The 72,089-nt window shown below is 36.1% G+C and overlaps 2 protein-coding genes and 1 long non-coding RNA gene across 5 annotated transcripts in view; 1 reads left to right on the top strand and 2 right to left on the bottom strand.

The window, feature by feature from the left end:
- LOC132600610 (uncharacterized) overlaps positions 1-3,575 on the bottom strand; it is a 4,247-nt gene extending 672 nt beyond the window's left edge. The window contains exon 1 of the long non-coding RNA XR_009567265.1: positions 3,010-3,575. This is a non-coding gene — a long non-coding RNA (uncharacterized LOC132600610). The remainder of the gene's footprint in view (positions 1-3,009) is intronic.
- Positions 3,576-11,711: 8,136 nt separating this feature from the next.
- Positions 11,712-25,236, bottom strand: LOC132600609 (protein TPLATE). The gene is made up of 8 exons (XM_060313894.1): positions 24,782-25,236; positions 21,528-22,420; positions 20,074-20,670; positions 18,646-19,007; positions 17,903-18,206; positions 16,198-16,320; positions 12,745-13,191; positions 11,712-12,427 (listed from the first exon to the last, which is right to left on the bottom strand). The coding sequence occupies exons 1-8, from the start codon at positions 25,020-25,022 to the stop codon at positions 11,909-11,911; spliced, it is 3,486 nt and encodes a 1,161-aa protein (XP_060169877.1). The 5' UTR covers positions 25,023-25,236; the 3' UTR covers positions 11,712-11,908.
- A 15,892-nt stretch (positions 25,237-41,128) lies between these two features.
- LOC132600608 (mitochondrial fission protein ELM1) lies at positions 41,129-68,257 on the top strand. 3 transcript variants are annotated; one of them, XM_060313890.1, is made up of 10 exons: positions 41,129-41,606; positions 58,697-58,923; positions 61,889-61,985; positions 64,332-64,481; positions 64,605-64,731; positions 65,936-66,048; positions 66,137-66,200; positions 66,290-66,383; positions 66,483-66,591; positions 67,787-68,257. In XM_060313890.1, exons 1-10 carry the CDS (start codon positions 41,415-41,417, stop codon positions 67,886-67,888), a joined length of 1,275 nt encoding a protein of 424 aa, XP_060169873.1. In that variant the 5' UTR covers positions 41,129-41,414; the 3' UTR covers positions 67,889-68,257. The 3 variants fall into 3 exon arrangements, with proteins under 3 accessions (XP_060169873.1, XP_060169874.1, XP_060169876.1); XM_060313891.1 differs by lacking the exon at positions 41,129-41,606 and adding an exon at positions 54,890-54,970; XM_060313893.1 differs by lacking the exon at positions 41,129-41,606 and adding an exon at positions 55,107-56,616.
- Positions 68,258-72,089: the final 3,832 nt, after the last annotated feature.

Below are 72,089 nucleotides of genomic sequence, written 5' to 3'. Positions count from 1 at the left end.
TCATCACATCATATGTTGCAATTAGACTAAGAGTGGCTTATACCAAGAAATTTGTCAGTTACTACATACAAAATGCATAGCAAATATTAATATGAAATTCAATTACAAACTGCACATGTATAGTGAACCAAACAGACCCTAGTAAATGGGGAAATGTACCCTAAGTCACAGTTTACAGAGGCCATCATAAGAGAGGGACTAATTTTAATTTAAGCTTGAAATACATGAACCATGGCAGCTAGGCAGATGAATCCCACGTACCAATTGGACCTCACAAGATGAAGACATCAAGTAAGAATACACAAGCTACACTTATAACATAAAGGGATATGCTTAAAATCATTTGTCTCTTTTGGTGATGTTCCTTTTAAAAGAAAACTACATGATCTTCAATAATCTCAATAATCCTGTTTCAGTTTCAAATCCCTGTTCATGCAAGTTTTCTACCTTCTTTTAAAGTCCCTCCCTTGGTATTCAATTAGATCATGTACAGATGTTCACTGGTTCATCAGTAAGTCTTTATCAAACACTTAACAATGCATGTCTGATTTAGCCTATTCCTTTTGGTCCTAGCAGTAAGTCTACATAATTTTAGAGGGATGAATTCAATCAACATGCACCACCACAGGCTCAGGAAAATGCCATGGTGCCTTTTATACAAAGGGAAGATATGGTGGATCCAATAGTGTTACGATCACCCCTTCTTTAGATCCCATCTCAAAGCGCCTCTTTTTGAAAAGACTCTTCCTGGCCATGGGATTTTAGTTTGCCTTCAACCCCCTCCAATTATAAAGGTTATTTGCTACCATGAATCTTTTCTTACAGCCAAGTGTCTTAATGAATTCAATTACAAGAATGTATTAATGGTTAGGATTATTTAGGCTAGAGTCAAGATCATTCCAACACTAGAGGCCAACAAGTTCATGCAAGTTCACAAGACAAGTCAAATGTCATCAGCAAACTTCTTAAATCACTCTGCAGAACTATGCTAGATCAACTCAGGAATGTATAAATGTGGTATCATATCACAAACCCCACTTAGACAGACCATGGAAGGTGTACATGAGACAGTCTAAGAGAAAAAGACAATCAAACATCTTGGCAGGGCATTAAAGATCAAGTTTGGACATAAATTTACTCAAGTAGTGGACAATAGGCAATTCCCATTTTATCTAGGCTGGTTAGGTTCCAACAAACTCATGCAAGGCATTTCATGTTTTAACAACACTGATCAAAGGGAGGGCACTTTGAACTTAGATGAGAACAATCACTTTCTTTTTAAGAAGACAACATTCAGAGTCTCTAAATGGAGCACAAAGGGAACACAGACTACTATTTACCAAATGGCCATGAACCAAGCATTTGTATTTTTTAAGTAGACTCCTCTATTTTCTAAAGGACATATCCTTAATCTTTAAAACATAACAAGATTCACAGAAGTGGAAAATAAGAGGAAGAGGGAATATATGCATTAACTGGCAGATGAAGCATGTTTTAAAACTGCCATAAAAGTGCAAAGAACAAAGTGACAATTCCTGAACAGGTCATATAGCAAACATTTTTAGGCTTCTAGTCCAATTCTTGAAGGACCAGTTAATTAGCAAAAGATTGACTTAAAGCCCCCTCCCTTGTCAACCTAATTCTTTAGACAGAATCCTACTTCACCTACATATGGTTCAATCTAGTCTAAGCAGTCTCACCTCCTTTTTCATTAGTCATGTTTTAGCAAGCTGAATTAGTAGGATAACATTTTATCAAACCAATAGCTCATTGTTAATCTAGCCTTTCCTCCCCCCCCCCCCCCCCCCCCTTTACAGTCCTGTTCCAACACCATCTAGGCTTGTTTTCATCATGATTCTATCCCTCATTTGCCTATTCAACTTTTATTTTTAGTAGTGATTAACTACTGACTAAGCCCCTCAACAACTTCTCTAACCTGTCACTCATATTGTCAACAACTACTGACCACTTTCATTAGCCAGACCAGATCAAGAAGGCACAATCCAATAAAGCTCCAAACACATCAACCTCCCATTAAGTTATTAACCTTGTTTTAGTTTAGCTTGCTTTTACAAATGAAACAGTAAACTAGGCTGGTTCTCAGAAAAAGGAGGTGGTCCCTTATTTGAAGAAAGAAAAAAAAAGAATGCTTGATCTATCTATGACTCTAATCCCTTTTCATCTTATTTACCAAGATCAATACAGTCATTGCACATTCATAGAGTTAACCAGCTAACAGGAGGTAAGGACAAATCACATAGAAGATCACTCTGAGTCATTAGTATAGCAAGGTAGCACCAATCATAGAAGACCCAACACATTTTGCACACACACTTTTAGGCACAGTCTTAAAAGAATTTTCAACTCAAGCATGATAAGATAGGAGCAGGGCAGCCTTACTTTGCAAAGAAATATCACAAATCAAACTGGTGACAGTCTCAGCTGTATTCAATAAGGCAAATCAGGAAAGTCCTCAAACATAGCTAGAGGAAAATGCTTAGGTCATGAATTCTTTCTGGGGTCAGGTATTATAATGTCATGAAGCCAATATTACAGTGCTGATCCCAAGAACATGTCAAGATGATTTTTCTAACATTAAGCAGTGTTCATCAAACAGTAAACCAAATTAATATCCTAAGCAACCCTACAATAACCTAGGTGTTCCCTGATTGAATTAGGCCATCTTATTTCAATAGGCACATATTAATAGTGTACTGTTGATCTTTATCAAGAATTCAAGGTCACACAAGCCATTTTCAGATTCCAACAAACCTCAAATATCTTTGCAAAGTTATAACACTGATCTAGGGTACTCATCTTAAACAAAATAATCATGTACTAAATTAAACACATAAGTACAGCATCATATCTGTAAAGGATTTACTCTAAAGCTTGCTAAACAATGCCTAAACTAACAATTATACTACAAAACCATCACCAAAGAGCATTTCAACAATACAGACTAGATAATAAAGTAACAAAGAATATAAAAGAGGGGCTAGGTATTACCTTTTTTTGATGCAATCCTTGTCAAGAACAGATTCGCAAGCCTCTTATGCTTCCAATCCAAACTCAACCACGATAAAAAATAAAAAGAATAACTAAAATTTTCACTGAGAGACTCAAACCAGGCAGAAATTATTTTCCTTTTGAGTCTAAAATTATACTTTGCTTTCACTTTCAAGTTTAAACTTAAAATTCTTAGCTTTCAGTTTTTTCTAGTGCTGAAAACTTCTGTTTTGTTCGAAGGTTGGGGTTCCATAAATAGAACCCCAAGACTGTGAGAAAACATAAGATCAACGATGTGGGATGAACTAGATTCGTTTAAATTACTCTTGCAAATGAAGATCTAACTCAACCAATAAGAATCGAACAAAATACAACAATATTATAGTGAAAATAAAGAACAAATGCAGAAATCGTGTAATAAATTCAAAAACTAAAAGGAAAATCGAAGATGAAAGCGACCTATACCGTGTTTGGAACGATTTTGAGTGAGAAATAGTCGAATCATTTGACTTGGGCCGAGGAAAGAGAGAAAGGGGAGAGGGTGTTTGGCCCCTCTCCTTTTTTCTTTTCTTTCTGAAAATGATAAGTGAGAAGGGGTAATTCCCCCACTTATTATTTGACTTGGGCCGGGTCAAGCCCTATTGGGCTTGGACTCGGTCCAACCGTTTTGGGGAATAAAAATGGGCCTCTCTTTTTGTGTATACACCAAGTGTATACACATATATCCCACATATATGTTGTGTATACTTGGTGTATATGCTGAATATACTTAGTCATTAACCATTTATAATTAAAAATATTATTAAAGAAAATTTAAACCATGGGGAAAAATAGGTTGCTATGTATTTTGTAATAAATAATAATAAATGAAAAAAAAAAGAAATGCTTTTAAAAGCTGGTTAAGTTGTTGACGGGCCTGAAATTCAATTGGTCCGACACATTCATTTTAATTGTGGCCTTTTAGCCTAAATTCCTTTTTTTTTCTTTAGAAAATTAAGACAACATATTATTTTAAATAAAATACCGACAGGCTAATTTTCAAAAATATAAGCTAATTCCTTTAAATGAAATATTAATTAAATTAATTGAGACTAAGGCAAAAAATCAAGAAAAGGGGAAAGTATGTATGAAAAGGGCTCAGTTTTACAATAATTATTATTTAATCGATCAACTAGCCTAATTAAATCATTAAAGGGTACTTATTCTTTTGTAAAAATCAGGAGTAGTAAAGAAAAGGTAAATAATTAATTACTTAAACTATTTAAATTATTCAAATTTTAGAGGTGAAAAATAAAAGGGAAATGTCAAAAAAAAAAATTTAAATGATTAAACAAGGATTCCTCTTCTTTCTCTTTTTCCTCTTTTAAAATAATTCAACCAAATATCTTGAAAATCATTTATTATTCTCTAAATAAAACATGATGCATGAAAAATCTTTTTACTGATTTAAAAGGAAGGAATATGGACCCGGGCATTTTTGCAAAAATCATTTGAGGCTATTAGAGATATTCAACTTATTCACTCATTACCCAGGGACACCGAGTGATTAAAATGACTTACGGGAGGTCAAAAATTAGGTGTCAACACTTACATCCCTTTTGCCCGGGGCTTGCATTTTACGATGCAGGTATTGATTTACAAAACAATAGATTAGCTCGTTAGGATTCTCTCGTATCAGCTATTGGATAGCCCCACTTCATTTGGGGTATTATTATTATTTCATGTTCATGTCATGTTAGGTAGTAGAGGTATGCCGGGGGCGTTGTCCCGGTAAAACAATTTAGTATTCAGATTCATGTTCAGAGGCTTCATAGACTAGTCAGTATGTCATGTTCAGTATTCAATCATGTTTAACCTTGTGGACTACACAACCATGTTTCAGACTATTTTCTGCACTTATGTTTTAAACAGTATTTTCAGTATTGTTATGACATCACATGTTTTATTTAGACTATTCATGTTTTAACTTATATTCCACATCAGTACATGTCCCATGTTGATTCAACAAGCCATGTGGTTCGCTCAGTCACATGCAGTCAGACACCGAGTGTCGTGTTACATCTAGGCCTAGGTTCGGGCCATGACAAAATTGATGACTTGTTCGATCAACTTCAGGGTGCCTAGTGTTATTCCAAAATTGAGCTCTGGTCAGGGTACCATCAGTTGAATGTTAAAGAAGTTGATATTCCAAAATCACTTTCAGAACCCGTTATGGTCATTTTGAGTTCCTTGTTATGTCCTTTGGGTTGACGAATGCGCCAGCAGCTTTCATGGATCTCATGAATAGGATTTTCAAGCCCTATCTCGATTTATTTGTCATTATGTTTATTGACGATATCCTGATATATTCTCGTAGTGAGACACTCCATGATCGCAAGTTATATGCGAAATTTTGAAGGTGTGAATTTTGGCTGAAATCAATAGCATCTCTAGGCCATGTCATTTCAGGTGAAGGCGTGAAGGTAGATTTTTAGAAAATCGAGGCAATAAAGAAATGGCCCAGACCCACCTCAACATCTGATATAAGAAGTTTTCTGGGTCTAGCGAGCTATTACAGGTGTTTCGTAGAAGGTTTTTCCTCTATCTCAGCTCCATTGACTAAATTAAGTCAGAAGAAAGTCAAGTTCCAATGGTCAGACACTTGTGAGTGAAATTTCGAAGAGCTGAAGGCAAGGCTGACCTCTGCTCCAGTTTTGACACTACTAGATGGAATTAAAGGGTTCGTGGTGTATTGTGATTCTTCAGGAGTTAGTATTGGGCATGTTTTAATGTAGCATGGTAAGTTAGTAGCTTATGCATCCAGACAGCTTAAGAGTCACGAAAGGAATTATTCGACTCAAGACTTGGAGTTGGCAGCTGTGGTTTTCGCACTAAAGATATGATGTTACTACTTATATGGTGTTCACATTGATATTTTCACGGATCACAAGAGCCTCCATTATATTTTCAAGAAAATAGAACTGGATCTTAGGCATAGAAGATGGTTTGAATTGCTTAAGTATTACGACATGGATATCCTCTATCATCCAGGGAAGGCGAATGTTGTATCCGATGCTCCTAGTCAGCGTTCAGTGGGAAGTTTAGCTCACATTGAGGCAGACAAGAGAACTATGGTGAAGGAAGTCCATCGCTTAGCTAATCTTAGAGTTCTGACTTTTGGACTTTGAAGATGGTAGAGTTGTTGTTCAAAATGGGGTTGAATCCTCCTTAGTATCCAAAGTAAAGGAGAAATAGTTTAGTGATCCCTTGTTATTGCAGCTGAAAGAGGGGATTCACAAGCACAAGACGACAACTTTTGAACAAGGGAGAGATGATGGTACCTTGAGGTACTAAAACAGATTATGTGTTCCAGATGTACATGGACTTAGAGAGAGAATCATGTCAGAAGCCCACAATTTGAGGTACTCTATTCATCCAGGTTCCACAAAGATGTATTATGACCTCAAGGAGATTTATTGGTGGAACGACATGAAAAAGAACGTAGCAGACTTTATGGTCAAGTGTCCAAATTATCAATAAGTGAAAGTCGAACACTAGAGGCCTGGTGGGTTGGCTCAGAACATTGATATTCCCGTATGGAAATGGGAAATGATATAATATGAATTTCATAATAATTTTACCTCATTCATTTTAGAAGCATATTCGATTTGGATGATCGTAGACCGACTCGCCAAGTTAGTACATTTTTTTCCCGTGAAAAGCACTGACTCAGCGAAAGATTACACCAAGTTATATATTCAGGAAATCGTCAGATTGCATGGGACCCCAGTGTCCATCATTTCAGATCGTGGTGCACAGTTCACAACAAATTTTTGAAAATTCTTTCAGAAAGGTCTAAGCACAAGGGTAAACCTCAGCACAACTTTTCATCCTCGGATAGATAGTCAGGCAGAGCGCACTATTTAGAAACTTGAGGATATGTTGAGTGCATGTGTTCTGGATCTCAAAGGTAATTGGGATGATCACTTGCCTCTTATTGAATTTTTCTATAATAACAGCTATCACTCTAGTATCAAGATGGCACCGTTCGAAGCTTTGTATAGGCGAAGGTGTAGGTCGCTAATTGGTGGGTTTGTAGTTGGTAAAGTAGAATTGTTGGGCCAAGATTGGGTCCATCAAGCCATGGAAAAAGTCAAGATGATTCAGAAGGGTTTGAAAACGGCTCAGAGTTGCCAAAAGTCCTATTCGGATGTACGGCGTAGAGACTTGGAATTTCAAGTTGATAATTAGGTATTTCTAAAAGTTTCACCTATGAAAGGCTTAGGAGATTTGGGAAGAAAGGGAAACTTAGTCCCCAATATATTGAGCCATACAAGAGCTTACGAAAGATCGGGCAAGAGGCTTATGAGTTAGAGTTGCCACAAGAGTTGGCTACTGTACACCCAGTGTTTCATGTATCTATGTTGAAGAAATTCATAGGGGACCCGTCTCTTGTTATCCCTACAGAGATCACAGGGGTTAAAGACAACCTATCATACGAAGAGATTCCTGTGGCTATTCTTGATCGTCAAGTTCGCAAGCTGAGAACTAAGGAAATTTCTATGGAGAAATCAGAAAGTTGAAGAGGCTACGTGGGAAGCCGAAGAGGATATGAATTCCAAGTACCTGCCACATCTATTTGAAGAGCAAGCAAAAAATATTGAAGGTAACTAACCTTTACATTCAGACCTCATGTTGTAACGTCCATGTTTCCCAACATTCAGTCAATTCAGTAGTCGGTTAATTCAGTATTTATTCATTCCAGTATTCATGTGTTCATGTCAGTTCAATGACTACGTGTTTCCATCAGTCGTGTTTATGTTCTAGTTACCCTGTTATGCATGTTATGCGCATTATGATGCCATGTGAGGCTTTTGTTAAAACTCTAGTTAGTTGACAGGTGTTTGGGAAATGAAAATGTAGCTTATTTACAAAGTAAACTCTGCCGAAATTTCTGTAGAGTTCCAGAGTTAGCTATAGTTACAGCCAAGACAACCATTCGAGGACGAATGATCCCAACGGGAAGATAATATAACACTCTTTAAATCTGGGATTTGTGTGAATGTGTAAAATGGGTACTAATTATCCATTTGAAGTCCCATCGTGGTGAGTTTGGGTGGAAATTGTTGTTTTGAAATCAAGACGAATAGTGAGGTGCATAAGATTTGATAGAATCGACTAAGTTTATGGTATGTCTATCTTCCAGCCTGTTTACGTGAAAATCTATTGGGAACTCGAGAAAACTTAAAACATGAAAGTTGTAGCCCTTCGAAATACATTTTCATCCGTATGTGGTGGAGCCCAAACGCAAATGTACAAAAGGTTATGTACGTTTTACTAAACAGTGTTCTGCTGACTTACGGCAGAATTTATGGGCCGTGAATTTGGGTCGTAAAATCATAGTAGTTGATAGCTTAATTTTGAGTCTCTTTTCTTACCCTCAATTTAGAGTTTAAAGACTAATAACTGACATGTCGATCCTCCTATGAACTGATGCTTCTATATAGTTAGAATATGAACGGATGCTTCTATATAGTTAGAATATAATATAAGGAAATAAACTTATTTTACATTAATTGATGTTGTTTCCTTGTTTAACCGTTATTAGTACAAGTCAAATATTTTCCTAAATCATTTCTCTCTTGAAAATTGTGGTATTGAGGTAAACAGTGATAGTGGTGTCATTTTACAGAACTGTGGTTGCTTTTTCTTTTCTTCTTCGAAATGCAACAATAGAGTTCATAATTGATGTATCTAAGTGTATTTTGAATGTATATTTTAAAAATAATAATATATAAATATGCCCTCAAACTTGGCCTCAGCTGGCAAGTACGCCCTCCAACTTTGGGTGTGCACAAATAGGCACCTCAACTTATCTCCACCCTGTCAGTTGAACACTCCAACTTGCAAAATGATTATCTAGACACCTCCAAAATTTATGTATCACGTCAACGTTTGTGTTTACGTGTTCAACTCTATACAAGTTGAGGTGCCTACTTGTGCACACTCAAAGTTGAAGGGCATACTTGCCAGCTGAGGCCAAATTTGAGGGCTTGTTTATGTATTGTGCCATTTTAAAATCGTTGTATAATCAATAAGTACAAACTCACTATACATTAATTATATATACTATAGGCTCAATGCATAATGTGTATAAGTAATGTATATTCACTTTATACTCTGTGTATTTTCAATGTATATACAGTAAATGCACACTGTGTATGCATCGTAAGTAGGGGTGTTCATGGTTCGGTTTGGATCGGTTATTGATTAAAACCATAACCAAACCAATTTAGTCGGTTTTTAAATGTGTAAAACCATAACCAAACCAAATAAAATAATAACCACCGGTTTGGTTATCGTCGGTTTGGTTGGATTTTTCGGTTTATGACTAACAGCTATGAGACTTATCAGTAAAACATTAAAAAGTTGAAAAAGACATGTCTTTTTTTTTGTTCAAACGATATCTTTTATTTATAGTTTAAAGTGGAACATACATCATAGAAACATTTTCACTATTAATGATAGTGTCATACTCAAGTTACCCAAAGTTACTAAACTATTACATATAAAGCTAAAAACTAACTAAGTAGTGGCTGCACCATTTTTGTCATCTTAATATACATACCTAGAAATAAAGTAGAGCATAGGAGCTTTTAGTTGTGGTTACAAACATACATATTAATTAAACATAAAGACTACCTAAAATTAAAATGAAAATATATGAAATAAAAAAACTTTGTGTAATGATCCCAAACTTTGGGGCAGTACTTGCATTTTGCCCTCAATTCTCCCATTTTATTAAAAAAGCTTTCTGTAATGATCCCAAACTTCATATGTTTTTCTATCATTATCCCCAAGGCTAGGGTCTCGACTACAAGGAGATGTTCTTTTATGCTTTTTAGGACGATTATCCACGGAAGAAGTATTAGAACATTACCATGTGCTTGAGTTGCAGCAAATGTTGATGTTACTGAAGTATCTTCTATAGGAACCTCCAAATCTACAACCTCTGTCCTTTTCATATGAAAAATATTAGAAGTTTAGGACTCATTCAGACAAGAAAAAAAGAAAGGTATAAATTCGAAAAAAAAAAGAAAAAAAAACAACCTAAAATCAAATGGTTGATAAAGAAAGGCTAAAAATTTAAGTTAAAGACATTAGACTCTAACGTGAGCTTCTGTTAGTAGGTTTACACTTAACACTTAAAGAGTTAAAAGACTTAAAGACATGGGCTTGGACATATTCTTAAAAACACGGGCCTTAAACAATCATGTGAAATAAGTAGACCAGAAATCAAATTAATGATTAAAAGGTATAAAATATTTATAATTATTTATGAAAAACTAATATTATATATATAAATAATTATAAAATTTATGTATATAATTTATCAGTTTGGTTCGGTTATTTTTTAATATAACCATAACTAAACCAAATATTATCGGTTTTTAAAATTTAAAACCAAATCAAACCAAACCAAACCAAATGTCGGTTTTTTTATTCGGTTTGGTTAAATTTTCGGTTTGGTTTTGGTTTTAACCAAAACCGTGAACAGCCCTAATCGTAAGTTCAAGTAGCCTTCAACGGAGTGCTTGATGCTAAAAAGAACTGTTTTTTCTCGGTGAATACTAAATCTGGTGTTGTAAAAATTTTCGCAAAAATTGTATGATATTATTTTTTAAAAATTGTACAATTTTTATACATCGTTACACTATTTGTTATACATCAGGTATACACATGTTTCTCTCTTTTCGGCTAAGTTTAATCTATTTTAATTAAATATTTTTCTGGAATAATGAATGAATCGTGTGTTAGAAATTAGTGGGATTGTTTGTTGGGACTTGGGAGATTCCTTAATAACATCACAAGTTCAATGATTTAAGCTAATGACTGGCATAAGATTCCTTTCTTTCATTTAAATATTATCCGGCTAAGTTTATGGCTAATAAACAATATCATTGGGCTGCTAGTTATGTTTTTTCCCCAATAAGTTTGTGCTACCTTGTCACTTTTTGCTACCTAGTCACTTTTTTTTCCGCCCCACCCTCTCAGGAGGATCAATAATATTTCCATTTACCTTCTAGCTGACTTGAACCCTCAACCACTAGAGCACGCCTCACTTGTCACTCTAGTCACTTGATCCTACGTGGAACGGGTTTTGCAAATATTTTTCTTTTTTTATGATGAAATGTCTGAAGAAAAATATGACTAAGAGATCAATGCCACAACCCTTTTCGAAATTTACATAAAGCCGTGTAATAATTGCTAATTGGAAGCTATTTCACCCATTTGCTACTTGTGTATAGCTTATCGGGTTGAAATCATGTCGAGTGATTTGAGATTTAATAATTGTCAAAACGGCCACGAGATAATAAAGAAAGAGCTTCGTCTATGAATAAAAAATGCATTGACAAAGCTCTCAGCATTGCTTTGATTTTCTCTTTTCCATCGACAAGTTCCAATCCTTTTGTTCGAAATTTTCCGTTTGTACGGAAACGCTTACACAATCAAATCGTATTCCACAAGATTCTATGTCAGCTAGTTAGACATATTTCTTGTATTTATGCCGGAGATGTCGCCAGTGCTATGTGCTTTGGCTCCACTACAGAGAAGGAGATTAAATATCAAAAAAAGATCTCGATAAAGGTTCATTTGAACAAGCAAAATATATAAAATAAAATAGTAATAGAATTTGCACGGAGAGGGGAAAAGAGAGAAGATACAAAAAGAACAAGATGGTATAAGGCGTGAGACCTTAATTTATAGCCTCAGAATGCTTCAAAAAGGTACATAGAAATTACAAAACTGAGACAAGAAACAAATTAGAATTACAAAAAACAAACTTGGAGCTCATCTCAACCAACTACCTCCTAAATCAACTATCAAACCAAAAGAAGTCCAAGAAAGTAAGCGAAAATCAATTTACTTTGGTGTTCCTATCTTTACAGAGCATATGCCATTCCTGAATTATAGCTGCTTGAAGTGCCCGATGCTCGGCTTCTTCGGCCGTCAACTTAAATAAAGTTGTTGGCCCCTTAGTTTTACCACCTTCAACGTTAATCATGTCCTCGTTCTTTTCGTCCTCGTCCTCGTCCTCCTCCTCTTCTTCATCTTCAGATTTTGGAGATTTTGGGCGAGGTCTTGCCGCCTTTAGTAACGCAATCCGTTCCATTGAAATCTTTAGCTTTTCAGCAGCAGTCACCTTCACTTCATCTTCAGGCATGTACTCAACACCACCATCAGTTAGGTCATCCAACCAACCCTGAAAATCTGAAGCAATCTCCTTGGTAATGGATTCATCTGATGCTCGGATCACAAATTTGCACATCATTGTGGTCGTCTCGTCACCAAGGTCCACATTTCTGCTCACTTCACTTGCACCAAAAACCATCATGCCCAAAAACCCTCCATACCAGGTTTTAGCAGCAAAACAGAGCTGTTCAATACCAAACAGCAATGAGATAAAGAGAGATGGAATATACTGAATTTGAACAAATGAAAGTCCAAGTGGAAAACGAAGGTCAATAAAGTGACTAGACCAAATCCATAAGCCCTCGCCAATAGAATGACTAGACCAACCAAATGGTATAAGAATCAGATAAGCTCAATAAAAGAAAGTACAACATTTAGTATATAGTTCATATGTAAAATGCCAAGTTCCTGAAAAACTTAAAGGAGGCTTCCAAATCGAACATAGTAAACATTTCCAAAGAAAATCAGAAGAAAAAAACCCTTGTAAAGGAAGTTACTGACCTCAAATCCAGCAACTGTCCGGATGATGTGTGAGCAAACTCGGTGGAAAGGTTTGGAAGACAGAGATTTCAGGCCGCTCAAAAATGGAGACTCCCCATATTGCTGAGCAGCAGTAGCCATGAAACCACTTCCTTCATATGTGTAAGTACCACTACACTCAACTATAGCAGGTAAACTAGGCCATAGACGAAAATATTCAACTGGTGAAATTTTGTGTGGCAAAAGAAGCTCGGTCAGAGGAATTTTGTAAGGCTGGCATCTCAAAATGACAGGTTCCCCTAATTCAGGTCTCAAGCTTTTCTTTTGTCTCATAACCTGTGGATCCTCTTCAGAGTCTTCATAATCAGCAGGGCCAGAACCATAGAAGGGATAGTAAAGTACTTGAACCCAAAGGTCACAACGCTCAAAATGGGAAACGCCCACAGTTAAACTGCTCAGTACTGGTTCCTGGATTCATGCAAGACCAGTCGATTGTCAATCATGAATGAAGCAGAAACTATCAACTTATAGATTACACAGAGATCGGTCCACGTGTGATGAGACATGGTGAAGATATTAAGTAAATAGCATTGTCATCTCTCTAACCGTTTAACTGTTATATAATATACAACAACAAACCCAGTATAATCCCAAGTGGGGTCTGGGGAGGGTAAGATGTTCGCAGACCATACCTCTACCTTTATGGGATAGAGAGGTCGTTTCCGATAGACCCTTGGATCAAAAGAAATGTAATCGATGCAGAAATGTAGGAAAGAAAAAGAAGGGACAGTAAAATAGCAAAATGAGCAAAATAAATGCAGTAACATATATCAATACACATTAGCGAAAAAAGAAACTACGCGACCACCCTAAATCATACGATAACGACTCTATTACCAACTATCTACCCTAATCCCCGACCTCCACACCCTCCTATCCAAGGTCATGTCCTCAGTCAATTGGAGCTCTATCATGTCCTGTCTAATCACCTCCCCCCAATTCTTCTTCAGCCTACCTCTACCTCTCCTAACTCCTGCTATAGCCAACCTCTCACACCTCCTCACTGGTGCATCCTCGCACCTCCTCTTCCATTGTTATATAGTATGTTACACGCAATTCAATATAGTAGCAAAGTAGGTAGATGTCCTATATTCATGTCCCAACACCACCAAACAATTTAATATTTCCATGTGGTTAACCCAAGAAAAAAACCAAGCCAACAAGGATCACACTCCAATAGTTTAATTTTTTATATAAGACGGTATGACTAGAAAGAATGACCTACTACTCGCCCTGACACCTTCTTAAAATCCAAACTATCAGAGATGGGATAATTAGGAAATATTAATTGTGAGCATAGAACACACTCCCTAATACGCAGGCTTGATTCTTTACCAAATAAGTAAATACGTAAAAACATGCTATTGGTTAGTAAAGATGAGACTTAACTACAGGACTTCCACTTTTTCTTATCATATGGTACCATCTCATCTAAAATCTTAAACCATTAGAAAACATTAGTTGTATTCGAACACCACTGTTGCATAGAGCAGTTATCTCCCTCAATTTGATTCACAATCCAATTGAGGCACTTAATGTTGCCAAGAAAGAAGTCCCAATCAAGTCATCAAACATTAAGGATTAGACTAACATTTTGAGTTCCCCTGGTGCACCATAACTATGTTTTTTTTTGTAGATAGGTCAGTGCAAATCACAAGGTCTATTAAAATACAAGAATCAAGAGTTTTTTCAATCAATTACACAAGACCCGAGAGTTCAAGAACTTCAAAATCATTATTAGTAGCACTCGTCTAGGGCTTTGGAGAGGGAAAACAAAAGACGCCTGGGATACTTTTCCATAATTTCTTGATAGTTTCTCCATCCTCCAATGACCTCAACTGATATAAGCTGTATTTATTGTGCATGTCACAGAAATTCTAGAAGTGTTCCAAATATCCCTCGACAAGCAGAAGAGGTGACGAGCATCTTCCTTGTCTGCATTATTTTTTCAAATAACCGTGGTGCGGGCCAGCTTGCCCACCTCGACTAATTCCACAGGGTACCTGCTACTTCCTACCAACACAGGTACCAGGTAACTCTACCTACTAAGGCTTGGACAGATGGGAAGAAATCACCTAGTGTCTTGCCTCCACTAGAATTTGAACCCGAGACCTCATGGTTCTCAACCCACTTCATTGACCACTAGGAAACACCCTTGGGTGTTTCCTTGTCTACATTGAGCATTACAAATATAGCATCCGTAGAAATTAAAGAACTTTCTCTTAAATTTGACTAAAGTGAAGCAAGCCTTATGCAACACTACCCAACTAAGGCACGTGTAATTTCTCTTTGGTCTTTAGCGTGCCATACTGGTTGAATGCTTTTCTCTCTGCCTCATATCAATCTGCACTCTCCCTGCATGTTCACAGTCACCTGCTCCAACTTGCTCATTACAGCCTAGCGACTTTCCAGCTCCCAGTCTTGGCATTTTCTCCTCGATAAGAAAAACTGCCAATACTGGGAACTGGAAAGTTTCTCCTTAACATAACGTTCCAGCAATTACTGCTTCTACATTGTGCAATAGTAGCCTCAGGATAAGAGAAAAATAGGGATCAGACTGGAAACACCAGTTTCGGTATATTGTGCCGAACCCAGTAAGTCATGCCAGAACCTTAGTAGGTATTTCTTGAAGTCTCCGATAGCTTGTACGGGAAGGGCACCGCACTAGTGCACCGCCGATTTTGACCGCATTAGCATTTAACACCTTCCTTCAATAGGCCTCAATGTTACTGTTTTTTTTTTCTTTGATGAAAATGTAGAGAGATCTCAACGTTAGTGTCGTATTACCATGGCCACATCATCAATAGCTTTTATTATGCAGTTGCAGTCTTTTACTTCTTTATTATCTCTTTTGCTTTTTCTATTGTTTTCAAAAGGTGCTTTTTTTTACTTTTTTGTTTCTTTTTTTTTACTTTTTTTTTTTTTTTTGAACATGGCAACTGAAACAAGTTATTTTTAACAAATGGATAAGTAAGTTTTTCTTTGATAACCAAGAAACCCACAAGGGCCAGTGGCGTACAGTTGGAGAAATCACCACTTGACACAGCAATAATGTAAATCATTCAATAGTAGTTTGCAGTATCTTGACGCACTTTTGATGAAATGTGTTAATAAATCTACAATTTCACTTAGCTACTTCGGTACTTCCATAATCCTAATCGCTAATGTTGCCAATGTCAGATCTACAAAAAAACTGTACTAGTTTGATAGTAACCATAGCCGTGACACATTTTAAGACAAAATTCAAGAGGAGAAGAAACATCTAGAAGGGGGACAAAAACAATAACAACCTGTTCAATGAACAAAGTAGTTATGCCAGTTGTTAGCAGGAGAATCATATCCATGAGGGAGGACGAAAATGGTTTTCAGAGAAAAATAGATAAATAAGCATGACTGTTTCAAATAAGGTTTAACCTGCGAATTAAGATTGCGCAGCTGGCGTACTGCTTGAGGAGATCCATCCATGAAATACAATCCACCAGACAGTCCAACTCGCAAATCCACCCGATTAAGTTCTATCTCAGTCAAATTCAACACCTGCAAACATTACGATTGTTAGTAAGATGAAAATCTTATCATTCATGCAAAGGTGTAATTAACTGCATTTTTTGCTGGATGCTGCCTCTTAGATTTCCAAAAATTACTAAATAAATATTGATCACCAGAGCAACAATTCCATACAAACAATGCAACTCATATATCATCGAAGTATATTATTAACACATAAACATGTTTCCCCCATGGCCCACTAACCAATTATGGACTATTTGATGGACCATAAAGGACCCCAAAATTATTAATCCAATTAATAATAGCGTCTGTTGTTCTAAATTGTGTTATCTGCGGCTCTACTCTTCTTTTTATTGTCCTCCACCTCCCTTGCATTTCAGAGCAAGGCACGCTAAAGAACATGAATGCAGAGTTGGGACATTACACTTTTTTGCATGATTATTTAGTAGTTCTCTCCTATTTGTAATTACTCATCAAAATAGTATAATGGGATATTATAAATGAGATACAGCAAGGTCTAAGTCAACGGGTAGGGTTACATAGAATTGTCCAAAGACATCATACAGACTTCTTTTACAAAACCATTAGCTAATTGTAAAAATATTAATAGAGAAAAGAAGTCTTTGCAAATTATTGAGGGGTTTTGCTCAAATATATCTAATGTAGAGATGGCCATGGGGTGGGATGGGATGCAGAGCGAGGCAGGTTAAAGTTTATGCAGGGCCAGAGGGAGCTCTCATGCCGGGGGAGTGGGTTTCAATTTTTGAAATTTAATGCAGGGAGGGGAGGGGCGGGTTCCTGATCAAACTTTTCTTCCCGTGGTTGCTGATCGAACTGAAGATCAAATGGATGTGGAACGCATCCACCTACGTCCAGGTTTGAGTTTAATGCTTATTCATTTGGTCTTCCATGTTTTTGTCTAAACTTAGAGTAGCTATGAACTGAGGCGACACGTATCAATTGCATTCATAAAACTTGTATTTCGTCAAACTGAAGCAAGAAAAGACAACAACTGCACCTCAGACCCAAACAAGTTGGGGTCAGCTATATGAATCCTCATTTCTTCATTTAAGCTGACATATCATATCATCATCATAATAAAGATATGTCCTTAAAAATTCTTCTTATCAAGAACACGATAAATTCATTTTAGAAGTAGTTTTACTAAAAAAGGCAGATATAACTTAATAAAATAATTCATGTTCATTGTTGCACTTTGCACAGGTCTGAAGCAGAATAGCTGAACTCTTATTTTCCAGTCTGAATGTATGTAAGGAAATACTTCCACATCCCTAAAGCTCTGCAGCATAATTTAAATTTGTCCATTTAATATAGTAGGATTTGCCTTTACCACCACATAACACATCCCACCTTCCCTGCCAGCCAAAGATCCAAACTCTTCTTCAACATATCAGTAAGAATGTAAGCTTGTTCATCACAAATAGTAGTACCTGCATTCTACCATCTACCACCAGGGCGCAAATCATAATTGTCCCACCAGTTACTACGATGCCATATTGGCAAGAGATGTTTTGTGCATGATTACAAATATGCAGCGCACAGAGGAAACAAATCAATGATAACAACAAAGAGAAGTACAGATCTTGACCTTTAAGTGCAGAGTAATCCTTCCATCACTTGGATCCGTCAAATGATATGCTTCAACATAGCAAGGATCACTGCTGCCAGTCAAAGTATATGCGCTAGGAGGAACCTTGAGTAAAGTGGAGTCTACTCGTTTAGCCAGCAATAGAGCTAGCTCACTAGGATCAGGCCTCCAAAGCTCTAAAATAGCCTTGTGAACCAGTCCTTCCAGCTTTCGGTCCTGAGCGGCAGATGCTTCATAAAACTGAACTGTTAACTTGTGATGGCTAAATGGATAATCTCCTCTTGCTTCACCAACCCCAGCCCACCTTTGGAGAAGATGAAATAAAACAGAAGTATCATCCAACAAATGTTTCACAATTTTGCTAATCAAGTTTAAACTTTCAGATAAAGTATATCCTACAACCAACTAAACCCCCTCACATTGTCTTACACAGATCCCCCTGGAGAAGCAGAGAGGATACTTACTCCAGAAGCTTAAGTGTTTAACTAGGAATAAACTATATATAATCCTTTCATTTTGTATTAACTCTCTCATTATCTCATAGAAGCTTTTTTTTCCTTTTAATTTTTTCAAAACGGTTGAGGGAGTTTGAATAGCAATCTAGAAGCTAAATGATTTTTGAGGAGCTTGAGTTTCAATAGTTTTCCCTTCATTTCAGTCATTTTACAGGGTAATCAGATATGGGCATCATCTGATCTAGACTACTATTACCATTTGAGAGGAAAGAATAACATCCTACTCACTTGCTTTCCGAGTGGTTGGTGACATATTTGATTCTCTGCAGTATTAACCGACACTGATGTTTGTTCACTGAGTCAGCTAGTGCATTGGTCTTGAATTCTTCAAGTTCTTTTATTAGCAATTGTCCTGCCCTGGCATTACGTGATCCCAACCTCTGAGCACACAGAAGAACTGCTTGAACATCTTGAAGGCGATTTGTGGTGTTGGCAGACAAATCTATGTTGAAGAGAACTTTGTGTATATTTGATATAATTATATTCAGGGGATCTTCTGGATCATCAGCCAGAAGTGGATCCAAACCTTCTAGATCAATATGCTCTGAGATAGCCCAAATAAGCCGGGTACATATTCTAGGTGTGTTCACCTGCAAGATGCAAGTTCCAGACAAAACTTTAAGACACAATATGTCACTGGGCTAGTGAAGCAGTACAAAAGGTTGGAACATCACAAAGGGCGAGCTTGATGCAGAACAGAAATAATAAATAAAACACAAATGTAGAAGAAAAGCACCACGAATAACTTAAGGTTATATATGGCTTTATCTTCTCCTCTTTCCTTCAGTTCAGTTTTATGAAAGAGGAAGGGGGATATACTCGGAGAAGGTATAGAGTTTCTTTAGTTGATGAATAAACTCTAGTGCAGCTCAATTTCATCTTAGCACAGAAGAAAAGCTTAAAAAAAAAAAAAACAGTAACCCAAAACCATTGTATATGATGAAAACTTCGTGTTGGTTTAAGAAGGCCGATATAGTAAGGTAGGCTCAACAAGACAAGAACATAAATAAAGACTTACTCAGTATGTGTAAACCTAAGTTGCTCGGACTCGGTGCAGGTATCCGATACGGTACGGATCTGAGTGTCAGATTCGGCATAATCTAAATTTTAAGATTCAGGGGTGCGGATCCGGATATGGATACGGGTGCAAGGATTCGGCTAAGAAAATTCAAAATTACAAAAAGTAGAGCTATAAATGTTGAGAGATATTCTATGAAAAACTTACATGTATGTTCTTTGAAACACGAAACAACAAAAATGAGACAAAAGTACTATAATAATGAAGGTATGTCATTTCCCTTATCTTAAATCTATTTTATCTTTAATTTTGAGAAATCAAAATCTCAATTTTCCCCCAAATTTGTCAATGGACTCGGGTCAAAGTATCCAAACTTGGTTGACCGTATCCCGAACGTATCCCGCTCCAGCTCCCGCTCCTGACCCTGTCGAGACGGGATCGGCACCAAAAACGGAGAGTCCGCGCAACTTAGGTGTAAACACAACATAATCCTTAGGCAACTTGAGTAACTTTGGCTATATTGGCAATATAAGACAAGGCAATTAAAGTTAAAACGTACAATTCTGGGGCCTAAAACAAGCTCAAAGGACAAAATGCATCTTACATATGTCATTAAGTAACTATAAAGCTCAACAAACCTCGCGTAGATCTCTGACAAGCTCCCTTTGCAAATTCTGCAACCGTGTTTCATTCAGAATCTGGTCCTGAGAAGCCCCATCTTTGACTCTTTTCACACCTCCTCTTGTATCATAAATGTGACAGAGCCTGACAAGCAACTTCAAATAGCAGTCAATAGCATATGTTCGACCTTCACAATCCCATTTCACACATGGTCTACAAACTTCCACCACTTCCAAAGCTGGTTCTGTCCAATTTAATGCACCATAACCAGTTCCATATGCTAAAGCTCCAATAACTCTGCTTTCCATACCTGAATTCTTTTGTTCAGGAAGTGGTAGTGATAACTGAAAGCAGCTCTCCACCAGCATTGCAACTAGTTCTTCTCTAAACAAGCTTTTACTTGTTACACTATGGAGGTCCTCTTTTATTCTTGCATCCTCAAAAAGTGAAGCAATATCTGTTCCTGGAACAGGTTTTTGCCCTCTTCTAACACTCTCTTTTGCAAAAAGATCAACACACAGAGCGGTCCGACAGATGCATGCTAAAGCATGCATACGATCTGACTCTGCTCTCAGGTTTCTCACCATAAGAAGCAACTTTTTGAATAAAGAAACCTGCATAAAGTAAATGTATTAATCAAGTATTTTCTAGACAATGACTGAATGAATAATTGACAAGGTCATCATAAAAGTATATCAATTCTTCTTCATAGTCAGATCAGAATAATTCTTAACCAAATGCACAATTGTATCTCCAAAAGATCCAACACCGAAACACCAAGATCACAGAGGTGATGAAAAATGGAAACTGAATCCAAACATGCCCAACCAACTAGAACATCGAGGTCATGCACAAGAATGAAGGTAAAAATGATCTCTAAGCCATCTGCAGTGAGTTCAGAAAATGCACAAGAATGAAGGTAAATATACTAACCTAAGGATAAATAAAAACAAAGGAAGCAAAGCAAATGAATAGGAGATCTCTACCCACAGGATCGAAATGAAACCTTTTGCATGCAATCAATTCAAATTGAAAAGTAAAATTCTTGAGAAGGAAACTTCAAAAACATCGAGAAGGAAACTTCAAAAACAAGAGCATAATATATTGTGAACAGAAATATACACATGCTAGATTGCTGAACAACTTGCAGCAAACATTAGCACAATGCAGAAATGAGGCATGGGAAGTGATTATAGTAGCATACATCAGGAAATCCAGTTATACTAAGTCAATGATTAATGCTATACTTTTTCTTTTAGATAAATAATTAATGTAATACTTGAATGTGTCATGATTTCAATAACTGCTACTGAGCAGTAAAATGATGTACACAGAATCTACAATCTTTCAGATATTATCATCATAGAGGGTCATAGAAATCACAAGGTCTATAAGTGCCATTGTTAATAAGCCAAATCAGTAATTTCCATTTGCCTTCAAAAGAAAACAAGAAGGGAACGGATTCACCAACCTGCATACTGAGATCAAGAAGATGCAAATTGGTTACAACAGCTCTAACGATACTCTCCCTTGCAGAAGAAAACTCTTGTCTATCCCAAAGAGTGAGAATTGCAATGATGGATGTGGATGCCCACTCGGGTTTCCCTCCAGGAACATCGGCCAAGTATAACATGTTAATCCCCACCTCAAATATCAACGACGGATCCAATGACGAAGCCAGGAAAGGTGCCAAATGTGAAACAACATCAGATACACCTACAAACTTCTCCCCCTTCACAACGTCAAACGAACTACTTGCATTCCCACCACTCTTGGAAGACCTCGATAGCTTCTTGATCACCTCTATCGAACCCGAAGCTACCGCCTTCACAGCATACACGAGCGAACAAACCGTCGCCCTAAAATTCTCTATCGGTAAAACCAACGACCGCGCCATCAACGCATTCCTCCTCCTCCAAACAAAATCCACCATAGACGAAACCCAATTAGACCTAATCGCAACGGAATTCTCACTATCCACAAGCTTATCACCGGCCAAACGACTCATCCTTTTCGATTCAAACTCCTGAAACAACCTCCCAACACTCTCAAACGCGACTTTCGCAACGGCATCAGATTTATCAATCATGTTTCCCCCTATCCTATTCCACCAATTAGAAACCCTATCCAACAAATTCATATTATTCTCACACAATGTTACCAAATCATCACGTGCCAGTACACAACCAAGTGTTTCAGTAATAGCAAAACGTAAATTATCACTATGCGAATCAAAACAGCTATCGATCTGTTTACTACAATCCGTTATAAGTTTACCGAGACGGTAAGAAGGAATAGCAGCAAGTATAGATACAGCAGCAGCGGTGACGTCAGGGTCAGGGAAATCGAGATCGTTGCGAATACCTGTACATACGGTTTCCCATAAAAATAATTTAAAAGTAATAAGTTAAAAGTAGCCATAGAACTCAAGAAAACCAATCGATTAGGAAAATAAAGGAACGAAAAGCAGAAAACAACTCTCCACTCATAAAACATGCTTTCAGAACAAAATAATACTCCATCTGTCCCAATTTATGTGATATTTTCCGAGATTCAAACTGCATGAACTTTGACCAACATCCTAAGGTAATTTTTCACCAAATTGATTCGAAAAAAAGTTGCAACTTATAGTACTTTTCATGTAGTTTTCAAATATATAAATTTGAAAGTTAAAATATTGAGTTGATCTAATCCAAGATAGCTTCAAAGTTTAGTCAAATCAACTCTCGAAAAGCAAAAGAGTATCACATAAATTGGGACAAGTATAGATACAGCAGCAGCGGTGACATCAGGGTCAGGGAAACGGAGCTCGTTACGAATACCTGTACCCTACGGTTTCCCAAAGGTCAGCGGTGAGGCACGGGGATCGAATTAGGTCAAAAGTATTCAACATATATATATAAGGAAAATGATTTTGAAGTAACAGAGAAGAGAAAGATAAATAAGAACGACTCTCAACTTCTACATATGTATCTAACAGCTTGTTTGGATGGATGTTACTTCTTGTATTGTATCGTGTTCTTAGTTTAAATACACTGCTTTGGTTGTTACTTAAATTTTATTGCATCATATCGTCAAATACCTCGTTACATAACGATGAAAAGTCCCATTTTATGTAACAACCAATTTAGTGTTATTGCGTCGTTACCTTATTCATTTTTTCTCATTTTGTCTTTACTTCTTATCTAATAATCATATTTTATCCTTTTTATGATGGTTCTACACTGTATCCTACTTTTCTTGTAGGTTTATCCTTCAAATTGTTGATGTCTAACATTATGTAACGACATGAAACGATACGATCTATCCAAACGTTATATTCATCAAAACAATACAGTACAATACAATACAATACAATACAACACAATACGATTTAATACGATACATTATGAAACAACATGTAACAACCATCCAAACGTAAAACAGAATACTTGATAGTGTCAATATGATTGATTAGTATGAATGACTTCTCGGTCTGTGAATACACGTACATACGGTTTCCCATAGGTCAGCGGTGAGACGTGTGGATCAAATTAGGTCAAAAGTATTCAACATACATATATATAAAGAAATGATTTTGAAGTAACAGAGACGAGAAAGATAAATAAGAACGACTCTCAACTTCTACACAAAGGCGAAAATTACACTGTATATATAAGGTATTTTGGTAGTATTTTTTATGTACATATATATATTTTGAATACCCTGAACACGAGAGGAGGGGTTGGTTCAGTGGTTTAGGGAATTCAAAATTCACCTTAAGGTTCCAAGTTCAAACCTCGGGTACTACATTTTTATTTTTCGAACCCCCTCAGTGAAAAAAAACTGGATCCACCACTGTTTCTACATATGTATCTAAAACAGAATACTTGATAATAGTGTCAATATGAGTGATTAGTATGAATGAGTTCTCGACCTGTACATACGGTTTCCCATAGGTCAGTGGTGAGGCGCGTAGATCGAATTAGGTCAAGAGTATTCAACATACATATAAAGAAAATGATTTGAAGTAACAGAGAAGATCAGACATGACCAATAACAAGTCTATTTAATTTTCAATAATATTGACTTTAGAATGCGTTAAATTCGACCTAACATCAATACGAATTGCAGTGACTCCAAATACATAAAAATTAACACTAATTCATAACTCAATTGCAAGCAAAGTTTAAGCTCCGATTCCTAAATCTCATACAAGATCATAACAAGTCTATTTTGATGAAGAAAAAAGTAATGTTTTAACGAATCTCGACTTAAAATGCGGCACAAACACCCAGTATTATGGATCACAGCAATCATACAATTGAAAATCGGGCAGATTTTAGTGACTTTAGAATGCGTTAAATTCGACCTAACATCAATACGAATTGCAGCAACTCCAAATACATAAAAAAAATTAACACTAATTCATAGCTCCATTGCAAGCAAAGTTTAAGCTCCGATTCCTAAATCTCATACAAAATCATAACAAGTCTATTTAATTTTCTAAATATTGACTTTAGAATGCGTTAAATTCGACCTAACATCAATACGAATTGCAGCGACTCCAAATACATAAAAAATTAACACTAATTCATAGCTCAATTGCAATCAAAGTATAAGCTCCGATTCCTAAATCTCATACAAAATCATAACAAGTCCATTTCGATGAAGAAAAAAAGTAATATTTTAACGAATAAATTAACTTAAAAATGCGGCACAAATCGCGCAGATTTTAGTGAATACCTGTACATACAGTTTCCCATAAATCAACTGTAAGGCGCGTAGATCGAATTAGGTCAAATGCGAGTTTTTTAGAAATTGCGGAAGCTGGTGATGCGACGATCTCTTCAACGGCGGATTTAGCGAGAACGGAAATATCACGACCTGCAGCGGATTGTTGGAGTGCTTGGAGAAGTGCGCCTGATTGACGGAGTGCGTCATTTGAACGGAGATCTGCTTGGATCTGAGCGAATAGTATGTCCATTTGTAGAAAATATAGGGACTATTTTTGTATGTTTTGCTGCTCTGAAGCAAATTATTAGTAGTTTGTTGTTGCTTCGGAGCTCTTTAATGGAGGAAAGTTACTCAACTGTGAGTTGCCATTGATAGTTTTTTTAGCTTTTTTTTATTTGTCTTTCTGTTTGTTGATAACGGAGGGAAGTTAACCGGCGGGGTGGTGGATCGTTTTATGAGCCTGTTTGGATTGGCTGCAACTTATAAGCTGTTTTCGGCGTTTGGCTGACCAGTTTAAAGTCATTTTGCGTTTGAAATAAGCTTAAAAAAATAATTAAGCTCATTTGATTTAGTTTATCTGGCGCAATTTATAAGTAGAAAACAGCTTATAAGCTAAAAATATAAGTTGGGTAGTCTGACTTATATTTTTGACTTATAAGTTGTTTTCAGCTTATAAGCTGTTTTAGATAAGCTAAGTTAAATGGGCTCAATTATTTTTTTGAGCTTATTTTAAGCACAAAATGACTTTAAGCTGGCCAGTCAAACACTCAAAAAAATTGAAAATAATAAGCAACTTATAAGCCAATCCAAATGGGCTTTTAGACTACTCAACTTATTTTTTTTTTAACTTATAAGCTGTTAGCGATTTATAAGCATAACGGGATCCAAACAGGCTCCATATAAGGATTAGTTTTCAAAAATAGTCTCAATTTGACGCCAAATGTGTTTGACCATAATGTTCTGGTACATATCCAAGTTCAATTTATCAACTTTGGCCCCTAAAAGAGTGCTTTAGATAATTAAACACATAATTTTTTTAATTAAACACATAATATTTTAGTAGTATTTATGGTGAGTTGCCATAGGCACTTTTTCCTGTACGTTTGGTACGCTGACTAAGTTATGCCGGTATTATAATTTTAGAATTGTGATTTTGAGTTTAAGATTAATTTTATACTATTATTTAAAAGGTACTATAAATTTATCACGAAGAAAGGCTACTCAACCTAGAGTTGCCATAAGTAGTTTTTAATGCCCGGTAAGGATCAATTGGTATGCAGATTAAATTATTCCGGAATAATTCTAAGATTTTATGCTTGAACTAATATCAAGTTTGATGAGATAAGTGGGATATTTCATGATTAAGTTTGAGATTAATTTTAATCAAAAAAGAATATAAAATTAATCATATAAATTTATAACTTCTAGCATATAGTCTAAATTTAATCTCAAATTTAATCCTCATATATCACACCTTATTCCGTACCAAACGACCCCTAAATGATTCCAATCTTTGAACAAAAAGTATGTCCACTTGTAAAAGTGAGCGAAACAGTAAACTGTGAGTTACCATAGGTGTAGTTTCTGTGAAATGATTCGAAATTTTTAGCATTTGTTTTTTGCCTTTTTGTTTGTTGATCACGAAGGGAAGTTTCCGGTGGATAGTTTTAACGGAACCTTCATCTAAGGACTATTTTTGCAAAAATAGTCCCCTACTTGACGCCAAAAGTGGTTTATACAGTTCAAATTCGTCAATTTTGGTCCCTATAGAAAAACTCTTTTAGCTAATTAAACCACTCGTCAAAAATGGCTCAAATATGCCATCGAACTATCAGAAATGGTTCATTTATGCCACTCGTCAATAGTTCGGCTCATTTATGCCATCACCGTTACAAATGGCTCATTTATGTCATCGCCGTTACAAAATGGGTCGGATTTTCTAATTAATTTGGGATTAAAAATTGGGCTGGTTAATTAAACAACGTGGACCTCTTATTAGAGGGCACATGTCATATCTGGTATTGTAAACCGACGTTAATGAAAAATGACATGAATGAACCATTTTGATAAGGACAACAGCATAAATGAGCTATTTTGTAACGGAAATGGCATAAATAAGCCAAACTATTGATGAGTATCATAAATGAGTCATTTTCTATAGTTCGATGGCATATTTGAGTAAAGGTGTTAACCGGTTTGACCGGAACCAGACCGGTAACCGGTTATAAAACCGGCCAGTTTCCGGTCTAAAAACCGGAACCGGTTCCGGTTTACCGGTTAAAAACCCGAAATCGGAACCGGTCCGGTTCAAACTCGTCTAAACCCTCTCTTTTTTTTGTATAGTATATATATATATATTAGTATTTATTAGTATATTGTAGGTATATTTACATATGTTATATAAGTTTATAAGTAAAGTTTATATATTTACTGACTAACAGGATAACAGCAAGTCAGCAATACAGCATATACGTGTATATATATATATACAGTGGCGGATTCAGGATTTTCACTCAGGGTATTCGGAAAAATAATTGAACCTAAATATACACTGTACTATATGTTCAGGGTGTTCAAAAGTTAATATATGTACATAAACACATAAAATTTACCCTAAATATACATTGTAATTTTTTGTCCAGGGTGTTCGGGTGAACACCATGGGCTCTTGGTACATCCGCCCCTGTATATATATATATATATATATATATATATATATATATATATATAAAAAGTTATATGCTTAAGTTATACTACATATACCTAAAATATAGTAAGAATATACTTATATATATCAATATACTTAGGTTATATAATATATATATATATATTAAGTTATATGCTTAAGTTATACTACATATACCTAAAATATAGTAAGAATATACTTATAATATATAGTATACATATAACTTAAACATATATATATATATATATATATATATATATATATATATATATATATATATATATATATATATATATATATATATATATATATATATATGTGTGTTTAAGTTATATGTATACTATATATTATAAGTATATTTTAGTTATTTTTCAAGTGTATAACTTTCTAGTTTTTAATTTAAGTAGATGTATATTATAAGTATATTCTTAGTATATTTTAGGTATATTCCTAACTTAATATAAGTAAAAATATGAACACAAGTAAATAGAAGAAAGCTCAATGAGTCATATATTTTATTCATTCTTGGATAACATTTATTTGCAAGTTGTAATTTTTTTTAACTTGCAAATAATACATGAGTTGCAAAGAAATAGTAGAATAATAAAATCATCAATTCTCAATCATTTGGTTAATTTCCCCCATATCATATTCGGCCATGGAGATATCTTCAAAGTCTTCCATTTGGTCTGGTCCACTTGCTGTCAAATCTTCAATCTCTTCCTCTTTGCCTTCCTCCCCTTCTAAGTTTTGATTGCGTCGCTCCGATCTAATTCAATCGCGAATGCACACTAGTACTTGCAGCTAAACCCGGATAATGAGTGTCTATGGTCTCCAATTTGTTGTCTTCCTTGGCTAAATGCACTCTCCGAAGCCACGGTTGATACTTGAACCGTAAGGATATCTCGAGCCATTCTTGAGAGTATTGGATGACTTGCCTTGTATTTCTTCCACCATGCTAAGACGTCCAGCTCATCTAGTTCATTGATATCCACATTTGGCTGCATCAAATAAAAGTGATATTCATCAAAGTTTGCATTACAAGAAGGAGTTGGATGTGAATGTAAAACTTTTAAACCTGACAAACCCTTTTTGCTACTTTGAGAAGTAGTAGGGCGTGCAGCAACGGGTGTAGCATGTTCTTCCAAATTAGAATAATGAGTAAAAACTTTTCTAAACTCGTCATCAATAGCGAGTTCGGCTTTAGCTAAAGATGGTTGAACTCCCGCTTCAATTTCTAAAAATTTATAAATTTGACCAACCAATGCTTTAGTATAAGACACTTTTAAACAAGGATTTAAAAGAGAACCCAATATAAATAAAGTTAGGATGGGAAAAAAATACTTCTTAAATTTTGTTGTCATATCCAAAATAGCCGCTTGATAACCGGGTTTATATTTAGACTCTTGTAAAACTCTAGCTATTTCCGTTAGGCTAAAATTTCGGTTACCGTGGGATAGAATTGTTTAGAAAAAGCAAGAGTTGCATTATAAAAAATTTCTAAGAGTTCAACACATTCCTTAACATCTTCCCAATCCGTAAAATTTAACCAGTCATCACTATTAATATTATATTTGTTGTGAACTTGTTGTATGGGAATCCTATACTCATATGCTTGTTGTAGCATAATGTAAGTGTAGTTCCACCTAGTCTCAATTTTTACTTGAATTTTCCTAGGTCTAAGGTTATTTTCCACACAAGCATTCTTAAAATCTTTAATTCTTCCCCTATTAGCATTACAAAAAAGAAACGCAACCGCATCTCTAACTTTTTTAATAGAATCGTCAAAACGCACAAGACCATCTTTAACAATTAAGTTTAAAATGTGACAATTACATCTTACATGAAAAATATTTCTTAGCGGAGGGTTTAGTTCTTTTTTTAAAAGACCAATCGCCTTTGTATTATTAGAAGCATTATCTAAAGCAATACAAAGTATTTTTTCTATAAATGTTAAAAAATCTCATAATAGTAGACATTGAATCCGCTAAATTTTTTCCATCGTGACGACCTTTTCCTTCATCATATAAAAAAGTTATAATTCTTTTTTGCATAACGCAATTGTCATCAACCCAATGACATGTAATAGTAAAAAAATCTAACTTGTTAAGACTAAGACCCAAATCAGCGGTAAGAGAAACATTACAATTTAAAGAATTAAATACATGGCGCAAATAAAATCTATATTTTTTATACAAGTCTATAACATCCGCTCTACAAGTACTTCTAGGAATACCCTCAAATAACGGATTATAACAACGTTGAATGTAAGTAACAAACCCCAAACCCGAAGGAAAGGAAAATGGTAAACAATCATAAGCTACCATTTTAGCTATTTCTACACGCTCTTTTTTCTTGTCATACTTAAAAATTTTACCGGTTCGTGGGTCTACCGTCATTTGAATACCCCCACATTTGAACCCGTTTGCTCTCCCCAAACATCCATATGTTTCTTTCTCATGTGAGCATTTAGTGTACCCGTTCCACCATCCTTACTAGTTTTTTGCTTAAAAGTAAATACTTGTCCACATATGGTACATTTAGCTGTTTGGCTTTCCCTATCCTTAGTCATAAATTTTCAAATTTTAGCGGTTGGCTTACGAGTTCTAGGCGGTTTGTTTTGTGTATGTGATTGTGCAGGACATGTATCTCCTATGGGATTTTCGGGGGGGGGGGGGGGTTGTGTTTCATCATCATCATCAATTTCATTAAAAGTGTCGGTATAATGTTGTTGCATTACCTCATAACCTAAAATGGATTATTTCCACCAATATCAATACCTAAATTAGGTGTTTCTTCCACAAATATTTCCTCATTAAGCCCACACCTAACAATACCACTACTACCGGCACCACGTCTAAATCTCTTCGCCATTATTAAATAGAATTAATTTAAATCACACTCAAATAAATCACAAAAAAATGAATTGCAACAAATTAAATTGCTAAAATTAAATCGAGTAAATTAAATTGCGAAAAATAAATATAGAGTTGGAACGAAGGTACCAAATTGTCGGACTAATTTTCAACAAAGTGAAGGCGGCTAGAATTGCAAATCTACCAAAGCTACTTCGGATTGTTGCAAAATCACCAACTCCACCAACAATATTATAATTGCAAAATTAATAATTGAAACTATAATAAGACTTTATAATATTTATTTGAGAGAAATTTAAAGTGGCTAATTGTTGCAAAATAACTATAATTGAGAGATTGAGATTTGAGAGAAAGAGAAGAGTGAATTGGTGTGAATTAAAATGGAAATGGAGAGGGGTTTATATAGGGGTGGGGGATGGGTTAAAGTGTTAAAAAAAAGTTTAGGGGGTTTGGGGGGGCAAAAAATGAGTTGGGGACCGTTTGGCAACGACCATTTTTGCAAATGGACCGTTGCCTAACGGTCCAGTGGGCTGCCAACGACTACAAACTAAAAAAAATAAAAATTAAATTCCACCGGTTTAACCGGTCCAATTTCGGTTTTACCGGTTTAACCGGTTTATTGAAACCGGACCGGTATGAAATAAACGGTTAACCGGAACCGGTTCCGGTTTTACCGGTCTGGTTACCGGTTTGAACCGGTAAAACCAGACCGGTTAATGGGTTTATATTTGAGCCTTTTCCAAAAAAATTATACCAACAATCTATTGAAATTGTAATTGCATTAGCAACTTCAAATTAAGTAACTAAAAGATCCAGGACTATGAATAGCAAGGCACCTTGTCTCATGCCCATGAATTTCCGATTTATAGTTTATTGGATGACCATAATTATTGAAGTTCTTCCAATCAAAAGAGTTCTTAAGAAGTCGATTCAAAATGATGAAGATAAATGCACATATATATTATCTAACTAATGTAAAAAGTATGTTAAAAGAATATGTTTCTTTAATGACTCGTAAATGTTATACACTTTTTAATAGAAATTCATGTTACCCCCTCCGAATCAAAAAAAGAGTCCACTTAACCTTTTTTTTTTTGGATAAAAAAAAGAGTCCACTTAACCTTTTTTTTTTTGATAAAAAAAAGAGTCCACTTAGCAAATCAAGAAAGAATTAGCCTTATTTTTTCATATTTGCCCCTATTAAGTATATATGATCAAATCCCAATGCCTATTTAATTAGGGGTAGTTTAGTCAAATTACCTATTTTTGTCTAAGAGTTAGTATTTTCTTAAGGGGTGTGCAAATGACTAAGTGGACTCTTTTTTTGATCTGGAGGGAGTAGTTTTTTAGATGATAATTATGCTCAAAGATGGTAAACTTTATATGCAAATGCAGATTTATGTTGATACGAGGAAGATAAGTGTCATAATTATTACGGAAAAGGCTCAAATATGCCATCGAACTATCGGAAATGACTCATTTATGCCATTCGTCAATAATTTGGCTCATTTATGCCATCGAACTATCGGAAATGACTCATCCATGCCATTTTTCAATAAGCAGGTTTTACAATACTAGATATGACACTTGGCCTCCAATTAGAGATCCAGGTTATTTAATTAAACCAGTACAAATTAAATCCTAAATTAAATTAAAACCCGACCGATAAATTTGTGTTGATTTAATTAAACGACGTGGACCTCTAATTGGAGGCCAAGTGTCACATCTGGTATTATAAAACTTGCGTTATTGAAAAATGGCATGGATGAGCCATTTCCGATAGTTCGATGGCATAAATGAGCCAAACTATTGACGAGTGGCATAAATGAGTCATTTCTGATAGTTTGATGGCATATTTGAGCCTTTTCCGTAATTATTATCGCGGATACCAATGGCACGTCCTTCTTACTTGTATGTTGACTTTGTATATATTCCTAAAAGGCTTTATGCTTATGCAGCCCCATAAACTTGTCTCCTTTTTTCCATTTTGGTACCTCAACTAACTGTTGTTGAACCCCTGAACTCGTCCTCAAGTGTGTCTATCAAACCCTCTAAATATGATTTTTATTAGAAGCAAAAAATAAATTGTGGTAATGAAGGTAAAGTAATATTTTTAGACGTGTGGTGAGCTATTCTTTAGGTCATTGATGTGTCGGTTTCTGCTGGTTCTACTCTTTCACTGCCAGCTTAATTAAGAGCTTACTCTTTTTTTCCCTCTCAATTGCTGCTAATCTTAGCTAAAAAAATGGCATAATTAAATTAGAATATATATTAGCATGTTGCTACATTGAATATATAATACTATGTAAGTCAGATTGTGTTTGATAGACACACTTGAGGACGAGTTCAGGGGTTCAATAAGAACAACACTTAGTTAAGGTGCCAAAATGGAAAAAAGGGACAAGTTCAGGGGGATGCATATGCATTAAGCCTTCCTAAAATTATTAAAAATGCAGCTCATAACTCACCGACATTCTCTACTTCTTTAATGTGAAAAAGTATGCTGTGAAACTTTATTTTCACATTGACTCGTAAATAATGTTATACGCTCCTTCCGATTATCACAAAGTAACGGAAGAAATGATTTTTTAGTCCTTTACAAACTTTTTTTTTTTATTTTATAACCCTTTCACAAGAGATTTTTATTTTTTACACATAAGAGATCTGAAAAGTTCATTTTCTTCTATTCAAATTATAAGATGCCAAGAGATCTTATTTCCTCCAAAGTAACATATATTTTCATTAAAATGTGGTCAAAGGATTCTCGCGCTTAAAAAAAAAAAAAAAAACCTCGCCAAAGAAATTGAAAAACCTTTTATTTAGTATGTTGACTTTGTATATATTCCTAAGGGCCTGTTTGGAAAGCCACACAGGTAATTGGAATTTGATGTAATTGGACGTAATTACACAATTTGGCCTATTTTTTTGACCAGGTAATTACATAGCTAGGTGGAAATTGGGTGTAATCGAGAGGGTGTAATTACACTCTCCAATTCTCAAAGGGGGTTGAGAATTGGGTGTAATTACACCATGTAATTATAGGTTACTTTTTAGTTTATTTCTTTTTTATTTTATTTTAATTTCTTTTCTTTTCTAACTTATTTTTTATTTCTATTATTTAATTTATTTTTTATTTTTACTTTTTAATTAGTTGTATTTAAAAAAAAACTTTTTATAGAATTTATATTTCATTTCCTTTCTTCTCATTCCCAACTTTTACTTCTTGTGGTTCCATGTAATCGCTCGTATTTGTTTTAGTTTTTTATTTTATTCATTTAGCATAACCGTTTTTTTAAACTACATTTCTTAACATTAGAAAGAATGAGTCATTAACAAACTTGGCATATAATAAGTGACGTTATTAAAGTAAAATTTCGTTGTGAATAAGGTTATAGACTTATATTTTCCATTTCTTTTGAATTATAGGATTATTTACTTATGTTACGTTGAAACGTACTTATGTAACGTTGGAATTTGACATAAGAGTATCATGTTAAAAAAAATCTTTTGGATTTTGAATTTAGGTTATATTTTCGGTTTTAAAAATATTTGCTTCAGTACTATTGACTTGTTATTTCACATTGCATGTTGTTTATTTTTCACTTACTGTTGATAGAATTATTGTCAAACATTTGAATAGTGTTATGGCATTATAGTTATAAATATTCTTTTTTTGTCAAACATCCAATTCCATGATGTTCTCGCAAAAAAAGGTATGCTTTTAAGTTTTATAATCAATTAAAATTTAAATATCATTAATTTGAAATTATATATCAATTATTTTTTACAATATTAGTTACAAATGTTGATTATTAATTAACATATTTTCAAGAAACAATGTATTATTAAATAACTAATTTAATATCATTTATAAAGGCACATATTTTTTAAATATTAATTTTAAATTTTATTTTTAAATTAAACTAACTGCGTAATTACACTTGTGCAACCAAACAACACGCTTGTAATTACAATGTAATTACATTATGTCAAACAAACAAGTCGTTGTAATTACAATACTGTGTAATTACTAGGGTAGTAATTACACCAAATCCAATTACCAGGTGGCTTTCCAAACAGGCTCTAAATAAAACTATTAACATTGCAACTCCACCTTTCCTTTGTTTGGAGGGTCGTTATCCATGGTTTCATAATAATAGGAAAATAACATAGGCTACCTACTTAAGATTTTTTATTACAAAATATAACAGATCTTCATTTTTCATACTTATTTTTAAAAAATAAATTTTTTATTTGTAAAGTTTTTTATTATTATTTAAAAAATGAAAAAAAAAATCGCTCAAGGCTTGAAAAATTCAGTCAAATCTTTGTGTATAAAAACTGTATGAAAAATGTATGTGAACAAAATTTTTAATACAGTTTTCATACACAAATTTTGAGCGAACTTTTTAAGCTTTGAGCTAGATACACACATTTCAGACACAAAATTTTGGGCTACCTTTTTAAGCATTGAATATTGTGTGAAAGTTGTATACAATGTTGTTGTAGTTTTATTAATTTTCCAGAAACCTTACATAAACTTTATATACAAAATATGTGAGCGAAATTCAAAGCCTTGAGCGAGTTATACATATTTCATACTGTTTTTACACACAGAATTTTGAGCGAAATTGTTAAGCCTTGAACCATTTATACAAATTTCATACACAAAATTTTGAGTGAACTTTTTAATATTTGAGCAGGATATACTTATTTCATACACAAAAATTTGAGCAATTTTTTTAAGCCTTGAGGGAAAAGTTTTTTTTTTTTTTAAAGTAATTAAAAAAAAAACTTGAGCTAAAATTTTTGTAAGAAATCTATTGTTATGTTTTGTAAATTGAAAAGTTTCGTAAATACTTTTCTTATCATGTACATTGTTATATCCCGTGTTTTCGCACCTTTGGAAAAATTGGAAATAATGTTGATTTGTAAGAAATAAGGTTATAATTAATTTTATTTGACATAGGAGTTGTGTATGAAAGGATATTAATGTGGAAGTGTCGAACAAGGCTAAGGGTAATTTTGAAATTTTGGAAATTAGTTTCGGGAATTACAAAATACGATCCATAAGTTATTGGGCTCAAAAATTGAATTGAAAATGAGGCCCAAAGAGTTAAGGGTGGCCGGCCATGATGGCCTTGGCCCAAACCCAATTAGTGGTCATGTGCTTGGTCATGTGACCAAGCACTTCAATACTTATATAATTGAAGACTAATGATAAGGATCAACTAGAACAAACAAGAACAAAAAAAAAAAAATAGAAGAGGAGAGAAAGAAGAGGTCTCGGGTTTGTGGAGAAAAATTGGGTATCAAAAATCTTGTTCTAAAAATTCATTTCTTGTTAAATTCCTACTGAGTCAAGGTTCCTTTGTAACTTGGTATAGTTGGATTGGAGTGGGGAGCATTAGAATCACCAAAGTGATCATATTTCCAAGTGAAGAAGACTTGAGGAAAAGGTAAGAATTTCTACCTTTTTATTGTGTTATGAAGCTTTGTTTGTGTTGTAGTATGTAGAAATGTGTTGATTGTATGAAGAAATGGAAGTTTGTGATGTGGGTTTGGAATATGGTGTTTAGCCGTGTGCATATGTGCCTTATATATCAATAATGTGTTGAATTTATGTTATATCCTAGTTGTGATTGTGGTGAAATGTATATCGGAAGTGAAAGTGAAATGAATTGAGTTGAAGTGGGTGAGTTGATACTTGGCCGTGTGGTATAGGTTTGTATGGAATGGAATGGATTAAGTTTGTTTAGTATGTTAGTTGTGTTATTGAGATTCTTGTAATGTAAATAAAGTTAGAATGATATAAGTTTGAATCGAATTGGAATGCAAACACTTATGTCGTTTTAGTATGATTTTCCGACATTAAAGAAATGAAGTTGTTTGGTTGCTAATAGTGATGATCATTGATGAAGTTGGAAGCTAGAAACATATTATGAATATGTTTGTTAAAGATTAGAAGTTTCGGACGAGTTATGACTTTAGCGGAAAGTTTGTATATTATGTATATCGTATGAATATTTTGTGGAAACGCTATGAAATGCTTTTAAACTATGTTGTGGTAATCTAGATTGATAATGAATGTGAAATCGTTGAGCTTAGTTTGAAAGTTAAGGTTAAAGTGAAGGTTATGGCATTATGTCGGCAAGTAGAACTAGTTATGTCATATTGTGTTTTGTATTGATTGTGGTTGTTGTGGGTGTTGTTGTTGGGTTGTTGTTGATTGATTTGGCCGAGTTGAATTCTCGGGGGTGCTATATGTATAGGGGAAGTGCTGCCGAAATTTCGGTAGACAAATAAGAGTTGAATTGAATTTGTAGCATCTATAACTTACAATTGGTAAATGTGACCATTTGCAGATTTTCGACGAAACGGAGAGTGAGCTTGGATAGGCTTAAAAAGCTCAAAAGGTATGTAAAGCTACCCCGATCCTTCTTTTGGCATGTCTAAGTGTTTTAGGATCGGATTCGGGCCTCAAAAGACCTTCTTGGCCATCGGAATCCGCAAGAGAAAATCTCAGTTTTTCCTTCAGTAGAATTGAACCATTTTGATATGCTTTTCCTGAAATTATGCAAACTTTCTCTAAACTCCTTGAAAAGCTATAGAATGTCCGTAGAACCTTTATAGGTGACCCCATAAGCTTAAAGGGCGTAATTTGAGCCCACCGCCTTGCTTGTTCCGAGGTGGGCCCGCTATTCCCGGTTTTGCCCTTAATGTCCTAAAGTCTCCTTTTCGAACGATTTTTGAAAGAAACGTTTCGACTACCCTTTTAATTACCTAACGAATATGGTTTTAAATATTCTATTAAGTCTGATAAATTATTTTGACACTCGGAACGACTTCAGGAAGGTTATGCTTCTGTAATTTATTATGATGTCCGAAATGCTTTTATTATGATCCCGTCCGACTTCATTGGATTTGTTTGTCATTAATATGCCTCATCGAGTCTCTAAAAATATTTATGATATTTTAACTGCATTTAGTTTCTCACTACTCTATTCGTGGATGCCCCAATGTTTCCCCACACTGAGCCCGGGCCAGGATATGTTGTCAAGCGTAATCCCCTGCATTGTTCGCCGTGCCTCGATGTGAGGGGGCAGGTATACGCGTACATGGGTTTGTGGAGTATGTTGTGCCATGTACGTTTGTTCTGATATGATTTACTATGGCCATCTGATATGACATATTATGTTACGGGGTTATGCCTCTATTCTGATTCTTCTGTGTTGTGGCACCAGCGTCGGGAGGGTGGCCACGTTCTGTTTGCCGAGTCCCTTGGCAGGGGCCGGATTTGATATGACATATGTTTCTGTACACACTCCGCATGTTTTGAAAATATATATATCTGATACCTTGTATTTTCTGTTTACTTTCTGTACGTTCTATACCAGTTATGATTTTGTTTCCGCAACTCAGGCTTTACATATTCAGTACATATTTCGTACTGACCCCCTTTCCTCGGGGGCTGCGTTTTCATGCCGCGCAGGTACCGACGACAGGTTTGCTGATCCCTCCACTTAGGATCTCATTCTGCTATTTTTGGAGCGCTCTTTTATTCAGAGCCATCTTTTGGTATAGTCTGTCACTTCTATATATGTATATTCTCGTTCATGGGTACGGCGGGGCCCTGTCCCGTCATATGATTCTGTCGGTCTGTTTAGAGGTCTGTGGACATGTTTGTGGGTTGGGATCTTTCTGTACAACTGTGTGTATATGTTGTGTTTGGGCGATCCCATTCGCCGCGGCGGCCGGTCCGCATATATTTAGATGTTACTCTGTTGGCCCTGTGTGGCCTTTGTTGGTATTTTCTGAGTGCAGGGTATGTGGGATAGTCCGTAAAACAAAGGAAACTCTGCCGAATTTTTTCTGGAAATTATCTAAATTGGAAATAAAGCCTTGTCGGCTTCTTCTTTATACTAGAATGCGTTTGATACAATTTGAGATAGCATTTGGTAGATGCGTTCGGGTGCCCAGATCGGGCACTAGTCACGGCCTACGGGGTTGGGTCGTGACAGTACATATAGGTCAATCACCCCTTCATAATGTATAATATGGCAGTATATTGTATTGTACTGTATTAGTGAATACAATGTTTGGATGGACTATATCGTTTGTTGTGGTTTAATAACATTTTTCACACACACACACACACACACACACATATATATATATATAGAGAGAGAGAGAGGGGGGGGGGGGGGGGCAAGAACAAAGGGCTTTTCGTCGTCCTCACAGACCTATTTTTGGAATTTCTTAAAACTTTAGTGTTTTTGGGAAGAGCTAAGACCTTTTGAATAGTTACTAAGAGTTAACATCCTTTTTAAGCTCTGCATATCACACTTAGGGAGTGACACGTGTTGTACCAATTTAAGATTTTGTATTGTTCTCTTTCATGTTGCCTCTATTACTCCTTCCGTCCCAAAATAAATGTTGCTTTAGCTTATTTCACGCTCATTAAAAAAAAAAAGTACTCCAAAAGGTATAATTTATTATATTATCCTTTTTATTAATTATATGTTTCTCCATAATTGGACACTATTAAGAAGTAGTTCTTTAATATAAAAATATAGTTGGAAACAATTACTTCTTTTTTTCTTGAATTCCTCAAGCAACAATTATTATGGGACAATTTTTTTGTTGTTGCTATAGCTACACTTATTTTGGGACGGAGGGGGTACTTCAATTGTCATCACACAATTTGGTAAATGAGGAAAACTTTTAAGATATTTTGCAAAGGTAGCCTCGAGGCTAAAAGTGTTTTTTTTTTCTCTTCAAAAAGTGCTTATTTTTAAAAAGTGAGGTGCTTAGCCAAACTTTTAGAAGAAAATAAGTGTTTTTGAGGAGTAGCAAAAGCTGTTTTTCAGATTTAATTTTTTTTTCTCTAAGAGTATTTTTTCATAAGAAAATACACTTATAAATATTTTTTTAAAGCTTGGTCAGACACTAATTGCTGCTAAAAAATGCTTTTCAAATTGATTAGTCAAACACAAATTATTTCTCATCAAAAGTACTTTTTAAAAAGCACTTTTGAAAATAAAAATAAAAATTGAACATATAATGATTCATGCAGAAGTATCTATTTGAAGGGAAGAACTCTCCCTAGATCAAATCTGGGTCAGTTGCACAAGTTGAACGAATAAAACTTATCCTTCCAATATTTGGATATATATAGTTTATATAATTGATTATCAAAAATTAATTCAAAAGCTTACTTGATACCTTTGAGAAACTATTAGAAGTGCCATATTTTATGATAGCTTTTACTTTATTCACAATCACGGTGATAATATAAGAGCCAAATATTTTTTAAATACAAAAGATAATAATTTAAAACTTTATGTGATGCTCTTTTCTTTTTAGTTAGTCCAGGATCAGGAAGGAATAATATCTTTTCATATTTAGTAACAATCTAACTTTAAACTTCCCATGTTATGCTTAATGAAATAATTTATAGTCACATAAATTTCTATGGCTTATTTTAGACTATAAATATAATTTTTTTGTTCTAAATAATTTTGTGCTCGACCAAACACCTTCACATGAATTAGAACGGAAGAAATACATATTAATACAAAGGTTGACTTTCGTTGGATGCATAATTTTGCATGATACAATGTATTATAAAAACAAGCTATTATATTTTTATCCATAAAATGTACAATATTGTGGCATTAAAAAGAGTTTCAATTCTAGCAAAACGTATTAAGAAAAACTATTTGTAGAGATGAAGTTACAGCAAATATTACTGCTACTATAAAATTTCATTAGATAGGTTCACTTTTTCAAGTTAACGAGTGTGAAATTGTTAACTCTTTAGTTTTCTTGGAGTTCTTTCCATTATATCTTTTTATGATTTCATCTCTGAAAAGAAGCCTCTATCACTGAAACGATCGAACCACCTTTTTTCATGACTTTCCTAAGTGCCCTGTTGTTTCACCTTTTCTTCTCCATACTGGATTGTGCAAACTTGTGCCCACTCATGACAAAAATATTATGTTACTGCTATAATATAATATTGGTCATTATGTTTTTTGACATTCAGACATAAATAAATCTAAAGTTTAGACGACACCCAGCGGAAAAAAGATTAAACATAATTATAAATTTAACTTTTAATGTTAGTTTTGGGTTCGGACTTAGCACGGGCCAAATACCACTAGTGTGTGTATGTATATGTGTATATATATATATATATATATATATATATATATATAAACTAAGGTAAAGGATAAAATAGAAACTTTAAAAAATAAGGTGGGGTGGGGTGGTCATTGGGTAGGTGGTGGGGGTGGTGGAGGGGTGGGTGGTAGGGTGGGGGTGAGTGGTGGGTGGGGTGGGTGGGGGGGGTGAGATAGTGGGGGTGAGTGGATGAGGTTGGGGCATAATGGGGAAATGAAATACGTAACCACGCAAAACCGTCAAATCTGTGGTTACAAAAATTGAACTTTATCATGATTATATAACCACAAAATTTCAACGGGTTTATATCACCATACAACATAATTTTAAAAATAATGAAAATAAATATGGTTTCGTACAAAACAATACAATAATGGACCACGGGAAACAACCATCCAAACAGGAAGGGTAATTCTCTGTTTCTTTAGTACAAAGAAGTATGTTGAGAGATTTTATTTTCACAAAAAAGACTCGTAAATAATATTGTACCCTCCTTTTGAAAATTTAATATCACGAAATAATATATATCTCCCTTAAAAAAAAAAGCGTGGTCAAAAGATTCTTGCAATTAAGCACCAAAATATAAACAAATTAAACACAATAAATAAATAATAAGTTCATCCAAAGCAAAAAGAAAAAAAAGAAGAAGAAAGAAATCGCAAAACCTTGTTTTACTCCCCACTCAATCAAAAGGAAGGCGAAAAAATCAACCGCTCTGGCCTTTGCGGTTGTCTAAAGCCACCACCAATCACAGGCTTTCAGACAAACATCAATTTCCCTTGCGATCATCGCAAGTAATTACATATACATACGTGCCGCGTATGTATTTGTTGAACTAAAAATCGATCTCAAAGGACACTACTAGGGTTTGATTATTTTTTCAATTTCAGTATAAATGAAGCCAATAAGGTTACCAGAACCACCATCAAGTCCACGAGCAATGACTGGTGTGCCTGATATATTTGAAGGTGGAGTACATGGTGTAATTAGACGAGCTGTTATTATTGGTAATGGTTTTCCTGCTTCTGAGAATCAAAGTATTGGTTTAGTTCAAGCACTCGGTCTCTCCGATAAGCACACTTTATATGTAAGTTCCTTGTTTTCCTTTCGTAGAATTTTCAATTTTCGTGTATTGTTTTGAAATTGCTTCTGTTTTTTTTTTTAAAATGGCTTTGTTATGAGTTACTTTAGCTGAGGGTCTTTCGGAAACAACCTCCTTACCTCGACTTCCTTTTTTTGCAGAATTTTAAATTTTCGTGTATTGTTTTGAAATTGCTTCTGTTTTTTATTTATTTATTTATTTTTTAAATTGATTTGTTATGGGTTACTTTAGTCGAGGGGTCTTTTGGAAACAGCCTCTATACGTCCACTAGGTAGGGGCAAGGTCTGCATACATCCTGCCCTCCCCAGACCCTACCTTGTGAGATTACACTGGGTATGTTGTTGTTTTAATGTCTCAGTTGAGTTCAGGAAGAGAACTATTAGTATTGCGTGAGGAGCTTGATTAGTAGTGATTAGTATTGGTTCGGTTCAAGTAAGCACACTTTATATGTGAGTGTTCGTTTTTGCTTTTGTAGGATTTTCAGTTTTGTGTATTGTTTTGATGTCCTAGTTGAGTTTAGGAAGAGAATTATTCCCTCCATCCCAATTTATACCGTTTGACTTGGTACAAAGTTTAAGAAAGAAAGGAAGACTTTTGAAATTTTGTGGTCTAAGACTTTCAAAAGTTTAACACTTCTCTATTTTCGTTTATTGTTTTGAAATTGCTTCTGTATATTTTTTTTTAAAATTGGTATGTTATTTTTTTATTTTTTTTTTTTGAAATTGGTAACTGCATGTCTGCATCTATATTCCATAATGGGCAAAACAGTACATAGGTTGTACTGAAACCATATTTACAAGAGTACTCCAAAAATCTACTGTCATGATCTATATTGAATCTAAAACATCAATGATAGAGACAGTGTCATTTGAGTATATCTGATTGCACCAAAAACATAGGATCAACAAACAATTCAATTTGACCTTCTGCATACTATTCTCCACATTCTCAAAGCATCTAAAATTCCTCTCTTTCCAAATTGTCCACCAAATGCAAGTAGGGACAATCCTCCATCTACCTCTATTCTTAGCCAGCAAGCTTGCTTCCTCCCAACTCTGAAGTGCTTCTGTAATCTTTCCAGGCACAGTCCATGATATGCCTTTAAGATTTAAGAATAATCTCCAAAGTTGTCCTGTAACTTTGCAGTGTAGGAATAGATGGTTAACTGTCTCCGCTTTTTCACCACAAAAGAAACATCTGGAACATAGAGGTATCCCTCTCCTCATCAAATTGTCTTGTGTCAGGACTGCTTCCTTAGCCAGAAGCCATACAAAACATGCAACTTTGTGTGGGATTTTGGTTTTCCAAATGTTTTTCCAAGGCCAGTTATTTAGCTGTTGATTGGGGTGGTTCATCCTGCTGTAAGCTAAATTCACCTTGAAAGAGCCCTTATTATTATCCTGCCACCATAAAACATCTTGCCCTGTCTCTACACTGAACTGCTCAATTGTGCTGAAAAAATCAGCCACTCTTTGGATTTCCCAATCATTAAGATGCCTTCTGAAAGTAAAGCTCCAACCTTGAGGTGTCCACAATTCTGCTACAGTCCTTTGTTGATGTAAGTCTAGACTGTGTATGTCTGGAAAAAGCAATTCCTGTTTGCCTGCCTCATGCCAATCATCCTTCCAAAAGTCAGTCTTTTCCCCATTAACCACTTTGATCCTGGTATGTTGCTTGAATTCATCCCACAGAACTCTGATGGATCTCCATAAGCTAACTCCATAAGGTGTAGTAACCTCCTTGGTCATCCAATTATCTTCCTCCTCATATTTAGCTCTTATGACCTTTCCCCACAAAGGTTGATTTTCATTAGTATACCTCCACAACCATTTCATTCTGAGTGCCTTGCTCTGTAGATTCAGATTCTTGATACCCAATCCCCTATATCTCTTTCTTGTCAATAGAGATTTCCACTTGACCAACTGGTATCCTTTCCTTTCTTTGTTCCCTTGCCACAAAAAGTTCCTCCTGATGCTCTCCAACCTCTTGATAATCCCTGCTGGTATAGGAAACAGGGACATCATATATGTTGGAAGAGCATCAAGAACTGAGTTAATAAGAGTCAATCTACCACCTAGAGACAAATACTGAGTCTTCCATCTTGCTAATTTCTTTTCACACTTCTCAATCACATTATTCCATATTTCTGTGGATTTAGATTTAGCTCCTAGAGGCATTCCAAGGTATATGGTTGGTAAGGTACCAACTTCACTGCCTAAGATTGCATTTAGAAGCTCCAGATTTGGTACATCATTGATGGGATACAGAAAACTTTTCCTCCAATTGATGTGTAAGCCAGATATCCCTTCAAACAGGACCAAGATCAGTCTAAGATATTTCAATTGCTCTTTCTCAGCATCACAAAAAATAAGGGTATCCTCTGCATACTGAAGATGAGTTACTTCCAAATTATCTCTGCCAGCTCTAGCAACATCAAACCCTTTTAGCCAACCATTCACATTTGCTTTTTTCACCATATTGTTTAGGCCCTCCATTGCTAATAAAAACAAAAAAGGTGACAAAGGGTCTCGTTGTCTAAGGCCTCTTTGTGCACTGAAAAATCCTGCTGGAGAACCATTTATAAGAACTGAGAAACTCACTGTTGAGATGCAATATTTGATCCAATGGATCCGTTTCTGTTCAAAACCCATCCTCTCTAGTAAATTCAGGAGTTATCCCCAGTTAACATGGTCATATGCTTTTTCAATGTCAAGCTTGCACAAAATTCCTGGTTTCTTCTGCTTCAATCTGGAATCTACTGCTTCATTGGCTACTAAGTCAACATCCATAATTTGCCTTCCTTTAATGAATGCCATTTGTTGAGAGTCTACAAGTTTAGCCATCACACCTTTTAACCTTTCTGTTAACACTTTTGAAAATATCTTGTAAATGCTGCCTATCAAACTAATAGGCTTGAAGTCCCTCAGTTCTTTAGCACCTTTTTTCTTTGATATAAGAGCTATGAATGTGGCATTGAGGCTTCTTTCAAATATTTCTTGATCGTAGAAGTTCTGGAAAGCACTCATGATATCCTGCGTCAACATCTCCTAACACTTGATGAAAAAACCCATAGTGAAACCATCTGGACCAGGTGCTTTGTCAACGGCACGCAACTTTAGACTCCTCAGCACTTCATTTTCCTCAAAGTTTCCCTGTAAGAACTCCTTCTCCTCCTCTGTTAACACTGGACAGTTTATGAAATTGAAATCAGGTCTCCATTGAACTGTTTCTGTATATAGCTGCTGATAGTAGTCAACTATTTCACCTTCAATCCTGATTGGATCCTGAGTTAATTCCCCCTGAATAAGCAACTGATCTATGTTGTTGTATCTTTTGTTTGCATTTGCCATTTTGTGAAAGAACTTAGTGTTTCTGTCACCCTCTTTTAACCACAAGGATCTTGATCTCTGCCTCCATGATATTTCTTCATTTTTGATCAATTCCTCATATTCCATAAAAATTGTTGCCTTCCTTACTGTCTCTTCTTCTGTCAGCCTTCTATCTTCAAGGACTGCATCCAATTCTGCCATTTTTCCTAACAGATTCTTCCTCTGAGAGCCCAAGTTGCCTTGCTCACTTCTACTCCGTTCCTTCAGTTTAACTTTTAGAGCCTTTAGTTTGCAAGCCAATATGAAATCAGGTCTTCCAGTGAAGTTGAAAGAATTCCACCATTGCTTAACTCTCTCAGTAAAGCCTACAGTTCCAAGCCACCAATTTTCAAATTTGAAATAGTTCTTGCTCCTATTCCAGGAACCACCTTGTAAAGCTAGTGGGATGTGATCTGAGGTTAGCCTCTGAAGAGGGATTTGTTTCAAATTACTAAAACTATCATCCCACTCTTCCGAGATCAAAATCCTATCAATTCTGGAGCTATATCATGATTTTCCCCTTTTAAACCAAGTAAAATTTGCATCCTTTAATTGCAAGTCAATTAGTTTCATATCTTCAATAAAATCAGAGAATTCCCTCATTCCTCTTGTTCTCCTAATGTAATTTCTTTTTTCTGAAATGAATCTGGTGACATTAAAATCCCCACACACAGCCCAGGGCCCTCCCGTTAATCCCCTGACAGAGCCAATTTCTTCCCAGACTAGCCTTCTTTCAATATATTTGTTAGGCGCATACACCCCTGTAATATGGCAAGAAAAATTCTGAAGTTGTGCCTCAAATTTGCAGGTCAGGGTATCGGCACCTACTTCCAAAATCTCTCCTTTCCAGCTCCTACTATCCCACATCATCATTATCCCCCCTCTTGTTACACTGGCCTCCAAGCAAGCAAATCTCACCCATCTGCCTCCCTATATCTGCATCACCAACTCTCTTATATCCCCCTCCAACTTGGTTTCCTGGAAGCAAATAATGTCTGCATTCCAGTCCATCACCAAACTTTTAACCAATCTTCTTTTGTCTATGTCGTTCAGTCCCCTTACATTCCATGATACAAGTTTGAATTGCATCAAGAAGCAGATAAGATGTTCCTCCCCTTGCTTCTATTTCCATTGCACTTGAATTTGACATCAAAGGGCACGAGACTTTTTAATTCTTGTACACCTTTAAATCTTATCTTCTTACAAACAGCTTCAGGTTCCATTCTTCTTGCTTGTCTGCAACTATCAACTTGTAGTAATAATTCCAAACCCTCCTTTTCATGACCTTTAAAATGTGCTCCCAACAATTTTCCCATTTTAATCATATTTTGCTGAACCCAAATTGATGCCCTCCTCTGTTTATCAAGAATCGATTGTTGTTGTTGAATAAGCAGAGGTTCTGCTTCCTCTATCTCCTAATCTTCAATTGTCATAATTGCATGATGATCAACAGTTTTACTTGGACCTTTTTCACCTTTGTTTCTATCATCAACCCTTAATTTTCCCTGACCTTCTGCCTTGTTTATCTGCTGCACTAATCCTGCCAAATCCCCATTTATATTCGCCACTTCCATCTCGTTCAGATTTGGTTGTTCTATGGCTTGCAAGGTCTTCTGCATTGTGTTCTGGAGAAGACGTTGAATAAGTAGAGGTTCTGCTTCCTCTATCTCCTGATCTTCAATTGTCATAATTGTATTATGATCAGCAGTTTTACCTGGACCTTCTTCACCTCTGTTTCTGTCATCAACCCTTAATTTTCCCTGACCTACTGCCTCGTTTATCTGCTGCACTTCTCCTGCCAAATCCCCATTTATATTCGCTACTTCCATCTCGTTCAGATTTGGTTGTTCTATGGCTTGCAAGGTCTTCTGCGTTGTGTCTTCTGCGTTGTGTTCTGGAGAAGACGTTGCTCTAGATCTTTGACTACACATTCTCTGAGTTGCGTTATTGGGTTGTTGTAAGTTAAGTCATTAAAAATGACTTGGGCTGCATAATCAGGCCCACCTTTCCTTATAACTGAAGTCCCATTCTTGGGCTCCTTAATTCGGCCCAAAACAGATAATAATTCATTTAAGTCACGCATGTGCAAGTCACATGTGACTTCTGATTCCTTCTCAAAAGCTGTTAAAATCCCACCCACGTGATCTCTCAAATTCAAATCCCTAATTTGATGGGATTGTCGTACTGTTCTGCAGAGACCACTCTTCAGTACCCCCCGGACAAAAGGAAGATCTGGGTTTTCATTTTTTTAAATTGCTTTTGTTTTTTGTTTTTTTTTTTTGTTTTTTTTTGAGAAGGTAACATGTTGTATGTATTAAACACAGAACAATACATGGGTTGTGCTGAAACCATATTTACAAGTGAGCAGAAGAGAGCAAAACCTGTCCACAGTTCTAACAGGAACCTAATGAGTCTAGGATAGATATAGTATCCTCTGGGTAGATCTGGTTACACCAAAAAGAAAAAAGCTTAGTACAGTTAAGTTTGATGTCCTGCATTGTGTTGCTGCTGTTCTCAAAGCATCTAGAGTTCCTTTCTTTCCAAATTGCCCACTAAATGCAAGCAGGGACCATCTTCCATTTGTTTATGTCATCTGCTCCAGCTCCAGCTGCCTCCCAACTAAAGAGAGCTTCAGTAATCTTTCTAGGCATTGTCCAGGCTATGCCTCTGAGATTAATGAAGATCTTTAAAAAATGTATTGCCATAACATTCTTGCAGAGAAAAATGCACTAACTAAGCATATTTGCAAATAAAAATCACAACCTGTTGAAAAATATCCAAAAAGAGAGGAAAATCAAAATGCTCTCTCTTGGGAAACACACCACCCTCTCTCTCTTCTCCCACTTCTCAACTCTCCTCTCCGGCATAGAATTTTCAGATGACAAACTTATCATTGCCTAAGTTATGGAGCAGGGCATTTCTTTTACTTTGAGTGGGAAGTTTTTTAGATTAACGAGCAGTTGAGAGAGTTGGTTCATCTTAACAGAAGATAGCAGAAGGTTCAGGAGCAGCATCAGGTTAGACAGAAAGCAATCTCAGATGGATATGTGAAGCCCTAAAGCAGGCCTCTTTGCAGCCAGGCAACAAATGCAGAAGATGGGGAAGAAAAGTACAGGCGTACTCATTCAGAGTGATACAAAACTTCAAGGTAAAATTGGTTAATTGTTGAAAGACTCAAAAGTCGAATCCGAATCTAAGGCAGTTATGGTCGATTTGTGAGAATAGAGACTATTCTAGGGGACAAAAAGGCATCAGTCATCATCCCAGAAGACAGATACAACAAGGGATGGGATGACATTGCAGGGAAGATACAAATATATCTGGGTCCTTTTGTAGATCCAAGATTCCATTTAGCAGATGAGCAGTCCAAATCCTACATGGAGGCAGCAAGGATCCCAAAATGGTCAAGCACAATCAGTTCTGAAGCAGGGAAAACCAGTAACAGGGAGATGGGGGAAACAAAGCACTTCCTCTCGAGGTGTCTTGTGGGAGAATTTAATGATCCATTTAATACAAGCCCAAATGCAGCTATCATCCAAAAATGGTTTGTGGGCAGGTGGCAAGTCACTGCAGGACTTAAAGTCACACCCATTAACCATAACCAGTTTCTCTTTGAGCTCCCATCCAGATTGGAGGCAAGTAGGGTTAAAGCAGGCGATTGGTTCTGGAAAGGGAGGAGGCTGACTCTCGAATGGTGGACGCCAGTGGCTGGATCAAAGCTAACCACAAAAAAGTCAGGACTAAATGGATAAAGGTTTTCGGAATTCCACTCCATGCTTGGTCAACAGAAACATTCAAATTTATTGGGAACAAGTGTGGAGGTTACGTCGGAGTAGATGAAGACACGAAACACAGAACACACATGCTATGGGCTCGTATCTGTGTGGAGAAGAACATGAAGGTAATTCCGAGGACCATAGAATTGCTCAAAGAAGATTGGGGTTTCGAACTCTCAATTTTAGAAGATCTGCACACCGTCGTTAATCTCGCCGGAAAAGGCACTGCTCCCGAGATAAGGAAGACGTCGGAAGAAGTTGGTACCTCGAACAATGTATCATATGAGAAGGTACAAAGGGACAACTTTAATTCAAAAGGTGGCAGTCTGTTGGACAGCTTTAATTCAAAAAGTGGCAGTCTGTTTTATCCAGTAGATAAAATGGCAAAAGTCAAAGAGTCCAATAGTTTAATAGGGAGTGGGCCAGGGCCAATTAAAAGACAACTGGGCCTAGAAGCTGATCAGAATTATTACAAAACAGGCCCAAATGGCAAGAGGGGAAAAAATAAAGCTTTAAATGAGGCCAAACTTCTTAAACTCAAAACCATCTGGCAGGTTAAAAAGCCCAGCCCATCTTCCAACAGATTCGGTGCTCTTTTAGCCCCTTCAGACTCAAGTGACTTTGAAATTGCCATGCAAGTAAATCCTGCAGAGCAAACATCAGGGGAGAGGCATTCAGATGCAGACGATGAAAGAATTCCCCAAGAAAGAATCCACAGGCCATTGCGACTACATACCTCAGGTGAGGAATTGGTTGCGTTCTCGAGCTTAGATACAGAATTCCCCTCTCAAGCGATATGTGAAGCATTACCATTGTCTTGGTACGAAGGCCCTATTCCACTGGCTATAGAAAAACCTACTGTTATTGAGACATCAAAGTGGACAAAAATCACAATGGTAAAGGCATGCAAAGCATTTGGGGTCAACACTATAGGGTTTGAACATGATCTCTTAGAATTAGTTAAAAGGATGGAGGAAAGAAGACAAAAACAAATCCAAGAACAGGAGTTAAAGCAACAGGGGTCTGAGAAAGGGAAGAAAAGCAGAGGAGAAGGGGAACGGAAAAGATTAATCTGTGGGATTAATTATGACAAAAAAGAGCAACAAAGCAGTGGGAGCAGGGGCAGGCAGTACACTTCACAGTCTGGATGAATTTAAAAGTCCTTAGTTGGAACACTAGGGGGCTGAATGAGGAGGCGAAGAGAGACACCATCAAATCCCTCATTCAGAGTTGGAAGGTTGACATATTATGTTTGCAAGAGACAAAAATCCAAGGCTGCAACAATAGGCTTATACAACAGATATGGGGAAACAGATGGGCTGATTGGGTAGAGCTTGAAGCAGCTGGCACAAAAGGTGGTATATTAGTAATCTGGGACAAAAGGAAATGGGTGAAAATGGATGCACAACTGGGCTGCTATTCAATTTCATGTATGCTACAGAGTTCACTTGAAGAGTTTAGGTGGTGCTTCACTGGAATTTATGGTCCACACACTAATCAAGAGAGGGAAGAGATGTGGGATGAATTAGCAGGGATAAGAGGACTTTGGGAGCATCAATGGGTCATAGGGGGTGACTTCAATGTATGCCGATTTGAAAGTGAAAGGCTAAATTGCACTAGGAGATCAAGAGACATGGAAACATTCTCAGACATAATCCAAGACTTAGAGATCATTGACCTACCATTGCAGGGAGCCCAATATACATGGTCAAGAGGAGAGAACAATCAACAAGCATCTAGAATTGATAGATTTCTCGTATCCCCAGAATGGAATGACTCTTTCAAAGCTGTGAAACAAATTGCATTGCCTAAAGTAATTTCAGATCACAGACCCATTTTGCTGGAAAGTGGGGATTGGGATGCCACTCCCTCCTACTTTAAATTTGAAAACATGTGGCTGGAAGTTGATGGCTTTCTGGACAAACTGAAAAACTGGTGGCAAAGCTACAATTCCAATGGGAGACCTGACTTCATCCTTATACAAAAACTGAAGAATCTGAAGAAGGACATAACTATTTGGAATAAGGAGGAGTTTGGTAAATTAGAGACTAGAAAAGGCAAAGCACTAGATGAATTGATGATCTTAGAGCAAAACACTGAAGGCAGACAATTGAACATGACAGAGGCTAGTCAAATGACAAGTCTGAAAGCTGAGATACAACAGCTGGCCAAGATAGAGGAGATCTCATGGAGGCAGAAATCTAGGTGCCTTTGGCTCAAGGAAGGGGACAAGAACACCAAATTTTTTCAGAAGATTGCTAATTCTAATAGGAGATCCAATTGCATAGATAGACTTCTGGTGGACAATGTGATCATCGAAGATAAGGAGACAATAAAAAGGAAGACACTTGACTTCTTTGAAAAACTGTACACTGAGCAAGAAGAGTGGAGGCCTACTGTAAATTTCGAAGGAATTGCTTCCATCACAGCAGAGGAAAGCAGTAGCTTAGAAGCAGCTTTTGGAGAGGAGGAAGTGCTAGCAGTCATTAAATCATGTGCCCCTGACAAAGCCCCTGGGCCTGATGGTTATACTATGGCCTTTTTCCAGAGTTCTTGGGAATTTATTAAGACAGACTTGTTAGCAGCTATGCAACAGTACCATCAACATTGCTGGATGGTTAAGTCTTGTAATGCTTCCTTCATTGCACTTATCCCTAAGAAAAAAGGGGCATTGGAGGTTAGGGATTACAGACCTATCAGTCTAATTGGAAGCATATACAAGATCATTGCTAAAGTTCTTGCACGAAGATTGAAGGGAGTGATGGGGAAACTGGTTTCAAGTCAGCAGAATGCCTTCATCAAGGGGAGACAAATCACAAATGCCTCACTCATAGCTAATGAGGTGCTTGATTGGCAATTGAAACAAGGGAGTGCTGGATTACTTTGCAAATTAGATGTCGAAAAAGCCTTTGACCAATTGAATTGGTCTTATCTCATATCTATGCTCAGACAAATGGGGTTTGGTGATAGGTGAATTAAATGGATTCAGTTCAACATTTCTACTGTGAAGTATTCAGTTCTAATCAACCGAAGCCCAGTAGGATTTTTCTCTTCACAAAGAGGCCTGAGGCAAGGTGGTCACCTTTTCACCTTTTCTGTTCATACTAGCTATGGAAGGGTTGAGTAGAATGTTGAACAAAGCCAAGCAATTGCAATGGCTAACTAGTTTTGATATAGGAAGGGATAGAGCAGTCAACATCTCCCATTTGCTATATGCAGATGACACTTTGGTCTTCTGTGGGGCTGACAGAGAGCAGATCCTCCATCTAAACCTTACTCTACTAATATTTGAAGCAGTTTCAGGTCTTCATATAAACATGCTCAAGAGTGTGATTTATCCTGTAAATGAAGTGCAGAATGTTGAGGAACTGGCAAACATACTGGGTTGCAGAACTGGTAATTTTCCAACCACATACTTATGACTCCCACTAGGGGCTAAATATAAGACAGAGGGCATCTGGAGTGGAGTCATTGAGAAGTTTGAAAAGAGACTTGCTACTTGGCAAATGCAGTACCTATCAATGGGGGGCAGACTAACATTGATTAACAGTGTACTTGATAGCATCCCAACCTATAGTATGTCACTACATCCCATAACCAGTAAGGCTTTGGAGAAATTGGACAAAACTAGAAGGAATTTCCTTTGGAAAGGGAATAGCACCGACCATAAATTTCATTTGGTGCAGTGGCTAATAGTCTTGTTACCAAAAAAGTTGGGCGGCCTCGGCATTAGAGACTTATCACTGCACAACAAAAGTCTACTATTGAAATGGTTATGGAGATACACTCAGGAGGAGCAGAGCCTTTGGAAGGATGTAATTATTGCCAAGCATGGAGCGCTTAACCACTGGTGCTCTCATATCCCAACAGAGCCATATGGGGTTGGTGTCTGGAGAAGCATAAGCAAGTTATGGGAGGAGTTCTCACAACACCAACACTTAGTAGCAGGGAATGAGCAGCATATCAGATTTTGGAGAGACAAATGGTTAGGCGACATCCCTTTAATGGCTGCTTATCCCAACATGTTTTAGTTATTAAGGGAGCCAAACTCTACAGTTCAACAACACAGAGAAAGGAATTCATGGAACATCATCCTTAGAAGGAACATACAAGATTGGGAAATGGAGGAGTTGGTAAGCTGACTAGCAGCACTTCATAGTGTTGCAATAAATAGTGAAACACCAGACCAACTCAATTGGGGAGAATCAAGGAACGGAAAGTTCTCAGTTAAAGCAGCATACAAACTTCTAGGCCCACAGAATGAAATTACAGCTCATTGGCCTTGGAAGCTTATATGGAAGATCAAACTGCCCCCTAAGATCAGCTGCTTTAGCTGGACTGCACTTCATGAAGCTTGCTTGACTCAAGACAATCTAGCTAGAAGGACGTTTCAGATGGCTAACAGACGTTATATGTGCATGAAGGAAGCAGAAACTCACAATCACTTATTTCTACAGTGTCCGATAGCTGCAAATTTATGGAATATGTTTTTAGTACTTTTTGGACTCAAATGGGTCATGCCTCAGAGTATCAGGGATGTTTTTGTAAGCTGGAGTTGCTGGAGAGTTGATAGTGCCATCAAGAGAATCTGGAAGATGATACCTGCAGCCATCTGTTGGAGTATCTGGAATGAAAGGAATAGAAGATGCTTTGATGGGATATCAACTACCTACCAATCTTTAAAAGCCAAATGCCTCGTGTTTTTGTATAGCTGGGTTTATTTATCTCCATTAGATTCCCCTGTTACCTTTCTGAACTTTGTCAGCTTCCTATCCCTTAACTAGCTATATAAAGGAGAGCTGGCCCTTTTGCTATTCTACTTTTGTAACTACTATGCATCTGCTTGATGCCTGCAATGAAATCATTTATCTCATAAAAAAAAATTAATGAAGATCTCCCATAGGGGATCAGTTATCCTGCAGTGCAAAAATAAGTGCAAAAATAAGTGACCAACTGTCTCTACTTCTTTTTCACAAAGAAAACATATTGAGCACATAGTCTAGTTCCTCTTCTTTAAATTTTCATGTGTGAGCACAGCTTCCTTTGCCAGTAACCATGAGAAGCATGCAACCTTGCATGGTATCTTGGTCTTCCAAATATGCTTCCAGGGCCAGTTGGTGACTTGAGGTGTTGGTTGGTTTATCATTTTATAGGCTGTATTAACACTGAATTTTCCACTACTATGTCCATGCCATCTCAGTGTGTCATCCCCGTTTTGAGTTCCTGTGAAATCATCCAGTTGTTTGTAGAGCTCAACCATTCTACTTATCTCCCAATCATTCAGGTCTCTTCTGAGTATCAATTCCCAACCTTGAGGTGACCACATTTCAGCTATAGATCTCTGTTGGTGATGAGCTAAGGAATATATGTCAGAGAATAGATCCTTCAAAGCTCCATTCCCTAGCCAATTATCATTCCAGAAGGATGTCCTGTTACCATTTAGCACGCTGATTGAAACTTGACTCTTTAGAGCTGGCCATAGTACCCTTATAGACCTCCAAAGACTAACTCCATAAGTTGAGTTCACTGGTTTAGTCATCCAGTTGTCTTCTACTTCATATTTGGCTTTGATTACCTTGCTCCATAAGCTTTGAGGGTCTTGAGAGTACCTCCATAACCACTTCAACTTGAGGGCTTTCCTGTGATTCTTCAAATTTCTAATTCCCAATCCACCTTGAGCCTTGCTGAGAATTACCTCTTCCCACTTGACCAAGTGATAGGCTTTTTTTCTTTTTTACCTTGCCATAGGAAGTTCCTTCTTATGCTGTCCAATCTTTCAATGACCCCCACAGGAATGGGAAAAAGAGACATCATATAGGTTGGTAGAGAGTCTAATACAGAGTTAATCAGAGTGAGCCTTCCTCCCATTGACAAATATTGACACTTCCATCTTGGGAGCTTTTTTTCACATTTCTCCAGGATATTGTTCCATATACCAGTAGATTTTGACTTGGCCCCCAGTTTTAAATTGCTTTGTTATGAGTTACCTTAGCCGAGGGGTCTTTCGGAAACAATCTCAGGTAGGGATAAGGTCTGCGTACATCCTAAACCTCTCCAGACCCCACCTTGTGAGATTACACTGGGTATGTTGCTGTTTTAATGTCTCAGTTGAGTTCAGGAAGAGAATTATTAGTATTGCATGAGGAGCTTGATTAGTATTGGTTTGGTTCGAGCGCTCGGCCTCTCCGATAAGCACACTTTATATGTGAGAGTTTGTTTTTTCTCCTTTTGTAGAATTTTTCAATTTTGTGTGTTGTTTTGATGTCCCAATTGAGTTCACAAAGAGAATTATTCCCTCCGTCTCAATTTATGTGACACCGTTTGACTTGGTACAAAGTTTAAGAAAGAAATGATTTTTTTTGAAATTTGCGGTCTAAGACTTTTCAAAAGTTTAACACTTTTCAATTTTCGTGTATTGTTTTGTAATTGCTTATGTATGTTGAAACTAGTATGTTATTTTTAAAAATTGCTTTGTTGTGAGTTACTTTAGCCGAGGGGTCTTTCGGAAACATCATCTATACGTCCACGAGGTAGGGTTAAGGTCTGCGTACATACTACCCTCCGTAGACCCCACCCTGTGGGATTACACTGGGTATATTATTGTTGTTGTTTTGATGTCTCAATTGAGTTCAAGAAGAGTATTATTAGTATTGCACGAGAAGATTGATTAGTATTGGCTTGGTTCAAGCACTTGGCCTCTCCGACAAGCACATCTTATACGTGAGGTCTTTTTTGTAGAATTTTAAATTTTGTGCAGGGGCGGAGCTTTAGTATTTGTATTAAGAAAATTTATTAAATATTTACCGTAGTTACAGTGGGAGAGGTTGGGGCTTATTAGTAGTATTATTTAGTAATCGTGCAGTTTCTATTCTTCGATGTGTATTCCTATCTATTGCACCTTTGCTTTATATCTTGTTACTTTACTGTCCTATTTTTTGCATCTGCGTCAAATTTTTTTCTTTTATTTGCCTTTCCTTTCTTCTCTTTTTTCTTTTGAGCCGAGGGTCTCTCGGAAACAGCCTCTCTGCCCCACAAAGGCCAGGGTAAGGTCTGCATTCATCCTACCCTCTCCAAACCCCACTTGTGGGATTACACTGGGTATGTTGTTGTATTTACAGTAGTGTTGAGAGCATTCTTAGATAGGAAGGTACGGAGGTCGAGGATTTAGGGTAGAAGGGTAGTAGGTAGTCGAGTGTTGTAGTGCTTTTGCGTGGGAGAGGTAGGAGCTATCTCTTCTCATCTTTGCCTTCTTTAGTTAGAGCCCGTTTGGATTGGCTTATAAGTTGCTTATAAGCTGTTTTCAGTTTTTTTGAGTGTTTGGCTGGCCAACTTAAAGTCATTTTGTGCTTAAAATAAGCTCAAAAAAATAATTGGGTCCATTTGACTTAGCTTATCTAAAGCAGCTTATAAGCCAAAAAAATAAAATAAGTTAGACTACCCCAACTTATTTTTTTTAGCTTATAAGCTGCAAACAACTTATAGGCATAAGCCCATCCAAACAGGCTCTTAGTGGTATCAGTTAGTATGCTTGAAATGTCTTATTCTTCACTATTTACTATTACATATTGCTTCATTTGCTTTGTTTACCTTGATTATTTGCTGTTGTTATTACACTTCCTTTGAGCCGAGGGTCTTCCGGAAACAACGTCTCTACCTCCAAGAGGTAGGGGTAAGGTCTGCGTACACCCTACCATCCCAAACCCCACTTGTGGGATTACACTGGGTATGTTATTGTTGTTGTTTTGATGTCCCAGTTGAGTTCAGGAAGAGAATTATTAGTATTGCATGAGGAGCTTGATTAGAATTGGCTTGGTTCAAGCACTCGGCCTCTCCGACAAGCACACTCTATATGTGAGTTCCTTTTTCCTTTTGTAGAATTTCAATTTTGTGGATTGCTTTGTTGTCCCAGTCGAGTCAGGAAGAAAAGTATTAGTATTCTATGAGGAGTTTGATTAGTATTGGAATTAGTTTGGCTGGAAGTACTCACGGTTACTCTAAATGGTGAAGATGGATTGTGGACCAATAGTATTTATTTACATAGAGTGTGGATAAAATTGCAGGAAACTCAAACTTAAATAGAAAATCTTTTGTGTAGATAGAGATGTGCACGAGTGTTGTATCTGAGTGCCTTCTGCTCTCTTACATCGACCTATTGAACTTGAATTAGGAGAATGAATAAGATTTGAAGTTGCTGGACTATTGTGGTAGATGCTTGCTGATATTGTCCAATTGATTCAAATATGGTTGTGTCGTGGCACTAGGGGATTGAAAATGGATTTTATGAATTGTTTGGGTGATGCCAAATATGTAGAAATAGGAGTCTTAGGAAATTTTCTTGTAAACTTTATGTTGGCATGGTATATGTTTTGAAAGGGTTCTTTCAGAATTTATTGGGCAAAAGAGTCAAACATGAAAAATAGTGGGCATGGAATTGAAATATTGTGTCTTGAGACTTAGGGGAGTGAGATTGTACTAACAATGGCTAACATTTCCTTGACTGGTTAAAGGTTGATAACTTTTTACTGATTTTCCTATAGACTTTGATTGCACAAGTTTGGGGCTTAGAGTCTTATTGCCTTTCTTTTTAATTGTTTTTTTGGGCTTCAATTCTAGCACATAGAACTCGGACTACAGGCCTATTCACTTGTAAGTCCTTTTTCCCCTAGCCCTGATTTCTGTCTTGGTTACCAGGGTATTTATTTTATCTCCTACAAAGTCTAGAAGCTTGTATAGTTAAAGATACGCGGCAGATCCTTTAGTCAAATGATCAATCCAAAGGACACAAAGTCAGCAACATTCATACAACGAACTTATGGGGTTACCCATTCCTTGTCCAAAAACTTAAGCAGTTAACAATTATTTTTGAACTGATAGCTTTTCTCAGATATAACCACATTCAATCCAACAAGCATGTGGGAGTTCTACATGTGGTATTTTATGAGTTTCAAAGTAACTCAGATGAGATTAAATCCTGCACAGTTAACATGAATAGAAAGGATAAAGAAAAAAGAGCAGAGTTTGCATGCTTTTGGCAAGTTATCCCCTCTAATGGTGTCGGAGCCACCTTAGCTTAAGGGTGTTCGGGAAAACACCCTTCACCAGAAAACTATGCTCTGTAGATAGATAAAATATTATTTACTATGGATATATACTATGTTTCGAACATCCTTCATCGGTTTTTTTTTTACTTCTTCAAAATCTGAACACCCTTAATAAAATTTCTGGCTCCACCACTGCCCTCTATGCAATTCATCTCACTGGTGCACAACCTATAAGTTTAGGCACAAGTTGTTAAAACAACAAGGACACAAAACTTTATCAACCAGGTAGTAGTTGCATAAGTATGTCTTGTGGGGCTTATATCAAATCAAAGCTGAAAGATTTTGGTTTTCGTTCTGTCAATTGAACTCAGGGTTTTGAATTGTTCACTTAAGAATCCGTAGTCCTCTGAAGCATGCTTGTATGTAATTATGTCATCAAAATAAAATAAAATGGTTGTATGTAATTATAATGAACTTGATCTAGCTACTACAATGGACTAGGCGTTGGATTTTATCCTTGCAATCTTTTTCTCCCGGGTTCACACATCCACCAAATGGAGAGAAACCTTTTTGCTCCCTTGCTTCAATGCATTACTTTCAGTCTAATCTTATGTGATTGGTATAAGTATCTTGAACAGAGGCATGTTTTTGTTCAAAAGTTTGCATGAATAGAGTGAATGAAACATTTGAAATTTCTACTGATCCGGTTGATAATTAGAAATTTCTTATCTTCCTTGATTTGAATGGTGCTGTTTTAAACTATTAAGTGATACAGAGAGGTAAGTAGAGGGTGATAACTTGAAAGTCCTGCATTTATTTTGGGAAATTGTAATTGTTGATCAAACCTTTTTTTTCCTTGAAATCGCTATTGTTGCTATCCGTACATGCAGCGGGTTACTAGACCAAAAGGAGGAGTCAATGAGTGGCTACACTGGCTTCCTGTATCTTTCCACAAAAGCTTGTATTACATTATAAGCCAGATATTTGGAATTCTATTGAGAAGAAGGGCTAGAAAACCAGGAACTTTGCGTATGGGAAATGGTGGCACAGGATTGTCATCTATTTTGGAAGCTGATGTGAAGAGTATAGTTAGAATGGCTCGTGAGACATTTGAGAAGTAAGTTTCTACTCTGTTCATGACTTAATCTTCATTCATGCGATTCATTTGCTTCTCGTTGCATTTTACTATAATTTTTTAATTGTGGTAGTGATTGAAGTATGTGGTCATCTCATCTAAAAGCTTAATCTGTTAGAGAATGCACACTTATTCTTAATTATGTCATCAACACGCCTCCTTACGCGCGTGCTGATTCTTTTTCATTGAGCAACACGTGACTCTTTTTCCTAATGAGTGGCTCGGAGACTTGAACTCATAACCTTTGCTTGCTCTAATACTATGTGAAAATAGAAAGCTTCTCATAGACTTACTTAACAAGGTACAGAGGTGGTCCTTATATTGGATTCTAAGATTATGTTTAATATGGTAGGTGATTATTGATCAGTACGCTAATAAGGTAAATAAATATTCTTGGAATTAAATACAAAATATTCTAATGTATCTTATATATATATATATATATTTTTTTTTTTTTGGGATCAAGTAAAAGTATTTTCATTCATAAACATTGCCACAACGGCTGTATACAAGGGGTATACCATACGATCAAGCATCTATAAAATATGATCCTCTACGAACTCCACCCAATCATGTATATAGCTAGGAGCTTTCTGTTTACACCAAAAGTAAATAAGAGAGCGGATGCTACTCCTCAACTGAGAGAAACTCGACTCTACTCCATCAAAAGCTTTCCTATTCTCTCTGTCCACACTACCCACATTAATGCAAGCCGTACCACGTTCCAAGCCTTTCGTCTTCTCCTTCTTTGGCTCTTCCAACTGAACATCAAATCTTTCACAGTTCTTGGCATTACCCAATGTGTGTGAAACCACCTAAACATATCCCACCATAATCTCATGGTCAGCCCGCAATGTAGAGGAAGGTGATCCACGTCCTCGCCCGTCTCCTTGCACATGTACCACCGACGCAGACAACCTTCTGTCTTCTAAGATTTTCCGCTGTCAAAATCACCCTTCTAGAGGCTAGCCAAGTGAAAAAAACACACTTTTCTTGGCACACTTGGAACCCATATTGCATTACCAGGGAAATCAACCTCTTTCCTAACCCAAAGTTTCTCATAAAAAGACTTCACAGAGAACACTCCATTATTTCCCAGGCCCCACCACCACACATCGGGATTAAGTATATTATATTATGTACGATTTTCTTATTCAAGTATAATGAATCTAGATGTCGATGAATTTAGGCCCATATTCACTTGATATTCTGACGTACTCCCTCAAACTCAAAGCGGACCAACTTCAGTGTGCTTATTTCACAAAAAAATAGAAAGTTGACATTGAAATCTCGCCGGAGTAGTGCACGATCACCACAAAGAAAAGCGGTGCTGGAATTCTTTTCGGCGGGAAGTCGTTGGTAACTTTACTCTCAGTCACCAAGAAGAGATTTAGTGTTGTAGATCCTTATAACTATTATCAATTTAACTTCAATTGCATAAAAATGCCCAGAAATTCATGGTTTAGAAGAGTGTGTCAGTTGCGCAAATAGTAGCAGCGGCTTTTGTTGAAAAGATAATGGTGCTTGAATGATCCTAGAGAGACGAGCGCCTAAATGGTTGTTCGGACTCTAGAGATAGGAGTACTACTTGCTGAAGGGGAGCTTCGTCGGACACCAGAAGGAAGAACAAGAAAAGAAAACACTGATTATTTGAGTCTTTGCCAAGATCGGGTGTGTAGAGTGATGCTAGAGTCCACATTGATGGGGTGGTCTCCTTATATGGTCTTGGGAAATCCTCACCTCATGAGCTAGTTTTTGCGTTGAGTTAGGTCAAAGGTCCATTTTTTTTTTTGGCAGTAATTTCCTTTATGCAAAGTTATAATAGATGTACACAACGAAAAATGCTTGTATAGTTGTTGTACTATTTTCTTTGTTCGAGTCTATGGTAGATGTTACAAAAATGGGTAATTTCTAGTGCATAAGTTTTTATGTGAAAGCCAACTTATTGGTTAGATTTTTGAGTATGTATAATATTACCAGATGCAGTCAATTCTCTATTTGTAGAGAATCTTGTGGATCTTTGGAGTTTTAGTCAGTGAAGATATTAATTTTTCAGTTCTTTAGTGGTAGAGCTCTCTACTTCCAACCAAGGTTGGAGTTTGAGTTACCAAGGGAGGGTCGTGGGCCCATGAGGAGGGGGTCTAATTTACCAAAAAATTAATTGATCAACTACTTGCCAATCTTAGACTAGTTATGATGGATATAAAAATTATATATTTGTGTTCGGCTCTACTCTGGTCCATCTCATTCTAACCTAATTTGTCCCTTGAGAGAATTAGGAGTTCTCTGAAACTAGAGATTCTCGCTATCTCACACTTAATTCATATAGTGACATAAAATTTCTTATCAAACTAAAGACTCTTGGCAAACATAAACCTAAAATATCGGAAACAAGTGTTGTTAAAAGCCATCGTTTTGTCGCGTGAAGCTATGCGCTTCAGAGAAATGTGAACTTCAAGAAATGGTGGTATAGTGATTCAATCGGGAAGAAATGTTCTTTGAATCTCCACTCTAAGGTGTTGGCTAATTTCAACATCATTGTATATTGAATGTTGAAATTAGTTATTGTAAATTTGTAATTGAAATTTGATTACTATAGCAGTACTAAAGTATCTTATAAAAAACTATAGCAGTACTAAATCTTTTCATGTTTGGTACTTTTTAATTTTTCATAAATTATGCGCTTCAGACAAGTGTGCACTTCAAGTAATATGCACAAAAGTGATCGAACAAGCACTGGTTTATTCTTTTTCTTAACTTTGAAAAATTGGGACTACTGCCAGTTTTGTTGGATTTTTTTCTTTAAAAAAATATGTTTTGTTTCAGTGTCATTTTAAAACACCTTTCTTGGAAATGACCTCCACTTTTGTAACGGTAAAAATAATGTTTGTGCTCTCGATCGAAAACTCAGTGAAGTAATGATGAGCTAATGATTGTTCCTTATCAGGGATGGTCCATTGCTGGTGATTGCATCTGGAAGAGATACGATTTCAATTACTAGCTCCATAAAAAGATTGGCATCTGATAATGTTTTTGTTGTCCAGGTATGAAATCTGATGCTTCTGCGCGAGATTTTTCTGCAGATCGTTACAGTTGAAAGTCCATTTAACCTATTCCTCTTTTTAATCTTTCCCCCTCTTCCTTATTATTTATCTATTTATTGGTGGTGGGCTGGACAGTTTCTCAAATGACATTCCATCAGTGGTGAAAAACTATCCCAGTGGAGATATTTGGTAACACACCTGCGATAATTCCAAATCTCTGTTAAAGAGGTGTCAAACATTTGTAGGAAGAAGATATCTGTTGTAACAACTGATAGCCTCGAGGATAGGAACCCCTTGGATCCACAGGGGCTGAGGAAATATTAGCATTCTTCAAATAGGGTTGGTTAAATCATGCATACAGAAAGCTTCCTAATTACAAGCCTAGGCTTAATTCTTAACTATGAATAACTCAAAAGTGTATCAAACTAGGTCTAAATTATCTTGAAGATCTGCAGTAACTCCGAATGGTGAAAAGACAAAGGTTACGAGGAGCAAATTTATGTTTCATAACACAATTGGAACCCAATGATCTATTTCTTGGTAATTGTCAATATATTTCTTTACGTGGTAGATTTTAATGCCTGCTGACATCCTTTTTTGCTTTCTAATACAAAAGAAGTTGTGCATTGTGCTATTGATTAAAAAAAAAAAAAGAATTTGTGCATTGTGCTACCCTTCTTCTCTGCGAACCGTTTGACTCTTGCTGTTGGACAACTTGTTTATCTATGAACTTTAATCTACTCGAGGAGTAGGAACTAAGAACGAATTTGATGAAAACTTGATCACGCTTCATGCTCTACAACAGTTTCCATTTCTTTAGATACACTTATATGTCTGGCTATAAATGTCTGGCTATAAAAAAAGAACATATATGTCCAATTTCCATATGAGAAAGATGTGATTTACTCTTGCAGTTTATTTAGTCCTGCAGTTTTTTTCTGGTTGCCTATTAGAGACTAAATTCTTGAGAAGTCAAAAGGCATATTAGGATGTTTCTCTGCTTGAAAAGCTGTCTTTCCTGCTTCAAGCTATCTGTATTTGAATGCACAGGTCTACATGTCAATGAACAAATATATCTGTTTTTTTTTTTTGGGTCCACTCTGTCAATCAGCTGTGATCACAACTTAGTACAATAGATGTTCTCCTGATAGTTGATATGAGCTACAGAGGAACCAAAATGGTGAAGAAGAAATTAGGCTGCAAGTTTAGTGAAATTCCTTGTAGTGAATGTGCAGGTCTTTTGGATAAGTTGTTGTTGTTGTTGTTGTTTTTTTTTTTTTTTTTTAAATTTTGATAACGAAGTGAACGTGCAGATACAGTGTTTTTAATAGTGAAAAGTGCAAAAAAGCAACAAGGTCCATGGGGCTTGAAGTAAAAAAGCGAGAAGTGAAGCGCACAAGTCATAACATTAAAAGATATCAAAGATATATGAATTTAGTAGTTTAATGATCAGATGACAATTATGCACCCAGGGTGTGGCCTAGTGGTCAATGAAGTGGGTTGAGAACCTCTCTAGTTCAAATCCCAACGGAGGCAAAAAGACTAGGAGCCTGTTTGGATTGACTTATTTTAGGTGCTTTTAAGCACTTTTATAGTGTTTGGATAAGATTAAAAATTGCTTTTAAGCACTTGTTTTTAAGCCAAAGTGACAAAAATAAGCTAAAAGCCATAAGCTAGAATTTCTAACTTACGACTTTTGGCTTATAAGTCACAAGCCGTAAGCCCATCCAAATGAGCTCTAGGTGATCTCTTCCCATCTGTCCAAGCCTTGTGGATAGAGCTACTGATAGTGTTGGTGGGAGGTAGCAGGTACCCGTGGAATTAGTCGAGGTACGCGCAAGCTGGCCCCGACACCGATTATTAAAAATATGAATGATCAAATTACAGTTATTTTAATACCCATGTTGGTTATCGTTGACTTAATTTTTTTTTTTTTTTTTTAATACCCAATGTATGAAAATGTTGATATTAAGTCAACTCCTCAAAATTGATATTCAAAGAACTGAATGCTTCTATGAAACGCTTGACTTAGCCCATGAAGCGATAATCCCTTGCTTCACATGGTGATGGCTTTTAATAACACACACAACTCGCTCTGACTAGAAACTTCCGAAACATTTGTGACTGAATCGTTTTTCTCGAAGAACTGGTTGACTCATGAAGGATTCCTCAATTTTAGGGACTGCTAATGGTAGCTGCTGGATTTCCTGTTCAGTTCATCAAAGAAAGCTGTTATTACATATTTGGATTGTATGCCATGTACTTTTTTTTTGGGAAATTCTTGAATGTATCTGCATCTGTAGAAGAAACTCTCATTTATTTGTCCCTGCTGCATTTCAACTTCAGATTCAGCATCCAAGGTCCCGTTTGGACAGATTCGACTTGGTAATCACCCCCAAGCATGACTATTACCCTTTAACTCCTCAAGGGAAGGAACAAGTTCCACGTTTTCTGCACAAGTGGATAACACCCTATGAACCACCTGATAAGCATGTTGTAGGTATCCTCAACATTTATATTAGTTTTAGCATCTAATATGTAATATATTTCTGTGTTGAGAGCTGTTGTACCTAAATTGATCATCTGTGGGCTTTGACTTCTGTTTTCTGAAAAAACAAGGTACTTACGGTAGGAGCTCTACATCAAGTTGATTTTTCTGTGCTTAGAGCTGCAGCCATTACCTGGCATGAAGAGTTTGCGCCTTTGCCGAAGCCCTTATTGGTGGTCAACATTGGAGGCCCTACAAGTACGATATTTCTTCAATCCAAATGACTGATATCCTTTCATTGCAAAATCAAACTTCATAACTTCATTTCGTTAAACAAAGGAAAGTACAAAGAGATGAAGCTGAGATCGCATGAGATATAAATTGGAATATATAATGTTGAATTTTGAAGTATATAATTGCTGATTTTTTTTTTAAAATTATTTAATGGTTATAATGGTGGATGCAAAGTTTGTGAGAAGATATACTGTTGTAATGCAAAAGGGAATTTAGTAGAAACTGGTAACAATAACAATATTGTATCTGGTACCAGTGTGAATCTTTGGCTACATCATTAGTTGTAGTGGAGTCAATTATCTAACTTGAGTGGGTAAGAATGAAGCATAGTAAAGCAAACTTCTTCTTCCATGTCAAGAAGCCAAGTCCGTTTGTGCAGATTTATTGCTTTTTAATTCTTGCTGCTGAATATCTTCTTCAGTGAACTGTTTGATCTTTATCTATGGGTTTCCATATTGCTTGGTTCCAAAATTTTGTGGTTTGATATTCTAACTTCTCGACATCTGCTTGAGTAGACTGTACTTTATCTTCATAATTGGGTTTCATAATGCTTGGTTTGCAGTTTGAGGATACTTGTAACCCAGTTTATTGTCTGGTCCAATCTGTCATAAATGAGTATCATTCCTTTTCAATGGCTAGTATCTATATAGATTAATCGTCTTTATTGCATGTTATTTTGGAGACCCTCAAATAGGGATGATATTTAAATCTTTTTTTTTTTTTTTTGATAAAGGTGGGTTAAATTTTATTAATGAAGTACCAAGCTGGTACAGAAATTACAACAAAAAGAACTCAGACCAATCAGCCATTACATGCTTCTCCCTAACAAATTTAGGAAATCAAGATACTGATCCATATCCTCTAACAAGCCCTCCTTTCACCAATAGTACAAATACTGGATACACTTGTTTTTGACCACTGAAATGCGACTCTTTTTGCCTTCAAAGCATCTCTTATTTCTCTCCAACCATAGAGTCCATAAATCTTGCTTGTTTACCTTCAGTTATTCAGTGGTCTAGGAAAACTAAGACGTGTATGGAAATTCATGAAATTTTATCAGGACTGTAGAGTATGATTTATTTTGTTCTTTTTGTATCCCTTTGTGGTAGCTTTCTTTGCCGCTAGGTTCATGTATATCCAACTTATATCATTCCTGGATTATGAGTAGGATACTGCAGGTATGGGGCAGACCTTGTTAAGCAATTAACAGCCTCCCTTCACAATGTTCTTGCGAGCTGTGGGAGCGTAAGAATATCCTTCTCCAGAAGGACACCAGAAAAGGTATTTCTTACAGATTGCATCTCAAATTATACCAATTGGCAACATGTTAAATGTAATTGACACTCTGGGCATTGTTTATTTCATGTAGCATTCTAAAATCGTGGTCAAAGAGCTTGGGATGGATCCAAAAGTACACATTTGGAATGGTGAAGGTGACTCAGAAACAATAATCTATATTAGTTTGTGTAGTTATAATTTTATTTGGATGATCATCTAATTGATATATTTCTTAAATCTTCAGAGCCAAATCCACACATGGGGCATCTAGCTTGGGCTGATGCTTTTGTCATCACAGCAGATTCAGTTAGCATGTTGAGTGAGGCTTGCAGCACTGGGTATGTCTGACAATTAGCTCAGTGGTTGTTCATGATCTAATTTTTTTTTGAACATGTTTTTCCTTAAAATTTTGTTGTGATTCATACCTTCCTTCCCAGGAAACCTGTGTATGTAGTTGGAGCTGAACGCTGTACATGGAAGTTCACAGATTTCCATAAGGCACTTAGAGAGAGAGGACTGACTAGGCCATTCACAGGACTTGAGGATGTAAGAATCCCTTACTCTTTCCCCTCCTTTACGGCTAAAATTGGGGAAGTTGTAACTTGAGAAATACATTGGGTATTTCTTTACAACTAAACTGATGGTTCTTGCTCAGAGTAGTAGATAGTTGTGATGACATTCTGCCTTGAGAAAAGGTTAGATTGTTCTTCAATACAAGCATGTTTTGACAATGCTAGGTGCTTGTGCGTCCAAACTTGTCTTTCTTGTCAGTATGAGCATTTGGGATTGATGGGATGGTGGTTTGTTTTGGACATGGTTGGTGTGTTTATTCTTTTGTGTCTGCGTGGTAGTGTTTCCATGAGTGAAATAGTGGGGAGTCAGCTGAGTGGTGTGTTTTGAGAACAAGGTTTACAGGAAGACATCTGGATTGCTCATGCTGAAAATGTTCTCTATAGTGGATTCCAGTTGTGTTTAAAAAAATTAAATGGTGAAATTGTTTATAATTGCGCATACTCGTATATAACGTATCTAGTAAAGCGACGTGTATCAATAGGCATAGCAATATAGCCTACAACTGATAATGTCTCCTAAATTTAGCCAAGGATTTCTTGTCTTCTAGTTTTTTCGTATACAATAATAATGGATATTTTAGGGTGTTTAGACATTCTTTCTTCATAAGTTATAAGATGGTTGCTAGATACTGTTGTCTATGTGCTGCAAGCAGTTGGTAGCTCGAAAGAGCGCTTTGCATTGTAGCTGAGCGGAGCAGTTCCCAAAATTTGCTACCTGTTGACTTGTCTTAGTCGAGTTGGCTCATATTCATGGACCTGCAAAATATATATTATTGTGAACTGCTCATGTCTGAGTATTTGCTTGTGGAAGCATGCCTGAAGCGCTTTATTATTTCCCCTTAAAGAAGTATATTTGCTTGTGGAAGCATGCCTGAGGTCCTTTATTATTTCCCCTTAAAGAAGTATATCTGCTTGCGGAAATATGTTTTAAGGTGCTTTATTACTTCCCCATAAAGAACTGGGAATTCTTGAGGCGACTTGTATATAGAGCTGAGAGGAACTTCTCACCTCTAGAAGACTGCTTGACAAACTCCTCTTTTATTCTGTCAATACAATATCAACTACTACGCTGTAGTCTCAAACAAGTTAGGGTCGGCTATATGAATCCTCACTATTTCATTTATTCTGTTAATACACTAACTTTTTTCCATCATCTCTTATCTTAATAGATGTCAGAAAGCTGGAGTTACCCTCCTCTTAACGACACTGCAGTAGCAGCTACCCGTGTCAATGAAGCTCTTGCCGAGAGAGGATGGAAAATTAAAGCATAGAATCCTTTGGTCTATATTGTTGTTGTCACAGATCTACTTTCTTCCTTTTCTCATTTATGATGTGTGTTCAGAGCTCTGAACATGTATTGTGATGGATTTAATTTTATAGGAGGATAAAAAAGAGATAATTGCCCAGATAAAATCAGAGTTGAACAATGAGGCTCCTATTCTTTTACCCGTTGAGGGTTTTTGCCACATATTGACAAAAATAAATGTCAATCTTCATATGTAAATTAGAAGCTGATTGGGTTGCTCAGAGGAATGTATTGTTTCACGGTTTGCATTGGTTAAGTCATGAAAGATCAAAATTTAACGAGTTCAAACATACTTCTGCTTTGTTGGGAATTTCTATCACATATATGTATCATATATGCGTGTGCCAGCACTCTGTTACAGGTGAATTAAAAATTATGTGAGGTTAAACTATTAGTTATCGTATGCTTTTGTTAATACATCTGGAGATTGTGCAACAAAAGCTATTTTCCGAAATTTTTATTAGGAAATGTTAAGACATATCATCTCGTTTCAAGTTTGAAATCTTACAATCTTTTCACTTAAAGGATGCAATAGGAACTATAACTACTCTTTTACAAAGAAAAAGGTTAAAAAGATCTGAGCAATGGGTCTTATGCCAGATTTTACTTGTAATCAGTAGAACAAGAAAATTGTACTATTTTAGACTAGTGAACGATATTCCATTAAAAAACCACTTGTAATCAGTAAGTATGCTTTCTCAAACGAACCTTAAAAATTGAACTCATTAATTAACTTTGGATGTACGGTCAGGCTTTTCACTAAATTTTTATGTTATATTTTACTTCTCTATAACAGCATTCTGCATATAACAGCAATGACATTCATTATAGCGGGACATTCTTTGTAAAATTACCTCTTTATAACAGTCACACTCAAATATTGTGTAATAATATTTTGTAAGAATTATATTATCTATAAAATAAAATATTAAAATATCTACGATAATCATCATTAATATCATGAACATAGTAAATTTCAAGTACGAATATCTAAAAATCTTCAATTATACTATTAAGTTCTTAGACAGCCTTCAAGGGAAAACTATTGAATTCCCTTTTGCTGAAAGTTTGAACAAAAATCTTCGTCAATTCAAAGGTTATTTTATTACTAAGAGACTGGAATTTATGAAGCAATCTACAATTTTAGAATTCTTACATTAAACTTGAAAATTTAAATTTTCAATTAATTTAAATACATATGTTCCTTAGATTTTAATTCTTTATCGGTATGGTATAACTAATTATGGATTTCTTAGTAATTTATTAGTCTTTTCAATTTTTAATTAATGAAATATGAAAGTCAATTGGGATTTTAAAATTAACAAGTACTTTTGGTTTCGTTTATACTAGCATAAAAAGTAAATAATAATAATAATAATAATAATATTTTTTGCGTACTTTTGGTTTCGTTTATACTAGCTAAATTACAGAAATTGAAAAGGGACTGTAAAATTTATCCCTCATATTTTCCTGATGGTTGAGAGCACTTTTATAAGCATCCTAAGCAACTGTCTTGAAAAAAATTAGTGACGGCCAGATCTTAATTTGATCAATATTAGCAAAAAAATTTGCTCCTCCAAATACATCTAATTAATTTATCTTTAATAACTAGCACAAGAAACTTGTCTTTGATAAATCAAAATTTCATCCATCACATCCTCTTGCAAAGTACACCCTTTGTTCAAAGGCGGACCTGTGATTTGAAGATGGCGGGGACACCACTAAGAGACCCCATACCCGGAAAATTCGAGGCAAGCTTCAAAAACTTCTTCAGTAGCTGCTAATAGGATTGGCAAGACCTTTCAAAGTCATAATAGGATTGAAGAAACAGCTATTGAAAGGATCATAAAAATGTTGTTTGCTATCATTCTATTAGCATACCTTTTGGGAAGGCTAAGATCTCAAAACCTGATAACTCAATTCAAATATATACATATAAACGATGAAGAAATCAGGATTTTCATTAAAGGAGTTCAAAATATAAAAAAGTAAACATACGAAGAAGTCAAAAGGGGGGGGGGGGGGGGGGGGGGAGGGTTAACATCTTCTATATACACATAAATAATTTCAACTATGTATAAACAGTGTTTTTTTCTCATAGAACAGGGATATATTTGGCCCTTTTCCGTTTAGCAAAATACAAATTGCAACTCTACCAAAACATTTTTAATACAGGGTACTCAAAATAAGGGCTGACTTAACCCAAGGCAAGTAAAGCAATAGCCTTTAGGCCCCAAAATACTAAGTCATAAAAAATTACGCATATTATATATAAATTTTAAATAACTATGTATAATATATGTTGTCTTTTAGATTAAATTAACTGTCAAATCAATCCAGATAAACAAGTATTTAAATATTGTTATCTACGTTTTCTAATGGCTCCTTCCAATTATATTATTACTAGTTTATTAGTGCGTGAGTTGCATGTGTAAGGTGAGGCATGTTGAAAAATCTCAAGGCCTCTTTTTAAATTTTGGTTTTAAACCACCCCCCTCCCCCCGAAATTATACTGAGTTGTACGTGCTAAAAATAAGCTGATATCGATGACGAATCACGCTATTAAACTCATTTATAAATGACATAATCTCTTTCTCTAAGATTCACTTTTTTTTTTTCGGGTGCCTACAGAAACTAACATTTAGCCCCTCACTTCTATGTTCAATCACAAACTTACTACAAAAAAAATGTCTAACATTAGAGCTTTACTTAATTAGTTAGTTCTGCTTCCTAAACAATACTAAAACCAATCCATCACTCCTCAAGCCATTCTTTGCCCTTGTGCTTTTTCTTCTTTTGCTATTACTTCTTTTTCTTAAAACTCTTGATTAGAGCTCAAATTTTCTAGATCAAGAACTAATTATCTTTAATGGGCAATCAATATCTAGTCCAATTTGTGCTAGAAATTGCAACAATTCTGCTCCAAGTCACGTATGTGATTCAATTATATTGAGCGGCACCACTTGATCAAAATAAGATGATATCGAAGACTTGACCAAACACGCTATTAAACTTACTTATATCTCTTTTCCAAGATTCTCTCCTTTGTTGGTCAATAAAAACTAAGTAACATTTAGCCCCTTACTTCTATGTTCAATTATAGACTTTCTACAAAAATAAAATGTCTAATATTGGAGCTTTACTCAATTAGGTACTTTTACTTCCTTAATAAGATGAAAAACAAATCCATCACTCCACTACTCCTCAAGCCATTCTTTTTTCCTCTGTTTTTTCTTCTTTTGCTATTATTTCTCTCTCTTAATAATCTTGATGACAACTCAATTTTTTTTAATCAAGAACTAATTATTTCAATTGCCGATCAAGATCTGGTCCAATTCGAGCTAGAAATCGCGACAAGTTCGTGATCCATTTCTGTCACCAGCCGCGTCTCCCCCACATATGCCAATACATAATTCCTATATGTGAGGCTATCATGAGTCTATACATCTACATTTTCATCCACCAACTCCAGCAATGGTCTTATCATCCGCCTTCTACGGTGATGCTGGGCGAAATTCACCGTGAAGAAAATTAGGAGTAGTTAGACCTTCAATAGGCTTATGAAGCCTTTGTAAAGGTTCCTTCTTCAATCATCTTAAGCAACCAAAGGCGTATAAGAAGAAATAAGTATTGTTGATATTCGTCTTCTTTCAAGAATGAAAATATATGATGAGAAATGCTATAATGTTGTCTTTTAAGTTTTAATAAAATAAACTATCCAATCAATCTTTTAAATGTTGTTATATATCTATGTTTTCTACTAGCTCCTTCCCTTTTATATATTAGAGTACTAGTTTATCGACACCTGCATTGCACGTGTATACCGAGTCATGTCGAAAAATTTCGAGGCCCCTTTTAAATATTTTTTATGCCCTCCAATTATATTGATATGCATGTGCTAAAAATAAGCTAACGTCGATGACTTTACCAAACACGCTATTAAACTCAACTCATCTGTAAATGGCATAATCTCTTTCTGAAGATTCTCTCCTTTTATGACGCCTTTAAAAACTAAGGTTTAGCCCTCACTTCTATGTTCAAATCACAATTTTTTCTTCCTTAATGAGATGAAAAACAAATTCACCGTTCCACTACTTGACAATCATTCACTCTTTCAGTCCTTCTTGATTACAACTCACACTTTCTCAATCAAGAACTAACTACCT

Source organism: Lycium barbarum, chromosome 6, assembly GCF_019175385.1.
Source record: "Lycium barbarum isolate Lr01 chromosome 6, ASM1917538v2, whole genome shotgun sequence".
Classification (NCBI taxonomy): domain Eukaryota; kingdom Viridiplantae; phylum Streptophyta; class Magnoliopsida; order Solanales; family Solanaceae; genus Lycium; species Lycium barbarum.
The sequence above is the reverse complement of the archived record's forward strand: the minus strand, read 5'-3'. Positions and strand labels throughout refer to the sequence as shown.

Bases quoted from the DNA above. Each gene is read 5' to 3' on its own strand.
- LOC132600609 (XM_060313894.1), bottom strand. From the start codon at position 25,022: ATGGACATACTATTCGCTCAGATCCAAGCAGATCTCCGTTCAAATGAC. The intron at 22,421-24,781 runs GTATTCACTAAA...CCGTATGTACAG, and splicing joins ATGGGAAACTGTATGTACAG to GTATTCGCAACGATCTCGAT. The intron at 18,207-18,645 runs GTGAGTAGGATG...TCTTCTCCAAAG, and splicing joins ACCAACCACTCGGAAAGCAA to GTGGGCTGGGGTTGGTGAAG.
- LOC132600608 (XM_060313890.1), top strand. From the start codon at position 41,415: ATGAAGCCAATAAGGTTACCAGAACCACCATCAAGTCCACGAGCAATG. The intron at 66,384-66,482 runs GTATGTCTGACA...CTTCCTTCCCAG, and splicing joins AGTGAGGCTTGCAGCACTGG to GAAACCTGTGTATGTAGTTG. The intron at 66,592-67,786 runs GTAAGAATCCCT...TTATCTTAATAG, and splicing joins CATTCACAGGACTTGAGGAT to ATGTCAGAAAGCTGGAGTTA.